Here is a 72,089-nt window from a genome sequence, read left to right as displayed (position 1 = left end):
GGTAATGTTCATGAGTTCAGGGACCATTCAGAAATCTGATGACAGAGGGGAAGAAGCAATTTTTGAGTCATTCAGTTTGGGTCTTCAGGCTCCTGTATCTTCTCCCTGATGCTAGTAATGAGAAGAGGGCATGTCTCAGATGGTGAGGATGTCCTCAATGGTGTGGATGGTGGTGCCCATGATGGAACCCCCTGAGTCTACAACCTACCTCAGCCTTCCTCGATACTGTGCACTGGAAGCTTCATACCAGGCGGTGATGCGACCAGTTGGAATGCTCTGCACTGTACAACTGTAGACATTTCAAAGAAACATGTAATTTGTTGGTGAAGAACAGACAGAGAGCAGCAAGGACAGTAACAGAAATATGAAGATGCCTGGATTATCTCAATACTATGGTGTTTACATTTCTATATCAAATTATCAGTTTAAAATTTGGACGAAGAAGTTAACTGAATAGAAGTGACCTAGACCTTGACAAGCTGGGGGAGTCAATTCTTGACAATCTGTGGAAAACCCTTTGAATCAACAGTCATGCCACTCTCCTAATAAGTCCTAATATGATTAGACTGCTTTGTTGAACACATTTGTTCCATACGCCACAAAAAAGTGGATTTTCCTGGTGGCAATTCTTCTTCCCATTTCCATTCCTACAGGTTGGTCAATGACCTCCTCTACTGCCATAATGAGGCCACTCTCAGGTTGGAGGAACAACACCTCATACTCCATTTGGGTAGCCTCCGGTCTTGTGGCATGAGCAAAAATTTCTCTAACTTCTGGTAATTTCTTTCCCCTTTTCCTTTTTCTCCTTTTCCATTCCAGTTCCTCTCTCAACTCTCTCAACAAGAGTGCTGAACATTGACTTCAGCAGCACATGCTCCTGTCTTCATCAACGATATTGAGGTCGAGGAAGTTGAGAGCTTCGATTTCCTCAGTGTGAACGTCACTAATAACCTGTCCTGATCCAAACGCATCGACATCACGGCCAAGAAAGCCCACTAACTCCCGCACTTCCTCAGGAAGCTGAAAGAAATTTGCCATATCCCCGTTGACTCTTACCAATTTTCATCAGTGCATCGTAGAAATCATCCCAACTGAGAACATAACAGTGGCAACTGCTCTGCACGGACCCACAAGAAACTGCATCGAGTTGTGGCACAGCTCAGCACATCATGGAAACCAGCCTCCCCTCCATGGACTCTCCCTATACTTCTCACTACCTCAGCAAAGCAGCCAGAATAACTAAAGATCCCATCCGCATTCTCTCCTCTTCCTTCTGCCATTGAGCAGAAGACACAAAAGCCTGAAAGCACATAGCACCGGGCTCAAGAATAGCTTCTACCCTGCTGTTATAAGAATGATTCTCTAGGATAATAAGGTGGACTCTAGACCTCATGACCTACCTCATTATGATCTTGCACTTTATAATTTACCTGCACTGCACTTTCTCGGTATTTCATTTTACAGTCATTGTTTTCCCTTGTTGTACTTCAATGCACTGAGTAATGATGGATCTGTATGATCAGCGTGTGTAATAACAAGAAACCACTTCACAACAAGAGGCTGTAGACACTGGAACCTGGAGCAACGCATTATCTGCTGGATGATAAGCAGCATCCTTGAAGCGAGAGAGAGCCAATGTCAAGCAGAGAGGGGGAGTGGTGCAGCAGAGGCCAGAGGTGACTGAAGGACAAAGGAGGGGGTAGATTGAGCTAGGTAGGGGATGTCGAGGGGTGGAGTTGTGAGACAGAGGCAAGTGAATGATAGATGAAGATAGATGAAAAACAAGAGACGAGGGAAAAAGGAAGAATGAAGGTGAAGACTTCTGCAGGAGGCTGATAAGCAGGATCAAGGCTAACACTGTTGGAAGTTGATAGGTAAGGAATGTGATCATGGAAACAAGTAGGGGGGAGGAGAAAGACTTTCCTGATTGGAAGAGTCAGGCACATTTCTGACATGTGCCTCAGTGGAGGGGGACACTCTGCCTTGTGAGGGATATAATTTATCTCGACTTGGCTTTATTTACTAGCACAGCCCATTTGATAATTATCTCTGAATTGCTCCAATTATTTACAGCAAGCCATTGCCACTTCAGCTGAAGGGAAAGACCGATTACTAATTAGTCACCATAATGAGCTAGTTATTTAGGTGGATTGTTCATTTTCTATCGGTTGAGTGTCCTACCACAGAATTAGTGGTGTAACATTCTCACAAAGATATCTTTCTATGTAGTGCTGTAGTGTTGGAATTAGTCAGGCCTCTGACAAGTTTGCTTTTTGCTCTAGATTTCGGCATTGGTGACCTCTCATGTCTTCAGAGATGCGGTGATGGTCAGGGGTCCTGCAGCTGCTCTGGTTTTATTGTGTGTCAGTCCCAGGGGCAGAGAGACTGCTGCAGACTCAAAGGCCATCTGTATCATTCTATCCCAGCAGCTGCACAATAATCCACTGCGCAACATCCAGCAACCTTGAAATTAATGAAAACTCCACAATCCCACTTACATCATTGGACTGAGTCTTACATTACAGAAGTCAACCGACACCCCGCGCCCCCCCAGGGACTGTGGACACATGGTGAGGTCAACACTGGAAACTTAACCCCAACCGCAACATTTCATGCATGTCAGAGAGGAATTTCATGAATAGCCTCTCACACATTTGCATCTCTTGCAAATGAGCAAATTTGCTCTCATAGATAATGGGAAAAATGTGTTCAAGGGTTCAGATTCAATAAGGAGGGGAGGCAGATGCAGACTGGATGTGCTGTCTAAAATATTATAGAAAAGTTCAAGGCTAACAGGGCCAAAGTGAAATATCCATACAAATAACACCGTACAGTACAGCAGGAAGATTTGGAGGGATGCGTCACAGAACAGGAGACAGCTGTAGCACTACATGAAATAATTTAAGATTAACCAGTGTAGCCAACAATAGAACTCAGGGTTCAACACATCAACCATCTCTGATTTTTGTTGCATTTGAGGCTTAATTTAGAAATGCAGATGTATTGAGGAAGGGGAAATTTGATTGAGATGCTGAATCTGAAGAAATATCTGGTTAACAGGAAAACACCTGGGGAACTGTTAACTTTAAATACTAGAGCTTTCATTAAATAACTTGAAACATGCAAATTGACAAGCCTGGGGAGTGCAGCGGGGTGGGGGGGTGGTCTACAGAAGGGAAGCGTGGCTGTAGGTACCGAGTGTTTAGGAGGTAATGAAGGAGGTTCTGAGACCTGAGTTCAGTCCTGACCTCAGGTCCTGTCTATGCGGAGTTTGCATGTGTCCGTGTGGGATACTCCAGTTTCCACCCATGTTACAAAGACATGTGGGTTGATAGGTTATTTGGTCACCTTAAATTGTGCTCAGTGTGAAGGTGAGTGGTAGAGTCTGGGGGAAATTGATGGCAATATGAAGGAGATTAAAATAGCATTAGTGTAAATGGGTGTTTAATGGTCAGTGTGGGCTTGGTAGACAGAAGGGCCTATTCTCATGTTGTATCTGGAGCTTCAACAGTAGAGAAACCAAGGAAGGTCAGGGAATGGGTTATCAGAGGAGGGAGTGCCACAGGGGGTGTTATAGACCCCGCTTCTTATCACAGACATGATCATCTTGGGCAACAGTCCACATCAGGCAAAGCCACAGGAGTCACTGCCTGTAAGATTTAAACACCCTAAAATATTCAAAGTCAAAATCAAGTTATCAAGTTCATTGTCATATGCAAAGTATATGTATGCACAGGTGCAGTCATAAAACTTACTCCCCACAACATCACAGGAGCATTGCACCAGATAAGCAGCATTCGCAAGAAAAGCATACATAAATTGGACTGCAACACACACGCAAAATGCTGTAGGCCAGACAGCATCTGTGGGAAAGAATACAGTCGATGCTTTGGGCTGAGACCCTTCGGCAGCCCTGGAGAAAAAAGCTGAGGAGTGGGAGTTAGAAGGTGGGGGGGGGGGTGGGAGAAACACAAGGGGAGGGGTGAAACCAGGAGTGGGGAATGGGGTGAAGTAAAGAGCTGGGAAGTCGATTTGTGAAAGTGATGCAGGGCTGGAGAAGGGGGAATCTGATAGGAGAGGACAGAAGGCCATGAAAGAAAGAAAAGCACCAGAGAGAGGTAAAGGGTACATAAGGAGATAAGGTGAGAGAGGGAAATGGGAATGGAGAATGGTGAGGGGGGGGGGGGGACTTTACCTGAAGTTTGATAACTCCATGTTCATTCCATCAGGTTGGAGGCTACCCAGACGGAATATAAGGAGTCGCTTCTCCAACCTGAGTGTGGCCTCATCACGCCAGTAGAGAAGACCATGGACAGACATCTCAGAATGGGAATGGGGAAGTGGAATTAAAATGGGTGGCCACTGGGAGATCCCGCTTTTCCTGGCGGACGGAGTGTAGGTGCTCGGCAAAGTGGCCACCCAATCTATATTGGGACTCACCAATACACAGGAGGCCACACTGAGAACACCAGATACAGTATATGACCCTACCAGACTCACAGGTGAAGTGTCGCCTCACCTGGAAGGACTGTTTGGGGCCCTGAACGGTAGTGAGGGAGGAGGTGGAGGGGCAGGTATAGCACTTGTTCCACTTGTAAGAATAAGAGCCAGGAGGCAGATCAGCGGGCAGGGACGAACGAACAAGGGAGTCACGAACAAGGGGATCCCAGTGGAAAGCAGAAAGTGGTGAGGGTGGGAAGAAAAAAATGTGCTTGGTGGTGGGATCCCATTGGAGGTGGCGGAAGCTCCAGAGAGTTATGTGCTGGATGCAGAGGCTGGTGCGGTAGTAGGTGAGGACAAGAGGAACCCTATCACTGGTGGGGTGGCAGGAAGATGGCATGAGGGCAAATGTGTGTGAAATGGGAGAGATGCAGTTGAGGGCAGCGTTAATGGTGGAGGAAGGGAAGCCCCTTTCTTTGAAGAAAGAGGACATTTCTTTCATTCTGGACTGAAAATCCTCATCCTGAGAGCAGACGGAGGAATTGAGAGAAAGGAATGGCATTTCTACAAGTAGCAGCAGGAAGAGGTACAGTCTAGGTAGCTGTGAGAGTTGATGGATTTATAAAAGACATCAGTAGATAAACTGTGTCCAGAGATCGAGAAAGGGGAGGGAGGGATCAGAAATGGGCCTGGTAAATTTGAGGGCAGGGTGGAAGTTGGAAGCAAAGTTGATGAAGTCGATTAGCCGTATATGACTACAGGAAGCAGCAGCAATGCGGTCATTGATATAGTGAAGGAGAAGTTGGGAAGTGAAACCAGTGTAGGCAACACTTCACCTGTGAGTCTGTTGGGGTCACCTACTCTATCCTGTGCCCCCGATGAGGCCGCCTGTATATCAGTGAGATGCAACATAGGCTGGGAGACCACTTCGCCGAGCACCTATGCTCCATCCGCCAGAAAAAGCAGAATTGCCCAGTGGCCACCTATTTTAATTCCACTTCCCATTCCCATTCTGATATGTCTATCCATGGCCTCCTCTACTGCCACGATGAAGTCACACTCAGGATGAAGGAACAGCACCTTATATTCCATCTGGGTAGCCTCCAACCTGAAGGCATGAGCATTGATTTTTCAGACTTCCACTAATGCCCCCCTTCAGCATTCCACATCCCTTTTCCCCTCTCTCACCTTATCTCCTTGTCTGCCCATTGCCTCCCTCTGGTGCTCCTCCTCCCTTTTTTTCTTCCATGGCCTTCTGTCCTCTCCTATCAGGTTCTCCCTTCTCCAGATCTGTATCCCTTTCACCAATCAACTACCCAGCTCTTTACTTCACCCCATTCCCCCCTCCTGGTTTCACCTATTACCTTGTGTTTCTTCCTTCCTCCCACTACCCCCAACCTTTTAACTCTGACTCCTTATCTTTTTTTCTCCAATCCTGATGAAGTGTCTCAGCCCAGAATGTCGACTCTGCTCTTTTCCATAGATGTTTCTGGCCTGCTGAGTTTCTCCAGCATTTTGGGTGTGTTACTTGGATTTCCAGCATCTGCAGAGTTTCTATTATTTGTGATCGGCATAAATTAGACCAATTTTTACAAGAAGGGACACAATTAGTTGTGCTGCTTGCTTCAAGAACCAAATTGTTGAAGAAAAGCAGATGTTCTTGAACCTGATGTTGTGGGACTTTAGCACCCTTTGCCCGATGGGAGCTGTGAGAAAGTGACTTGGCCCAGATGGTGGAGAGCTTTGATGAAAGATACTACCTTCTTGAAGCAGCACCACCTATAGATGCTACAGTGGTGGGGAGTGTTGTGCCATTGATGTATTGGACAGAGTCCAATACACTCTGCAGCTTCCTACACTCATGTGCATTTGGATTACTGTCCCAGACCGTGGTGCAACAGTCAGGATACTTTCAACAATACAGCTGTAAAGGGTTGTTAAAGTGTTGAGTGACAAGCCAAACCTTCTTAAGCTTCTACGAGAGTAAAGACGCTGGTGTGGATTGCTTGCGATTGCACTTATGTACAGGGCCCAGGACAGGTTATCCAATATGCTAATTCTCAGGAACTTCCAACTGATGCCTCTCTCTGCCGCCATTCCCCCGATGCAGAATGGCACTTGTTAGCCCACCTTCTCCTTCCTGCAGTCAATGATCAGCTTGTTAGTTCACATCCTACCCCATATCCGTCCAAAATATCATGGCAGTCTCAGCTCCCACGACTTCAGTGCAGCCCAACATACAGAAGGGGCTGCTCTCACACAATGGCTCCACCAGCCGGTGCAGTCTCACCCCCCCGGGACTCATTATTCACTTTACGCAACATTAAGTGAAACGGCGGGGTTTTCAGAGAGAGCTAAAATTTTAAAAGGAATGCTCTTCACCTTCATGAAGTAAATTAGCCAGAATATGCAATGAGTACACAATATTCCCCCTGCCCCAGAGCCGACGTCTCCCATCCAGGTTCAGGTTCAGAGGGAGGTTTCCCAGCCAGAAGGTCAGGCTCTGTGGAAAATTGTACTGTCCACTTGAATTGCCGAAGGAGTTTGCCAGTGCAGTTTCAAGCAGGGGATGCCGGGTGAAAGATTCCACTGCCAGCTTCAATCAGATTCATGGAGCCTTAGAGTCATAAAGTCATGATCATACTGAATGGCGGTGCAGGCTCGAAGGGCCGAATGGCCTATTCCTGCACCTAGTTTCTATGTTTCTATGTATGATAGGAGAGGAGAGAGGACCATAGATGAAAGGGAAGAAGGAGGGGACACAGGGGGAAGTGATAAGCAGATGAGATGAGGTAATAGGCCTGGGTGGGAGCTGAAGAAAAGGGGAGGGGGAGAGAAAAGTTTTTTTTTATCAGAAGGAGGAATCAAAATTCATGCCATCAGGTTGGAAGCTCCCCAAACGGAATATCAGGTGTCGTTCCTCCACTCCGAATGTGGCCACATCCTGGCACAAGAGGAGGCCATGGATCAACAAGTCAGAACGAGAATGGGAATGGGAATCAAAATATTTGGCCACTAGGAAGTTCCGCTTCTAGCAGATGGAGTGGACGTGTTTGAGGTAATAATTAGTCCAGGGTTTGGGTCCAGAGGCTGTACTGCAAGGGAGACATTCTGCGAATCAAATGAGAAATGAAACAAGAGAGCTAACGCAGTGGATGACTAATTAAATGATTTTCATGTAGTATCTCACATGCAATCTAGGTCACTTCAAAACTATCAGTGCAACAGCATTAATCACTACATGCATACCTTTGAACCAGGAAGTTTAAGGCAGCCCTCAATCAACCAGTGTGTGGTCTCTGCTCAGGCAGGACATGGAGATCTTATTTCCTTACCAGGCAGCATGCATTTATAGTGATTTTAATTGAGATGCAATTGTAGAAAACAAAATAATGTTATGTTGTGACTTTATAAAACACTGGTGAGGCCTCACTCGGAGTATTGTGAACAGTTTAAGGCCCTTTATCTTAGAAAGGATGTGCTAAAACTGGAGAGGGTTCAAAGGAGGTTTATGAAAATGATTCCAGGATTGAATGGTTTGTCATATGAGGAGCGTTTGAAGACTCTGGGGCTGTATTCACTAGAATTCTGAAGAATGATGGCTGGCCTCATTGAAACCTATTGATTGGTGAGAGACCTTGATAGAGTTGCTGTGGAGAGGATGTTTCCTATGGAGGGAGAGCCTAAGACCAGAGGACACAGATTCAAAATAGAGGGGCATCCTTTTAGAATGAAGATGAGGAGGAATTTCTTTAGCTACAGAGTGGTGAACTTATGGAATTCTTTGCCACAGGCAGCTGTGGTGGCCACGTCTTCATGTATACTTAATGCAGAGTTTGATAGATTCTTGATTGGCCAAGACATGTACGGGGAGAAGGCAGGAGTCTGGGGCCATGAGGAAAATAGTATCAGCCATGTTGAAATGACAGAGCAGACTCAATGGAATAAATGGCCTAATTCTGCTCCATATCTTATGGGCTTAAAATAGACCGCAGGTTTGTGAACGAGAAAATTCTCAACTGCAGAACTGAATATCAGAGATCTAAGAGTTCAAGTTCCATCAAAGCAATTTTCTGGATGTGGGGGTTCCCAACGAACTTGATATATTTTATCATTCTTGGCTGTCATTGGGAAGGAGGTTATAACCAGTGATGCCCATGCAATGAGGGTTTATGAGGAGGACTAGAATCACTGACATCTGCAATAAAACTTGTTGTTTTGTGGCAGCAGTACATTGCAAGACATATTGTAAGGTAAATAAATACCAAGTTTGGGTTCATGGACCATTCATTAATCTGATGGCAGAAGGCCAGTGATAGTGAGGGTTAAGTGTGGTGTGGGGCCCAGAATCTGGAGATGAGACAGTTTCCTACTCCTACTGTTCTTGTTTTGACAGAAGGATGAAGGCAATGATTTGGGATCTGTATCCCAATGTGCTCTAGAGTTCAACGAAATCTGCCTGTGAAGACTACTCACCAATTCAGAGAGACCCTTAAACCGCAGTGCAGCTTCAGAACCTGGGAAAATAATGCCCACTACTGTTATATGGAACGTAGACACAGGAAGCTGCAGATGTGGGCATCTTGAGCAAAACGAAACAAACATACTAAAGATGTTCAGTCGTTCAAGCAGCATCTGCGGAGGCAATTAGACGGAGAGCATTTGGAGGGAAGACAGCCAGAATAAGAAGGTGGGAGGGGGAGCTGAGGCAGAGACTGTCAGGTGATAGGTAGAACCAGGAGAGGTGGGCTTTGATGGGAAGGTGGAACCAGAGGGGGGAGGGAGGTTGTAGAGACGGAGAAGAGAGAAAGGAAGCAACTGAAACTGGAAGTTCATTTAGTTACCATGACCAGTTTTGTTATTAGTTACAAAATTGTATTCATGGTCTCTAAATAGAATAATGCATCGATTTTATCAATCCCCTCCTCTTAAATATTTCTATCGTTATCATTTAGCCTATACTTTTCGAGAGCATTATCCTTTTCAAATTTTCCTATAGATGCAGCCTAGTTTTGATTACCTTCTTTATGAATCTTATTTAGAAGTCAGAACTGAGTAACAAGCAGGGTCACACACGAGGAAATCTGCAGATGCTGGAAATTCAAGCAACACACAGAAAATGCTGGGTCATGTTGACGGGAAGTGACTGCATTTCAGCTGACACTACGAGGGGGGGTCATCAACAAAGCACCCATTGACCCACAGTGAAGATCTGGTGATGTCCAATGAGGAACATGGTAAACATGTGATAAACACATGCTCCTTCTTTAGTGAGTTAATCCACATTAACCTATTCCTGCCTACCCTTTCCCCATCTTGTTCCAACTGCCAATTACTTTTTCTTTCTTTGCCTCCCTCCATCTACCACGGTCTCCCAATTCCATTCCCTTTCCTTCTCCTCCCCTACCTGGCACAACCTGTCTGTCATGTTCCACTCCTCCTCTGTCCACTCTACTTCGGACTCCTGACCCATCTCTTTACCCCTCTGCACTCTCAATTCCAAAGCAGGGCTTCAACCCAAAACGTTGGTAACTCCTCCCACTTCTCCCTCCCCCCACAGATCTTGCTCGACCTTCTGAGTTCGTCCAGCCAATTGTTGCTCCTCACGCCACTTGCCTTGTCAAAGCCGTCTGTTTCTTACGTGCTATTAAAGAGCACAAGGACCTGACAATAGAATATGTAATTAGCTTAGATCTTCCGGCTTTTAAATATTCATAAGTATTTTTTTGTATCAGCTCCTCAGGAAATATCTCCAAAAGGCCTTTGCTGATTTTGCCAGCTGGCTTCAGGATTAAACAAGAGGTTCTTTGAAAGGATGTAATCAGGTTGCTGTTGACGGCGAGTGGGGAGGAGGGGTTTCTCTCCGATACAAACTGTGGCTCAGACAGCTCAGCGGAGGGACTGAGGACGGCGATTCGCTCTGTCGCCGCGTGGTGCTGCTGTGCGGATTTTCACCTGAAGCTCGGCGAGGAATCGGGATGGAGGGAACCGCTCGCCCGTTGCACTTCACCAATCCGCCCATTCTAGCCAGTGGGAGCACAGACACAGACAGAGAGGCAGTGGATGCTGGAACCTGGAACGACAAACAAGATGCTGGAGGAGCTCAAGGGAGGGCATCAAACAGCCTCTGCGGAGGGAAATGGACAGCTGACATTTTGGATCAAGACCCTGCATCTGGTTTGAAAGGTAGTGGGGAGATAGCCAGTATAAAGAGGAGGAGCAAGAGCTGGAAGGTGATAGGTGGACGCAGGTGAGAAGGGTATTTAGGCAGATGGAGGAGGAAAGCATAGAAATAGTGACAGGCTGTGGGGTAATAGGGCTTCAGAAGATGGATCTGATAAGAAAGGAAAGTGGAGAACGGAATCAACTACTTGCTGGATGTGATGTGGGCAGCTATGGAAACTAACTTCTCCCTGGCCATCTCTAAGCACTAGTTTCAGGGCAATTCCCACAGCACTGTTGAGTGGGGTTATAATAACCTCACAGTCAACGTCAGCAGGACTAAGGAACTGACTCTGAACTTTTGAAAGGGAAGTCAGATGAACAGTTCAGGAGATCTGGCAGCACAGAAGACTGTAACAAACTCCTGTGTAAACACAATGAAAGTCAATCCGGCTAATTGCACCGCAATGTGGTATGGGAGTTCAAATACACAGGAAAGCATGAGAGTTGTGGGCCCGGCCAATTCCATCAGAGGTGCAGATCTCCGCGTTATTGGGACGTCTACAAGAGGCAAAGTCTCAGGAAGGTAATATCCATCGTCAGGGACCCCCACCATCGACACCATGCCCTCAACTCGTTGCTGCCATCAGGCAGGAGGTACTGGAACCTGAAGGAGCACACCGGAAGGTTCAACAACAGCTTCCCCACTGCCACCAGGCTCTTAAATTGATCTGAAAACCCCAAATTCAAAGTTCAAAGTAAATTTATTATTAAAGTACTTATAAGTCACCATATACAACCCATTTTCGTGCAGGCATTCACAGTAAATTCAAGAGACAGAATGAAATCAATGAAAGACCATACCCAACAGTACGGGTGAACAACAAATGTGCAAATGACAACCAACTGTGCAAATGCAAAAAAAATATTAATATATAAGCGATAAATATCAAGAACATGAGATGAAGAGTCCTTGAAAGTGAGTCCATATGTTGTTGCAACAGTTCAGTGACAGGGTGACTGAAGTTGAACAAATTGTCCCCCTTGGATCAAGAGCCTGCTGGTTGAGGGGTAATAACTGTTCCTGAACCTGGTGGTGTGGGTCTTGAGGCTCCTGTACCCTCTTCCTGATGGCAACAGGGAGAAACAAGCATGACCTGGGTGGTGGGGCCTTGATTACGAATGCTTCTTTCCTGCATCAGAGCGCCATATAGATGTGCTTGAAGGAGGGCAAAGCTTTACGCATGATGGACTAGGCTGAATCCATTACTTTTCATAGGATATTCCATTTAAGGAAAATGGAATCTTCATACCAAGTTGTGATGCAACCTGTCAATATACTCTGCAGCGCACATCTATAGAAGTTCATCAAAGTTTTAGATGCGATGCTGAATCTTCACGAACTTCTTGCTACCTTACTTTCTGCCTGATGGACAAGTCATCTGAAATGCTATCACCGAAGAATTTAAAGTTACTGACTTCTCCGCTTCTGATCCCCCAGTGAAGACTGGCTCATGGACCTCTGGTTTCCTCCTCCTGAAGTCAATAATCAGCTCCTTGGTCTTGCTGACATTGAGTGAGAGATTGTTGCTGTGGCGCCACTCAGCCAGATTTTCAATCTCCCTCCTATTTGCTGCTTCGTCACCACCTTCGATTAGGCCAATGGCAGTGGTGTCGTCAGCAAACTTAAACATGCACCTTAGGCTGCATTTCCCTCAACTTGTAGTAATGTTGTTATGTTTACCGTTGTTTATTTTTTCGTGCAAATTACATATAATGAATACTAATTTAACATTCTGTTAACTTATTTTTGTCTTTTCTGTAGTGTAATGTACTACTGCGGCAAGAATTTAGTTTTCGTGGCATTCATACACTGGGTATGTTCACCCTTGGCATCAACTTGAACTTGGACAAATTACAATGGACCTTTTCTTGCTTGCTCTTGATATTTATCCAGCTTGCAGTCTTACCCTCTACCCCCACAGCACCCCCACCCTGTGAAGCTGCAGCAGCAAAGTTGCTGCCAGACTCTGACTGAGCAGCCCAAACCCAATCAGCCAGAGGCAGAGATCTGATGCTGAAGCAGACCTGGCCAACACTCATCTGTTTTCAACACAGGAGATTCTGCAGATGCTGGGACACACACACATTAAGATGCCAGAGGTACTCTGCAGGTCAGGCAGCATCTCTGGAAGAGTCAACGTCTTGGGGCAAGACCCCTCTTCAGGACGTACATTTATTTGTAGTTTCATGCTCACACACTTCCTCTCCATAGCAGATCCAACAGAAACTTTCGACAGAGAACTGAGAACATTTGCAGGAAATGACGGGTTAGCGCAGACAGGCTGTGCTTCCACAATGTCAGCAAACACAATCCTTTCCACCCTTGGAGCGACAGCAGTTTGAAACTGCCGCTTTATTCCATGGTGACAATGCTCCTTAGAGGCTGGCTGACTGTTTCTCCTTTAACTTTTTGTGAACTCCTGATCAGCACAGGATTACGTTGGGACACACATTACTTTGCAACTATTCACAGTATTGAACTCAGTCAGAATTTCCCCAGACCCCAAAGAGTTTTGCTTCCCAGGTAAAAAGCACCAAAAGGCAATGGAACAAAAGCACAGGGCCCTGTGTAACAGTTTTATATGAGTAAGATTAGATTAGGTGATTTCCCCAAAGAAATCCTATGTCCGTATTCTGAAGTGCAGGTGGTGAAGCCCCCTTCACCCAGAAAGTATTAGAATCAGTAAAACTAACCCATGTGGTAATCACAAAAGATCCTGCAGATGCTGTAAGTCTCGAGCAGTGCACATACAAAATACTGAAACCAAGGTGGTCAGGCATATAGTATCACCTCTGAACTTTGACTCATTGTGTAACAACCGGACAGCTCATAACCCCTGTAACACCTCACAAAACTGTTCATTTCAAAAAGAATTTGGCACTTGTTTTAAGTAAGTTTTCAATGTTCTCATGCAGTGACTTCACAAAAGTAAAAGACAAGTGTTCCTGAATAACACACACAAAGTGCTGGACAGAACTTAGCAGGTCAGGCAGCATCCACGAGGAGGATTAAACAGTTAATGTTTAGGGTTAACACCCTTCCTTGGGGCTAATGAAGGGTCTCAGCCTGAAATGTCAACTGTTTATTCCCCTCCATAGATGCTGCCTGACCTGCTGAATCCTCCAGCATTTTGTGTGTAATTCTGGATTTTCAGCGTCTGCAGAATCACTTGTGTGCAACTGTTCCTGAATTACTTGAATCATTTGGCTGCAAGTAAGCCAGGATTAACTGCTGAGTTTGATTAACGTGCAGACGTTTGTGAGTAGGGTCACGTGCAGGAAATGCACTAAAGCCAGCCCTGTGGTGTACTCTGGCTCTCTGTCGCATGCGGTAAGCTGCCTCTATCTCTGTTAGACACAAGCAGGTTACTACATTGACAGAGAGCAGCAGTACCCTTTAGCTTGATGGGTCCCATAATCCAAATGAGAATCATGCTGGTGATCATTGGGAGTTCTGCTCTCTGTAGAGTGCCTCCTTTCCCTGTGAAGTTTGAACAAATTTGAAGCTTATTTCACTGTGGGGACAACCTATCTTTATTGGACAACTATGTAAAATACAAGCAGAACAGTTCACTTCCAAAGTCCGGTTGACATTAAAGAAGTATTGCACAGAGATTTTACAAATCAGGACATATTAATATTTATTGGACCACTATGTAAAACACAAGCAGAACAGTTCATTTACAAAGTCTAGTTGATGTTAAACAAGAATTGCACAGCGATTTTACAAATCAGGTCACATTAATACTTCTGTCCATTGTCAGTCAGGACACAACATCTCCAGTCACTGCACTGCAGCCCCACTTGTCTGGCACAGCTTGTGCTTCCTCCCAAACACAGTCATATGGGGGGGGGGGGGGGCAAAGGTCACAATGTACCAACAGGAGAAGTTGTCTTATATCTTCACCTCAATTGTACATCCTCCCTCCTTTCAGCACTCTCAGGGCCCAGCCCAGCTGCAATCTCCCTGGAGGCCCCTGCGTCACAGCCGTTCACACAAATCACAACCCAAACATTCAATTATACAAGCTTAGACTCGCTCTTGCAGAATTTATATGAATAAATAAATAAACACTAAATATTTGTTTCCCAGCTCACATTTCTGGTACACGTGGAGATGCACAGCTTCCTATTACAGAAAATGGTGCTGCAACACCACCCCTCCATAATGCAGGCTCTCTGTACGGCAGAGCCACAGCAAAGATTAGACCTGTTGCCGGGGCTTCAGGTCGTTGCCAGGAGCCGAGTTTCCTCCATCATCTCTCCACAAACATCTGCTGGACCTCCAAGAATATTGCCCTGAACTGGTATGACAGATTTCAGTGCATCAGAGTGCAGGGTGTATGATGCAAAGGTGAAAAAATGCAAATTGCAATCAAAGTTATATCTCATCAGTGGCAAATAGAAAAATAATTTATAATATAAATTTATAAATTTATAATTTATAAATTTATAATTTATAAATTATAATTTATAATTTATAATTTATAAATTATAAATCTGTACAGTTAAACATATTCTAACAAAATGTAATAAATACAAAGTTACTGAGGTATAAATCCATCCTTCAAATGTGAACTAATCTGCTCCAGGAATGTACTGGATGTCAACATTCCTGTAAAACACCATGTTAACAGCTCGGAGTTCATTCATCCATTCACGGTGAAACACAGCCCTAGACCTGTGTGCTCACTGTACTGCACACAGAGAGAAACAATCAGCATTTGGTCTTGGCAACTTTCTGATAAACAGCCGGAACTGTTAACTCTGTTTTCCTCTCTCTGTTACTCCAGGACAGTTTCTGCTTTACTTTGGGATTTCCAGTGTCCATAGTATCTGGCTTTTGTTGGGATTGTGAAGAATCTACAAGCCTGTCGGAGAAGGTGACATTTTGAGAGCAATGCCACTTACTTCAGTGGTCTCACCTCCGCTTCCCTGTGGACAATAATTGTTGGAACTCCCTCGTCAGATCCAAAGTATACAGCAGAACGTAAATCCGTGAACCTTCTTTAAAATCTTCAGGATGTGCACAGCACAATGTCAGACCACCCAAAATATTTGTGTGTCGGTTTGAATTGCATAAGACAAACAACAAAACTTTGAGCAGCTGAAAATGTGCAACTCTGCCTTAGAATCATAGAATCCACCTGACTTCACACACACTGATGCAGTGCTCTTCTCCTTCTTCCCTGCTGTCACATTCATATGGCAGCGTTAGTTTTCACCTTCTGCACAAACTTATCCACGTTACATCAAATTCCCCCACTCAGTTCCAGATTAACCCAGACCCACCCTCCCCAACAAACCCTATGTTTATGGAAACACGTTGGCTGAAGATCCCATTAGTCAATGCCAGCCTTTGTTGAAATATCCAAACCCCATCCTCATTTCTCCATCTCCCCGATAACTACATTTCCCGGATATCGATCAGCTTCCCTGAAATACTTATGGATAACACCATACATTCAGAATAACTGGTGGTTAGATTGTGTTTTCCAGCAGAATGCATATTGCCTGAACATTTAAATATAGTTTTTATAAAGAAAGCCCCCCCAAATTAACCCGAGCCTAATCGCGGGAAATTTTCAATGACCAATTAACCACTCGGAGGAAACCCACTCGGTCTCAGGGAGAACAGACGAACTCCTTACAGACAGCAGTGGGAATTACACCCAGGGCGCTGATACTGTAAGGCATTGCTTTCCATGGCTTCAGAGGCTTAAACATCCCAGACCAAGGGGGATCTGTGTTTCCATTTTAAACTCTGTCTCCCGTTGCCCCAACCCACCCCACCCCTGCCCTGGATAACCCAAGATTTGAGCTACAGATTAGCCAGGGTTAACCTGAAGGCCAAAGCAGCCTGAAGATGTCTCGGTGTACCTAGTCCCTGTAAAAAAAAAACTGCGCAGAAGTATGGTGGAGCATTCTGGAAACACGTTCTGCAAGTTTGCTGTCGCTATTAGCAATGTTAGCCTTTTCATTCATGGCAGCTCTTTCTGCAGATTAGGGTGGCAAAGTTACTCAAAGCAGGAGTATCTGAGGCATCTTATCACACTACAGACTAAAATGGCTGGGTGTATACCGTGGGGACTCTGGGTAGGGATGGATGGTGCGGGCTCCTGATGCTCAAGGTCAAATCACCTGCCAACTCCAACCAATCACGATGATTATGAGGGCAAGTTGCTAGAGTGCAGTCAGAGAGAGGGCAACGGGGGAGGAAATACATGTTGAAGGAAAACATCCCTATCAAAGTACAGACTCCCATCCCACATTGTAACTTTAGTGCAATGAAATGGTTTCTTGTCGGCCCTCGATAACACACTTCACTTATCAAAGTCTGTCACAGAGTCCTGATCTAGCTCACCTGATTCACATTACAGGACCTCCTTCCTCTTTCTGCCTGCTCATCAGGACCTCTGCTTGTTTATCCGACCCCTTTTAGAATGCCCCACAAACAGCCTGTGATGGCTTTGGCCCTGGCATCTGGAGGCAGGACCCCATCCTGGAAGTGACTGTCTTTTCTCCTCACCATTAGTTCTCCACCCACTATCGCCCTCGGACCCTCATTCCTCAAACCCCTTCCCCACGCAGCAATGTCACCCACTCTGCTCTGACCTTAGATCTGGATGGATTTCCCCGAGATACAGCCACGCCTCCCAGCACCCAGCAGGAGAATGTTGCTTTGGACTGGTGTGCATGGAGGCTGCCTCCCTTCCTCTGGCTAGCAGGGTTCTGAACAGAAAATTAACTTAGTTACTCAGCGCCCTTTCACCTGTGGATCACCATCATACATCAGAAAATCCCAGAGTGAGCTCCAGTTTCCTCACTGGCTCACCTGGTCCAGGTTTCTGGGGTAATGGCCAGGAGGTGGTGTGGGTTGAGACAGCCTCTGATGATTGGAGCCATGGCACACAGCACAACTCCATGCTAGCCAACCTACTCCCGTTGCCTGCATTTGGCCAAAATCTCTCTGAAGTTTTCTTGTCCGTGTATCTGCCCAAATGTTTTCAAAACATTGTGATTGTACCCACCTCTACCAACTTTTCTATCTGTATATCCACCACTTTCTGCCCCTCAGATCCCCACTCACCTTAAACCTATGCCATCTAGCTTTAGATTCCCCTACCCTGAGAAAAAGCCTGCAACTCCCCAACCTATCTGTAACCCTCATAATTTTGTAAACATCTCTAAGGGAACCTCTCACCCTTTTTCACTTCAGGAAAAGTCCTGGCCTGTCCAATCTCTCCTATGTCCTCCAACCCTCCACTCCAAGCAACAAGACTTCGAGTCTTTTCTGCATCCTCTCTAGTTTAATGACACGCCTCCTGTGGCCTGGCAAACAGAACTGCACACAGTACTCCATGCAATCTGACCCACGTTTTGCACAACTGAGATGGGATGTACTGAGTGCCATGGGCAGTGATGCCACAAGCCTTCTTCACCACTCTGCCCACCTGCATCATCACTTTCAGGTGCCCGTGTACTTCTAGCCTTTGATCTTCTTGTTCTACAGCATTCGCCAGGGTCCGACCATTCTCACCTACTCTAACTTCCCAAAAAGCATTACTCTGCAACAGTCAGCATTCCATTCCTTTGTTCATTTTCCTATAGAATCTGTATCTTTTTGTAGCTTCAGACAACTTCCCTCACTGTCCACTGTATCGCCAGTTCTGCTGAGTTCAAACAACAAACAATCGTAAAAGCTTAAATCTGTTTTTCCCTCTCCCTGACAATAATGAGCTGAGTCATAAATTTACGGATGGATTCAGATTCAAACTTTGAAAACCATGCAAATTAAAAACAGAAATAAAGCAACTTTGTATAACTGACAAGTCAACATCCTGAAACTTTAACTCAAGATTCTCCCTCTACAGACACTGCCTGACCTACTGAGTAATTATGGCATTTTGATCATTATTCAGCTGTTGCTTAGGTCAGTGGAAACTTCAAGGACTAAATCCAAATTTCCAAGATAATAAAGGGCTGCATTTTCCCTCCAAATTCCTAGCCTCACAAATGAGAAGTAATGATCTGATATCTAGGAATTATTTAAAGAACGTCTGAACAAGATCACCATTTGGAACCCTGGATGTCTGGATGTTGGCAGGCTGACTGAACCTGGAGCCTCAGGGAAGGATGGGAATTGTTTGTCAACTAGATGGCTCTGAGGAAAATGCGTCTCTGTTGTCAGGGAAACATCACTCAGGTTCATTACAAAAACTGAAAATGGACTACCATCAACACAGAGAACATAACACTGGAGAGGTGAATTGAAGTGCTGCCGTTATCCTCAACAACGTAAGCAGCATGACAACGTTTCATTCCTCTTTCATTTGAAAAGCATTCATAATAGCCAATATCAGCTTCAGAAACTTCTCTTAAGAGCAGCAGACAGTCATCACCGTTCGAAGTACAGGGCAGCTCCTTGCTGTCATTGAACCTCCACCAGTAATTGGCGTGATAGGATTTCTTTGGGCAGGGCAGGTACACGGAGATGCCTTTGTCAAGAGAGAGAGGGAGCACCGGCCAGTCCTGAGGGATTTTCTGCCGTGAGGAACTCAGGCGTGCAACTGTGAGGAAAAAGATGGAGATAATTAGTTTGCTGGATTGGTCCAGTTCCCTTCAGCTCACAGAACTTCTGAGATTTTATATCAGGCTCAAGTGCCCTTGACAATTATATCAGTTCAGGCAATTGACCGCTATGGATTCTTAATGTTATCAACACAGAAGGCCATTTGGCCCATCATCCATGTGAGCTTGCTGCAAAAGTTATCCCTGCAACTTGTGTTTTCCCCAAAGTTGTGCCTCTCTCCTTTAAACTGTGACTGTCACAGCCACAGATTCTGCTGCAGGGGCTCTCGGTAATTGTGCTTATGAATATGCACATTTCAGCTAATAACTGTTTAATTTTGCTGGTATCTAATTCCCTTTTCATTGTAATGCTGGTCGAGACTTGAGCAAAGCACAGCAACGCTACGTTGCCTGCTTGCATTCAACCCTCTTTGAGAAAGTGGTCTATCAATTCGACTTACGCTGGAAATGAGCGCTACTCGTTTTACATTTAGATATTTGCAGTGCTGCATCTAGTTTTCCAATTCAGAGTTTTAGTTAATGGCGCTGTTTGGTCTCGCATTTATTGTTTTCCCAATCACAAACAAGAGTAGTTCCACAGGTGCTGGAAATCCAAGCAACACACACAAAATGCTGGAGGAACTCAGCAGGCCAGACAGTGTCTATGGGAAAAAGTACAGTCGATGTTTTGGGTCGAGAGACTTCGGCAGGAGCGGAGAAAAAAAGATGAGCAGTAGATTTGAAAGGTGGGGGAGGAGAGGGAGAAACACAGGGTGATAGGTGAAACCACGAGGTGGGGTGGAATGAAGTAGAGAGCTGGGAAGTTGATTGGTGAAAGAGATACAGGGCTGGAGAAGGGGGAGTCCAATAGGAGAGAACAGAAGGCCATGGAGAAAGAATAGAGGGGTTGGAGCACCTGAGGGAGGCGATGGGCAGGCAAGGAGTTAAGGGGGACGGGGAATAATGAAGGAGTTGGAGGGGGTGTCGATTTCTTGAGCTTCAGGTAATGGTCCCCTCCCTTCACCATTCCCCATCCCATTATCTCCTTGCTTGTCCATCACCCTAACCCCCTTTTCTTTCTTCTATGGCCTTCTGTTCTCTCCTATCAGACACCCCCTTCTCCAGCCCTGTATTTCTTTCACCAATCAACTTCCCAGCACTTCATTCCTCCCCTTCCTGGTTTCACCTATCACCTTGTGTTTCTTCCTCCCCTCCCACACCTTTTAAATCTACTCTTCATCTTTCTTCTCCAGTCCTGCCGAAGGGTCTCGGCCCGAAATGTTGACTGTACTTTTTTTCTTAGATGTTGCCTGGCCTGTTGAGTTCCTCCAGCATTTTGTGTGTGTTGCTTTATTATTTTCCTTTCCCTTCATATCAGGTTCAAATTAAAGTCCGTGGATTATCGACCCACTTCAGTGTCTCTCTCTCCCCCCGCACTGAGCCATATCCACGATGATCTCTGCCTGAACCTGCTGTTTTACAGATGACCCACTGTTGCTCCTGTTCTGCATGGTCCATACAGAAAGAGGCTGTGTGTTGGTGCATGGCCAAGTGGTTAAGGCATTCGTCTAGTGATCTGAAGGTCGCTCGTTTGAGCCTTAGCTGAAGCTGCGTTTGTGTCCTTGAGCAAGGCACTTAACCACACATTGCTCTGCGACGACACCGGTGCCAAGCTGTATGGGTCCTAATGCCCTTCCCTTGGACAACATCAGTGGCATGGAGAGGGCAGACTTGCAGCTTGGGCAACTGCCAGTCTCCCATATAACCTTTCCCAGGCTTGCGCCCTGGAAACTTTCTAAGGTGCAAATCCATGGTCTCATGAGACTAACAAAGGCCTACACACACTACACAGAGAAAGAGGAAGAGAGTCTTCACTTCATATCTCAAGCATCAGAAAGCAAAAGGATATCAAAAATAGAGTAGTCTCCTTTACAGGATATAAACAGTTCTGACTATGCTGTGTCAGTGGCCGCAAACGGACCTTGCAGAAAATGGATGCTTTGAAGTGAGAACTGAACCTGGAACCAGAGGAATGAAACTGTGCATCATTGGACTATTTCTCACCTGAACCCTGGACACAGCCGTCACCCTTCTTGAGATTTTGTATGACAGTCCTGCGAAATGAAACGGAATGCAGAATTCAGCATCTGTACTGAGAGTGGTGAACCCACCCTCGACCAGTTAGTGTAGGCAAAATAATTCTATCACCCCCTTAGACTTCCCTCCTTTACAACATCATTACATTGCCAGTAGTGAGATAGTCAGAAGCAGTGATACATAAACAAAACTGTTTTAATTCCTGTTTCCCAGATTCTCTACTTCTCTCACTAATTTGTTAGGGAAAATATCTTGGCAGCAGCTTGTGAGTGTCCTGTTGTGTCCCGGGTCCTAGCAGGTCACACTCACACCAGGACTGACCTGCTCCAGATTGTGGTCCAGCAATCCCTTGGGTCCAACTCTCCCCTAAGCCCTTGCCCCTCTGTAACACTGCATCATTCTCAAGCTCGATGACCCCCCCCCCCCCCCCAAAGTCCTCGGCAACTCCATTTCCAGGCTGCCGTGCATTCTACATTTTCTTGGAATTGCTACTGGCAGCCACGCCTTCTACCACAGAATCTCCTCCCACTGGAGATTGGAGTCAAATGCATGACACACCTTGTCTGGCTGCAGTAGAAATTCATATTGAGGGCAATCTTGTTACGAGTCCAATAGCTTGTTACCCAGTGCTTTAGGACTCGGAAGTCAGGAGATTGAGCTGGTGAATGGTTCCCCTTGTGCAGCCATGAGTTTAAAAAAAAACAGGCTTCTAAATTCAGTTCCTCATCTACTATGGGTAGTGGCAGTGTACATCGTGCCAGATAAAGGGCACTGACGAGTAAAGGGATCTTAATATTACACTGGCAACTGGCATTGGATTAGGTACCTGGTACCGTACTGGCAAGGGGAAAGAGATTGGTTAATAGATGCTCCAGTCTTTGGACAGGATATTGGGTTATAGAATATAGAATGTAGAACATTACGGAACAGGAAGTGGCTGTATAGCCCTCCCTGTCTTCACCCACTATCATGCTATTCTAACTAATCTTACCTGCCTACACAGTGTTCATATTCCTTCTCTTTCCTGTCCATCATTGTGTTTGCCGAAACCAGGGGTTCCCAACCTGGGGTCCACAGATCCCTCGGTTAATGATAGGGGTCCATGGCATAAGAAACGTTGGGAACCCCTGGTCTTCTCAATTGATGGAATTCTATCCATTTCTAGCACTTCCGCTGGCAGCTTGTTCCGAGTTCTGCATTGATAAGGGATTGCGTTGGAAATCGACTGATAGTGGCCATTAGATTCAATGTTGGGTTCTAGACCGTATTGGCCTTGGATTAGATGCCGGGTTGTTTCTAAGAGGGCATTGGTTTGGATAATGTATCCTGAACTAATAACAGGAATCAAAAAGTCAGTATGCATTGGTTTGGACATTGTAGACTGCACCGAAAATTGGCCCATCATAATCATTGGACAAATGTCCCCACATCAATGGAAAAACCTATCGCGCATCTGAACGGAGCTCCTGCACAACATTTACAAGCGATTGTCAGCCACAATAGACATCCAACAGCAGCAAACACCATTTCCCAGCCCAGCTACCAGCTCTCGGGCACAAATACTGGGAAAAATTCCCTTCAGTGCCCACTGTATTGAGTGAGGTGCAGGCACACACAAACACGTGGACTGATGGAAAAGCAAATATATAACAGTGTGTCCGTGTCCCTTTCCTCTCTGCAAAATACTGTTCAATGCAGAAATTACTGAAGCCAACTTATGCCACAATCCAGCTGCATGAACATCAGCACCCGATGTGTCACTGGATGAGTGACAGTGACTGGATAACTTGTTACATGCTTAGTGAGATGTTTAGTGTCCAGCTGACAAAACAGCTGGTTTAATGGGTCACTGAAGGGTTAATCCATTTAGTGGTGTTCTCCCTCAGAACTGCACCAGACCTTCAGTCTGAATTTCATACAGAGGAAGAAAATAATTGAAGGACGTACTTAGGATTGTGTGTGTAGGGGACACATTTCTGTTCCTTAGTATCCCATCCACAGTAAGGATCTCTGGCCTGAACACATTCTCCACAGCTTCCATAGTATAGCTCACACCGCACCAGTGAGAATCGAACCTGCTCCCTGGCAGATGTGACGTACAAAAGTTTCTGGAAAGAAAAAGTGAAATTCTTTCAATGTCAATGTTTGTACTACAGTTATTTTCAAAGTTTTAGTATAAATATTTCTGGTTATTGCTACTCCTGGTTTGTGTTTGCAGGTCAGAGGTGACCACTGACCTTTGCACTTACCTCGGTAGAGTCAAGGGACATTGACAGAATTGGTGCAGATTCTTTTAAAACAGAAAGCTCTGCTACAATGAAGGTTGGGGGATCAATCTCAAGAATCTTCTGGATTTTACCATTTCCTGTGGAGGAAAAATTACCCAAGATTTCAGAAAGATGGGAACAATAGGAATTCACATTGTTCACAGTATAACATTCTACAGGAGAGAGGGAGAGAGAGTGGGGGGAGAGAAGAGAGAGAGAGAGAGAGAGAGAGAGAGAGAGAGAGAGAGAGAGAGAGAGAGAAGAGAGAGAGAGGGGAGAGAGAAGAGAGAGAGGGGGGGAAGAGAGGGAGAGAGAGAGAGAGAGAGAGGGGAGGAGAGAGAGGTGGGGAGGAGAGAGGGGGAGGAGAGTGAGGGGGAGGAGAGTGAGGGGGAGGAGAGTGAGGGGGAGGAGAGTGAGGGGGAGGAGAGTGAGGGGGAGGAGAGTGAGGGGGAGGAGAGTGAGGGGGAGGAGAGTGAGGGGGCGGAGAGTGAGGGGGCGGAGAGTGAGGGGGCGGAGAGTGAGGGGGCGGAGAGTGAGGGGGCGGAGAGTGAGGGGGCGGAGAGTGAGGGGGCGGAGAGTGAGGGGGGCAGAGAGTGAGGGGGGACAGGAGAGAGACCGACTGCACCCCAAGAACTGGGGACTAACACAGTCAATACAGTGTCCACTCCACCAAACAATCACTGAGAGTACTGACTATATAATGGTAACCATCGACTGGCTAGATAGCACCTTCTTACCCAGTATGTTACCTTGCATAGCTGGTCCCATATGGGCTGTAAGGGACTACACCCACATTTTTCCCAGCCACCCACCCCAGTCAACCTGGGTGAACCTGACAGAACTTAACCAGACTTGCCGACATTGGACGAGCTCTCTGTGAGACACAAGGCTTCCACACCCAGAGAGATGGAGAGCTTCCTGTGATTCACCAGCCCATCCCTTCTGGGGAAGCAATGAGCTCCACTGGGTTACCATCCCTGAAGAATTACCAGAAATGCAGAGAAACCATACCAACCTCACACCAGTCAGCCCAGTGCAACAATGCAAGTGACCTTAAGTTACAGAAGCCACAGGCCTAACTTGACTTGGGTCATTGACTTGGTTGGGGTTAATTTAAGGCAGGAATCTAAGAGGAATTTGTCTATTTTCAATACGTTAATGTGACAAGAGTGTTTAGTCTCTGCAAGAAGGTGCCTAAGACTTTTGCACAGGATGGTATGTTTTGAAACGATCTTAATAGTTTGTTTGCAAAACAAAGTTTTTCACTGTACCTTGGTACATGCGACAATGATGAAGCAAATGTAACTATACAGGTTTACCCCAAGCTAGTACACAGGTGATGTGGTAGCCAGTGTGCTCTGTATTCTCCAAAATTTGGTTCCATTGAAACCCAAGGAATTTTTTATTCCAGTGACAGCTACTTCGATACCAATTCATAACACCCATCCCTACCACTGTTTGGTTGCCTGTCACATTGCTATTTGTGGGAACTCCCTGTACATAACCTTGGATGTTTACAACCATTTATTTCACACTTTGTAAAAGAATCAACTACTCTTCAATGAGAAGGATGCAAGTACTTACTTTACAATACCCTGTAACACCTAGCAAGGATTTACCTTGGGAAATTGGCTGTTCTCTCTGCACATATTACAGATGGAGGGAGTTCAATAGATCCACAACACGGAAATCAAGGTGGGTCACATTCACCAGAACTGAATCATCAGCTGATTAATCACATCCTCCCATCAAATGGATTTTAACTATTTATTGAGAAGGCTCTAACATGCCCAGCTCCATCATGGCCACTAGCCTCCCCAGCTTCAAGGACATCTTCAAAAGGCGATGCCTCAAAAAGGCTGCATCCATCATTAAAGGCTCCTCTTCACCCAGGACATGCCATCTTCTCATTGCTACCATCACAGAGGAAGTACAGGAGTCTGAAAACACACACTCAACATTTCGGAAACAGCTTCTTCCCCTCCATCATCAGATTTTGGAACAGAGAAACTACGATATCTATCTCTATCTCTCTCTCAACCAACCATATCAGAATCAGATTTACTATCACTGGCATATCTTGTGAAATTAGTTAACTTACAGGCAGCAATACAATGCATACATCATAAATATAGAAAATAAATCAATTACAGTATGTGTGCGTATATATAGTTTAATTAAAAATAATGCAAAACATAAATATTTTTTTTTTAATTGTGAGGTAGCATTCGTGGGACCAAAATCCATTGAGAAATCAGATGGCAGAGGGGAAGAAACTGTTCCTGAATCACAGAGTGTGTGCCTGCAGGCTTCTGGACCTCCTTCCTGAGAAGACGGCATGTCCTGGGTGATGGGGGTCTTTAATAATGGATGTCGACTTTCTGAGGCGCCGCTCCTTGAAGATGCCTTGGATGCTAATACGAAGGCTGGTAGCCGTGATGGAGCGGAGTAATTTTTATTTGACATATTTATACATTTACAATATTTTTATATGTTACAATATACTGCTGCCACAAGAGTATGTCAGTGATATTAAATTAGGTGTTTAATACATTGGTCAAGCCCAGATATTCCTGTGAGATTACTTACACAAACATTATGGACTCCAGGAGCAGGTGCTCGGGAGTGGTGGGGATATGTGGATGGGCAGGAGATGGGGAATTGCTTAGAGATGGAAAACACTAGGATCAGGGCTTTAGAATTTCAACCAGGCTCATCTGTAGAGGAAGGAGTAGATATTGCAAGTTGTCACTTGCCTACGGTGAAAGATCTGAAGCATTGACCATCCTTCCCACACTACACTGAAAGGCAGCTGGGAGAAGCTGCAGAAATAAAATTGAGACTTAGATGGGAAATGATGCGAGAAAGCTCATGTGGAGCTTAAAAACCTTCAGAGCAACTGCTGGTTATTATCACTTACCCATCGCCACGTACAGGACACGGGACTCTATTCCTTCGGGGCCAATAACAGAATCCACGACTATTTTCTTGAAATGGTTCTGATAACTGATCATGAGAGGGTTTTTTCCAATGGGATTGATTGAAACTGCCATTTCTGGATGGTTCTCCATAACAACGAGTACCTTACCCGGCAGTTCCTTTGTGTTATTGACACACTGCAATATTAAGGAAACAAGGCTCAAAGTAAATTTTTACTACAAAGTACATATATATGTCACCATATATAACCCTGAGATTCATTTCTTTGTGGGCATTCTCAGCAAATCTATAGAATTGGAACTATAACAGGGAGCAATGAAAGATCAACAGACTGCAGAACACGACAGACTCTGCAAATGCAAATATAAATAAATAATAATAAATAAAAGAACATGAGGCAATGAGATAAAGAGTCCTTCAAGTGAGATCACTGGTTGTGACACAAAACAAGTTAGTCAAAGATGAAGGTCAGGGAGCCCTTCCCAATCTAAAGTACGAAGTAAAGAAGCTGTGAAGGAAAAGGACTGAAATTTAGTCAAAAGGTCTTTCTTGGAATTGTTAGTTAAGGTACAATAGTAAAATGACCAGCAAACCCAATGGAGAGAGACTGACACTGAATATGGTTGACAGGCGGGCACTTGGAAAAGCTGAGTCAAACAATCAGCAAAGCTTGTTCTTTGGTTAATTTGATTGTGTGGAGACCTGATGTGGTGATAGTACACACTGTGCTGTAACCTTGATTTGATGGTGTGAATTACATGATAATTTGTCCTATAACAATTCAGATCAGTCACTGCAGTGTACCATCTAACAACTGTTGTATCAACTAACTCAGGTCGAGGTGGAAGTTGCAGATGAGCACAGGAGACTGAAGCTCTGTTATGGATCAGTCTTTCCTATCTCTTCATACATGTGTGAGGGAGAAAATGAGAAATGTGTCTTCTAGTTATAAATAGTGCTTGATGTTAAATTAAAAGTGATTTAAGATGAACAAAGTGAATTTATTTTCTCCAGGAAATGGAGGCTGAGGGGCTACTGTGCTTGTAGTCATTTAATTGCTTGCAGGTTTTGACAGAGTGTTGAAGAGAAGGGTCTCGCTTGAGGGGAAGAACGAAACTGCAGGTCATCAAAACAAGAGAGACACTAGGGAATTCAGGATGTTCCTTACACAAAGGGCAGTAATAACGTGAAGCTTGCCCCCACAGAGAAGGGCTGAGCTGACAGTATTGATGTATTTGTTATCAAGCTGGTCAGGGATATACGGGGGGGGGGTGGGGGGGGGAATACAGAGTCCCACGGCTAGACTTAGATGGGAAACGAGATGAGAAAATTGAGTAGGGCTTAAATGCCGGGATGGACTATTTGTGCCAAATGGTCTGTTTCTGTATTGTACATCCATGTAATTCTGTGCAAGGAGGGATCCAGTCATCTCAAGGTGAAACCGTTAAACCTTCTGTATCATTCACTTACTTTAAATTGCCGTCTAAGCATGTATAATGATGATTCAATGCAGACATACTGCTCTGTCATTTCCCCCACCTACCATGAATAGAACTGTGTCCCTGGTGTTGCACCTACCAGCTCCTCCCATTGTACTGCAGCCTTTCCCAGACACCACCCATCTCTAAATACCTACTGCTCAAACTTCTGCCAGTTTTCAGCCTGAATCACAAATGCTGACATTAAATCAGTGGCCCAGACAGGGATTTAATACAGTTCCTAATTGACATCCACACACACTGGTCCAATTTTTCCCCTCACTATACTCCTCACATGCAACACCACAAGACTGTAATAAAGATTGTTCAAGTCCTGCTCTCATGAGATAATTACCCTGCATTCACAAAAGTCAAACATCCAATTGGCAGTTCCTCACCTGGCCGGGTCTGGGGTTGGAGGGAATACTGTCCCCGTAACCCACAAAGGCAGATTTTTCAAACACGTCACTGATCTCCTTCATGGAGTACACGCACACGGCTGTTCCATTCCTGAAAGAGGCACGATATTAGAAAAGTGTCCAGTGAGGGAGAGGAAGAGAACAAACTGTGTTGCTTCTTATCTAAAGCACTGCCCCCAATACAACCGCAGGATGTGTGGGCTATTAATGCAAAAAAAAAGTTCACAATGTACATGGGCTAACGAAATTAATCTGATCTCTCTTACTGACCTTGGATAAATTGTCTAAGAATCACTTAATAGTCACCATATCTTATAGGTTTCATCTCCGGAGTGTGGGAGATCAGTATTACAGTATAGGCCTGGATATGACTAAGGTTACAGATTGGCTCAGTGTGATGTTACCTTGAAATGTCTGGATCTGATAAATATTTCAGAGTAAGCATCAGATTGTATAATCATTCTAGTGCAGACACTGGGTCCGATTAAAAAATGCAATAGTTCTGGATCCCATTACAGTGTAAGATAGAACTGATTAAAACATTGTAGGTCTGGTTCTAACAACACACACAAAATGCCGGAGGAACTCAGTAGGCCAGGCAGCAACTATGGAAAAGAGTAAACAGTCGACATTTCGGGCCATAAAGTCTGGTCTGCTGAGCTCCTCCAGCATTCCGTGTGTGTTGCTTGGATTTCCAGCATCTGCAGGATTTCTCTTGTTAGGTCTGGTTCTGATTATTATTAATGAATTGGCTCTTAACCCAATATATTTTTACCGTGATTCAAAGAGGGGATCAAAAACTGAGACCTTTCCTGGACATGCACTCAGCCCTTTCTCATTATAAGGACATCTCCACACACCTGTATTCCCAGATTCCTTTGTTCTACCACACTTATATGCCCTACTGTTCACCATGTAAAACCTACCTTGGCTGGTCTACCGAAGCACAAAACTTCCCACTCGTCTGCCTGAAGTTCCATCGGCCATTTTTCCAGCTGATGCAGATCCCTCTGCAAGCCATGATGGCCTCCTCATAGACCACCACACTCTCAATCTTGGTGTCATACACAGATTTTACATTAACATCCAGATAACTGATATAAGTAACAAACAACAATAGACCCAACATCGATCCCAGCAGCACTCAACTATTCACAGGCCTCCAGTCAGAGAGGCAACCCTCTACTACCACTCTCTAGCTTCTCCCCCAAACCCAAATCTAGGAATGAACCTCCTTGTCCAGCATCCCATGCAGGACCTTGTCAAATTCCTTACTAACATCCATGTAGACAATATCCACTGCCTTGCCTTCATCCACTATTCTGGTAACTTCATCAACAATCTGTCTAAGATTGGCTAGACATGAAGTACTATGTGTGAAGCCATGCTGACTATCCTTAATCAGTCCATGTCCATCTAAAGGACCAATCTTGTCCTTTTGCTCTTAACATATCTGAGGAAATCCTTAGGATTCTCCTTCACCTCATCTGCTAAAATTTAAAATAAACAATGCCGTCCTCACTGCTGGGAAGACTAAAGTGATTCCAAATTTGTCCAGAATAACAATTAGATCTGGATGGAGAGAAGGGGGATGGTGGTGACTATGTAATTTGCAGTGTATCAGGCTTTGATGGAACAGCTCTATATTTGCTATCACCATTCTACATTCAACATGTTCTGCAGTTGGGGACTCACCAATTGCTGCTAAAAATTCCATACACTCTCTCTTCGTTGTCACGGGGTGACTTGTATACAAAGACATCTTCAATTCTGTTGAAATGGACGTTCTCAGCAGGGTTGCTACAGAGCAGACGGGCTTTGAGAAAGGTTGCCCACTTACTCAGCAGTCGTTGTCTGGATCCACCTCGGTCATTCTGTGAACAAAACAGATCCGAACCTGTGACAACCCATCACATCGGCAGCTAACCCAGGAAAGGTGGAGTGGATGGTTGCCTCCTGTCAGGTAACCAGAACACTTTAAGCCACCAGAATCCTGGATCATAACAGGTGACTCTTGCAAATGCTTAACAAATCTATTGACCAGGGAAGTTTAATTATAAAGACATTATAACCAAATAAAGGGTTCTACAGTGTTTTACAACTACACAGTGTCCTTGGTAACGTCTTGGGAGGAATACCAATCCCAGATAATTGACATTTTACACATTTGATTTAGTCCAGGATGGAATAAAATCCTCTGTGAACTCACATGTAGAGACCATTAAAACAAGAACAGCACTAAGAAATTGAAGTTGGAATTCAGAGGAAACTCCTCTACCAAACGAGGAGAAAGAATGTGGAACATTCTCTACAGGGAGTGATTGAAGTGAAGAGAGTTGCAGATGGTTAAATAACAGAAACAGATCCAACAGCTCACCAGGACCGCACCAACCCTCTGAACCACCTTCGAAACTCCAGCAAGTGAACTCCTTTTGAGAGTTCTGATGGTGCTGGGTTTTTTTCTCTCCCATATACACATTCACAACTCTGAAAAGGACTTCACTCAACTTGCGGGCAACACTGTGTCGCGGTGGGTATTGAAGCTGTCTCACAGCTCCAGCAATGCAGGTTCAACTCTGACCCCGGGCTCTGTCCGTGTAGTTTCCACGTTCACCCTGTGACAGCGTGGAGGGTCAGCTTTGCTCCCACATCCCAAACAGTGCGTGGACCGGGAGGTTAACTGGTCACTGTGAATTGCCCCTGGTGTATGGGTGAGTGGTAGATTGTGGGAGAAGCTGGTGAGAGGGTGGGGAGAATCAAGTCGGACAAGTGCTAATGGGTATGATGGCCTGTGACCTCAGTGGGACAGAGGACCTAGTTCCATGCTGATTAACTCCATGGCTCATGACAAAACAAATACAGTGCAATAACAGAGCAAAATAGTGAGGTAGTGTTCGTGGACAGAGATGGATGTAAATACACTCAGTGGCCACTTATTGTTTTAGGTACACCTGTACTTTAATGCAAATATCCAATCAGCCAATCATGTGAGAGCAACTCAACGCGTAAAACCTTGCAGGCAGGGTCAAGAGCTTCAGTTGTTATTCAGTCAAAACATCAAAATGGGGAGGAAATGAAATCCAAGTGGCTTTGACTGCGGAATGATCGTTGGTGCCAGACAGGGCGGTTTGAGTATCTCAGAAACTCATGCACAACTGTCTCTAGAGTTTTACAGTGAATGGTGTAAACAAACAATAAAATATCCAGTGAGCAGTAGTTCTGTGGACGAAAACACTTTACTAATGAGAGAGGTCAGAGGAGAATGGCCAGGCTGGTTCAAGCTGACAGCAAGATGGCAGTAACTCAAATAACCACCTATTACATCAGAGGTGTGCAGAAAGCATCTCTGAACACACATCACATCAAATGAAGTGGGTGGGCTACAGCAGGAGAAGACCATATGCACATACTCAGTGACCACTTCAGTAGGTACAGGTGCTACCTAATAAAGTGGCCATGGAGTGTACAGGCAGCGTCACATAAATACAATAAACTGTCCGTGTGCTTTCAATCTTAAAGTGAGGGGCGGCCTTCGATATCAGAAGTGTCCCAGGGCAGGGGTGGATCATCCCCTGCACCAGGAGTTGGACCTGCAGCTCACGCTAACTGGGCGATAGAATGTAGGTGACCAACCACACAGTCTGGTCTCCTCCCTGAAAAGTGTGGCAAGAGGCCAGAGAGAAGCTCCCCAGTGATGGAATAACGATCCTACTGGAAGTGGCAGCAGGTCCAGTCGTGGTCCTTGGGGCACACTCACCTTACACACTCGGCCAATCCGTGAAATCCATGGGTCAATATCCGGGTTTTCCTTTGCAATCCTTTCCTTGAAGAACATGTAAATCATGTCACCCATTGGTGACATTCCCACAAACTTGGGATCTGAAGGGAAGGAAGCAGGATTACAGATAATTGATGAAGTGAAGGCTGTGGGAGGATCTGCTACGGATCAGAGAGCTCACGGTAACCACGGATTTGAAGGGTCAGGAAATGGAGGACAGTCAGGGGTTTATGACAAAACAAGTTGAATTTCTATAGCACCTTCATGATCATGGAACAGACCAAAAGGTTTCACAGCCAAATGAATACCTGTTACTGTGCTGCTGCGTCATAGGGAACATGACAACCAATTGTGCACAGCAAGCTCCCACTAACAGAAACCTGGTTAATAAATGGATGGTCCATTTTGGACACTTTGGAGGAATACCAGCTTCTTAAAACTGACACCATGGGATGTCCTGTCTCTACCAGAGGAGTCCGGCTGAAGACTGGAACTCCCACATGCCACCAACCCTTCCCACCACCCCCCCAGTTTTCCACTGACATTATGAGAATGGAGCATGGTACCACTGACAGATGAGATGCCACGCATTATAAATGTGGCTATTTTGATGTCCTATTGTCACACATCTCACCAAAACCCAGGGAAGTCTTCCCCCTTCCCCCACAGCGGTAGTGGAAGTTTCCCCATGTGATCTTCTGTCACACCGCAAATGAAGGAATTCTTTCTGAATGCCTGGTCTCTCGTGTTGATTTCAATAATGCTGCTAAACCCCACAGCTCATTGGTCCCTACAGAGACACCACTTCACAGCACTGAAACTTCAGCTGTAAGGCCTTCGCTGTTTCAGCCTTGGTACCGCAGCCCAGGCATGCCGGGAAAATAGAGATTCCTCATCTGCAAATGTGGATTAACAACTAGTCAGCTTCCTCTTAGAGGGCAAAACTGAGGCAAAGAAGTTCCTTGTCAGTTTGTCAGCTACAAGAGACAAAATGCTCAAATGCTTAAATATATGAGGAATGCACTTTGAACAAAATGAGGTTCCAACTGTTTTCTCTCAGAGGGTCAACAGTCCCTGGAACTCTCTTCCTCCAGGTCTTTTAAGGCAGAAGTTGTCAGATTCTTGACAGGCAAGGGCTGAAAGGTCACCAGGCACAGGGAGGGAAGCTTGGCTCAGTTTACAATCAGATGAACCATGATAATGAATGGTGGAGCAATTCTGAAGGGCTGAGTGGCTAACTCCTAATTTGAACGCTCATTAGCAAGCAGCAGCAGCTTGACGTAGAAGCTCCACAGAATGAGCTCTGACTGAACCCAGAATAGAAACTTCCAAGAAGTATTCAAGCTTATCTGAATTCCCATCACCCAGCCGCAGAGAGCTGGTGCACTTGTGTCTCGCTGACCTGAAGATGTCCCAAGAAGGTGCAGGTGGCAGTTGGACGGGCAGTGTGGGTGGGGGTGTGACCTTGATGACCCTCTGATTTGGGAAGCATCCCTTTTCCCTTGGCCCCACTCAGAGATCCGCTTTAATAACTGAGGAAGACCCCTCCTGCCCCTCTTTTACTCAGTGCTATCTAGCCCCTGTAGGAGGTACATAGCCGAGTACTGTGTCCCTCCTGGGTGTGTGAGGAAACTGGCAGCTCTCAGGGCAGTCATCAGGAATGACTGCACAATGTCAGGATCCAAGATCAGGTCAGATTTCCGTGAGACATCCCAAGATGAAAGCCTGGGGTCATCACTGATCTTTGTGGTTATTTCCTGATAAAATGGGAGCGATGCTGAGCCAGTTCTCTATCCTGTAATGTGCATGTGGTGGGGAGGGTGGGGAGAGGCCTTCAGTTGATCGACAGCCAGTAGCTCAAAATAAGGAAGTGAAGGTAGAGACTGAAAATGCATAATTGTGTCACCATGACAATCGTTTCAGCAAGTTGTGAGTAAGTGAATTATCTGGTGTGTTGCTGAGAGACACAAGCTTTGCTTTCCAGTACGTGCGGAGAGACCTGACCTCAGCCTGCAGGATGACAGGGAGGGAGGGGTTGGGTATTCTTTGGGCCTTGGGCTCCGTGAGAAATAAGTTTCAGACCTATTCCCTAGGCCAGAACCAGTGACGCTTGTAGAAACAATCATGGTGCTTTCTGAGAGGAGGGTTGAAAGGAGGATGATAAATGCGGAAAAATAAATGCTTCTAGTCACACAGTGAGGAGTTTGTAGGGAAGAAACCTGTGCAGGAGGGGCAAGGAAATGGCATGTCACACTTACCATTCATCCAGTCGTCAGCAGACTTTAACCGTGAGGGTTGTTCACCCTTCTTGTAGCTAATAAGTTGATTTCTGTCTCCATCAGATGCTGTGGAATAGAGTCGTTGCTCTGTAAGGAGGTAGAAAATGCACACACAAACAGACTGAGTGTACTGGCCCTAGTTCTCCAACGTAATGTGAATTGAAACTGCAAGAGGACCTACCGACAACCAGTGAAGTGAAGCCTTGTTGTGGGGTTTTTGGGCAGACACCTGATCCCAGGGCATAGTTATGTCCGTTCTTAAATACTTCCCATTTATTGTTAAACTGAAAAAGAAAATTTTACATTTTACAATTCAAATGAATACATTAAAAATTTGTTTACAGTTACTTATAATGGACACATAATAAAGGGAAAAAAGAATATTCCTGATATGCTGATATGCATACATCAGTCATGGAGTCAAAGGGCTGAATGGCTTCCTTTCATCATGCAACCTTTGTGATTCTGTGAAATTAATGCTGCAGGGTCTCGCTAAACCTTTACAGAGTAAATGGTGAACGCATTTGACTTCTGGTTTTGACCTAGGATTTACTGCACTGGGCTTTCTCCTCTCCAAAACACATTTCACTTGAAGAAGGGCCTTGGCCCAAAATGTTGACTGTTTATTCATCTCCATAGATTCGTGTGTGCGTGAGAGTGAGAGTGAGAGTGAGAGTGAGAGAGAGAGTGAGAGTGAGAGAGAGAGTGAGAGAGAGAGAGAGTGAGAGTGAGAGAGAGAGAGAGAGTGAGACAGAGAGTGAGACTGAGAGAGAGAGTGAGAGAGAGAGTGAGAGAGAGAGAGAGTGAGTGAGACAGAGAGAGTGAGAGAGAGAGAGAGACAGTGAGAGTGAGTGAGAGAGAGAGAGAGAGAGAGTGAGAGTGAGAGAGAGAGAGAGAGAGAGAGAGAGTGAGACAGAGAGTGAGACTGAGAGAGAGAGTGAGAGAGAGAGTGAGAGAGAGAGAGAGTGAGTGAGACAGAGAGAGTGAGAGAGAGAGAGAGACAGTGAGAGTGAGTGAGAGAGAGAGAGAGTGTGCGTGTGTGTGCACGCACGCACACACGCATGTGCACGCACACGTGTCGCTTTGGATAGCCAGCATCTACAGAATTTCAAATCTGCAGAAGCTGGTAATCCAAGCAACACACACAAATGCTGGAGGAACTCAACAGGCCAGGCAGCATCTAAGGAAAAAAGAACAGTTGACATTTCGGGCCAAAACCCTTCACTGGGATCCTTGTTTATCACCAGTTTGATTAGAGACAGCGCGGTCACTACAGTCAGTGACAGGTGAAATGGTCCTTGTTACAGTTCAGCTTCTTCGTTACCAAGCATTTGAGAGACCACGTCAACAGATTTGTCCAACTTGCTCAGTTAGAGAATGAACACTATTTTCCACACACTAACATTGTGAAAAGTTTGATGGGATCTCCATTTTTCCCACTAGGGTGGTTCACTGTGGCTCCAGAGGAGAAAATGCTTCCACTAAAGAGAGAAACCTGAATGAAGTGCCATGATTACAGGGTAGGGGGTGATGATTTAACTTGAGGTGTGTGGGAACTTTTTCTCACAGAGGATGGTGAAACTCCGGAATTCTCTACTCCAGAGAGTTTGCCACTCAGGAGCTTCACTCTGACTCCAGGAGACTGTGCACAATGAACTATATTTGGGGAGTCTTCCACTGGACAATCTGATCACCAGGAGATGCAGACAGGTGGTCCAATATCGGCCACTGCACACACCACCAAAGTTAAAATTGCTCCCCAAGCCTTTACAGTGAAGGGCACAATTGAAACAAATGCATTAAAAAATTTGTTCACAGTTACTTACAAACAGCCAACACTTTGGGTCCATCCAATTGGTTCCACACACAAAGAGATTAGTTTCATTGAACTTCTGTAAGATCATGATATAATTCCCACAGGATCCCTGGAAAACAAAGGGATTCGATGTTTTAAACAGTCACTCAGTCAAAGAAACCAGGTTCCTGATACCCAGTGGGAGAGATTCTGATACATGAAAAGGCATTATGGCACCATGACCAAACCCAATTCCAAGAGAGTGGTTGAGGCTTCAGGAGTGTGTAACTCCCTCTGCAGAATGCCAACATCTCCTTGGCCATCAAACCTCAAAGTTATCAGGGTGAGAAGAAAGAAATGGAGGAACCACCCCTCTGAGGGTTAGAGAAGGTTGCTGGAGATGCAATATCCTTCCCAAACCACTGAGGTGGAGGTCTAATGTTGTAGAGTGTATGGGCACTGAGAAAGCTCTGGAGACACACAAAGAAAATGTCCTCTACCAACTTCAAAGTCTACAGAGCAAACAAAACTGGAGGACCTTGGCAGGTCACGTAACTTGACAGATTTGGATCCCAGATCCAGAGTTATAATTAAAACAGCCAATTAGTGACTGCCTTTGAAAAACAGGGGAGGAAATTTCAGGAACTATGTTACAGTTCAATGACATTGTAAAACTGCTGACTCTCTTTGGAAGCTGAGTCTGGATCATCATTGAGACGTGTGTAGGCAAAATGCTTCCCTGCAGACTGAACAGACTGAAAATGATTCCAGAGCACTACTCACCCCATTGTTTTCTTGACATCCTTTGGATTCATGGGGCACGCTGATCTGTAAGGTGAAGAGACAGTTTCATGACCACTGCTGGACAATTCCCATCAATATAACTGGTGATGGAGCTCATTTTACTCCCTTAATAGACGGACCACCACACACGAAATGCTGGAGGAACTGAACAGGTCGGGCAGGATCTATCGCGAGGAATAAATCAGCCGATGTTTCAGGTCCCAATGAAGGGTCTTGGCCCTTAACAGCGATTGTTTATTCCCCTCTATTGACGCTGCCTGACATGCTGAGTTCCTCCAGCATTTTGTGTGTCTTGTTGCTCTGGATTTCCAGCATCTGCAGAATCTTATGAGAGCGCCACTCCTACCCTTTTACCACTAGATTTTATCAAAGTCCAAAGAACATTGGTTACCGACGTACTTTTACATTATACAACCTTGAGATTTGTCTCCTTTCAGGTAGCCACAAAGAAACCTCAAAAGAATGAACTGAAAAAAAAGCAGAACAATGCGCAGAGAGAGAGAAAAAAAGCAAATCATGCAAACAATAAAAGCCAGCAAATAGCATTCAGAACGGAAGTTTCATGAAAGACACAAAGTCAGGCATCAGCACAGCTGGAGGAGGCGACAGCCTCGGTTCATCATACAGCTGAGTAAACGTCGTGGAAACATTGAGCAGAACCAGCCCTCACCTTGCCTCTGGTCCCAACACCCTGACCTTTCCAACCTGGCCCAGTGCTTAAATTGTCCAAACATCGGGTCGTTCCCCACTCTCAAGAACGCTTGAGACCTAAACCCCGAACCCCGCCACCACTATGATTCAGCCTGTACTCCACCTTTCCAATTCAGCCCAGCATTTAAATCAATCAGACATCCGGACTTTCCTACCAGGGATGTCACGACATTGCCTTGATTCTGCTTTGACCCTGCCTCTGCCTTTGTTTACCTCGACCAAGCCTTTCCTGTGCCTCGGCCTCCACTCGCCCCTGCATTGTCAGTGCTGATTGCCATTAATAGTTTTCTTTGTTTTGCTTTTTGCTGCCATTAAGTAGTCGCAGGGCATCACTAGTGCCAGAAGTTGCCGGGGGAATATCAAAGCGCCTTGCAGTAAAAGGCACAAACAGTATCCAGGACCTCACTCTGCCGAACCACCAGCTTTATCACATCAAGTGGGTCGCGCAGTGATACTGCCGGCCGAGCTGCTGCCACACAGTTTCAGAAACCCAGGTTTAGTCTTGAGCCTGCTGTTGTCTACACGGACGTTGCACATTCTCCTGTTCTCCCTATGATCATATGGGCTTCCACCACATCCAAATGACTTGTGGTTTCCGGTTATTGCCCCATGGATCTGGGTGGCTTTGATAAAAATGTCATGAGAAAAAAAGACACAGGGACACTTCGTGGGAACCTGCATTAACCTGGTGGACTGGACTAACTTTCTCCTATAAGGAAGTAGAACCATATGGACAGTGTGGAGATGGGTGCAGGGTAAGGAAAACAAATAATGATAACAAACATGATAAGTCAATCATGACAATTTCTTTTGAAAAATTTCCTTTTGTTCCATCTTTGGTTCCCAGCATGGAAATGCCTTTTTTGGACACATTCTGGTGTTTTTCTCTCCACTCCAGAGACGTGAGTCAGCAAGCACTCCTCTATTATAGAAAATAGCCATAAAGAATTTGGACATGCCTCCATCATTTCATCTGACTATGCATTCCAGTTTATAAAAATTCCCTTCCTTATATGCTTGGTCAAACTTCTCAACTCCATATCTCTGGCTATAGGCTCGATCCCTTTTAAGAAGATGATGAATACCCATAGTTATGTGGGCTGTTTCTCCTAAAATTGCAGGAAATGTAGACAGAGTCTGAGAAGAGGAGGCGATTGTGTGTGATGGACTGGATGGGCTGAATTCACAGTTCTCCATGACAGATGTGGACATTACCACAATACTGATAAGTTAGTACTTGGCCAAGTCATGATCGGAATATTGAATAATCATTATAGAAACACCATTAGGAAAAAATAACAGAAGCTTAGAACGCAAACAGATTATATTAAACAGGAGCTGGTGTTTAGGTTAAGCTATTTATTCTACTTAACATAAGGGGATTGCTATTTACCAGAAATAGAACGAACAGGGTTTTGGTCTAAGTGTTGTCATAATACGAGGGGTGATTGATAAATTTGGGGCCTAATGTAGAAGGAGTCGATTTTAGAAAACCTAGCACATTTATTTTTCAACATAGTCCCCTCCTACATTTACACACTTAGTCCAGCGGCCGTGGAGCATACGGATCTTGGACCTCCAGAAAGTGTCCACAGATGGGTGATTGATAAGTTCATGGTCTAAGGTAGGAGATGATAAGTTATATAGCTCTCGTTACATGCACATGCAGGTCAACTCTTGATGCAACTTACCTTGGGTAATTAACCTACCAACCTTCCTACAGGAAACAATTAGTGAGGGAATGAGATTGCTCTGAGAGTTGCATGGATTTAATGGCACGTCATTGCATTGTAAGTGTGGATCTGAGGTTTCTGCTTGTGCTGTTTGGCAACAGAGGGAAATGACCCTCTGCCGGTAGTCAGTAGGACCACATTAAGGAATATGGGCAGCAGTCAGCTGCTCTGAGCTGGTCTGTTGTCTGGTAAACAACTAGCACTGAACAACAACCACCTGGGCTCATACACCACCCAACAGATTGAGAGCTTCTTCACAAAAGAAGGCACCAAAAACGTGGATCCATCAGACAAAAGCTTTATTCTAGGAGTTGCATCTTGTACTAAACAAAGGTTTAACTGTCACAATATGCTATGTGTTCTTAGTGGTAATGTCATTTGAGTTCTGACAAGAATGAACAGTGCCATCCGCTGTGTTCAGGAACACGCTGTACCAGAATCAACCAGCCCTATCAACTTACAGCACTCTGTGCATTTTCCCAGAATATTTGCCCTGCCGTAATTGAAATGAAAAGGAGATCAGAAGTTCCCCGAACACAGAAAATAGGCATTAAGAGGTGCAAGATGAAAAAATGTTTCAAAAAGAATGGATATAATCTGTTTCAATCCTTAGTATAATTTTTCTCTGATATAAAATGGATGCCAGTGATGAACATGCTGGCAAATTGGTACTGTCAGAAAAGCTCTCCTCAGGCACTTGAGTATATTTTAAAACCTTTACCGGCCAGAAATTTCCTGGTGTTGGTTAAATGCCAACCAGGCACAACAGTCTTTTACACTAAAAGGAAGGTGAGATCCCAAATGCCTTCCTAGGGGTACATAGATTCAAGGTGTTGGAGGAAGGTATGGAGAGATGTCGGAAATGATCTATTTACTTATATTATTTACCAGGAGAGTGGTGGGTGTGTGGAACACCCTACCAGGGGTGGTGGTAGTCGCAGTGAGATTTAGGGACATTTTAGAACATTTAGATAGGCGCACGGATGATAGAAAAATGGAGGGTTATTTCAGATTGATCTTAGAGTAAGTTACGAGTTTAGCCACCACAGGGCCTGTATTATGCTGTAGTGCTCCATGTTCTTCATCTTCTTTTCTACCTATGGTGCAACCTCCTTATGCCAGTACGTCTTAGGGTCCTTTATCTTCACAACCAAATAGAAGGGTTTTCCCAGGCAATGGTGGACCATACTCTCCGACACCTGGCTGATGATCAAGGGTTAATTGACTGGGCAGTAATTAGTTCAAAGTAAGTTTATTATCAAAGTACATATATGTCACCATATGCAACCCAGAAATTTATTTTCTAGAGGGCATACTTAATAAATCTATAGAATAATAGGCATAACAGAATCAATGAAAGACTACACCAATTTGGGTGTTCAACCAGTGTGCAAAAGAAAACAAACAGCGCAAATACAACACACAGATATGTCACCGTATACTCCATGAGATTCCTTCTGGGCAATCGCAGTAAGTGTAAAAGCACAATAGAATCAGTGAAATATGATGGGTCAACAACAACCAATTTTTTTTGTTCTACGAACAATACAAATACAAAAAGAGAAAAGAAGGAGATAACAATGACAAATAAGCAATAAATATTGAGAACTTGAGATGAAGAGTCCTTGAAAGTGAGACAGTTCAGTGATGAGGCAAGTGAAGTTATCCCCTCTGGTTCAAGAGCCTGATGGTTGACGGGTGATAACTGCTCCTGAACCTGATGCTCTGGGTCCTGAAGCTCTTGTACATTCTCCTTGATGGCATTAGCAAGAAGAGTTTTGCCTTGGGTAGTGGGGGTCCTTGATGATGGATGCTGCTTTCCTACGACAGCGCTCCATGTAGATGTGCTCAATAGTGGAGAGGGCATTCCCCTTGATAGACAAGGCCATAGCCACTACTTCACATAGGCTTTTCCTACAAGGGCATAGGTATTTGTGTACCAGGCTGTGATGCAATACATTCTCCCCCACACATCTATAAAAGTTTGTCAAAGTTTTAGAAGACATGCTGAATTTCCATAAACTTCTAAAAAAGTAGAGATGCTGCTGTGCTTTCCTCACAATGGCACTTATGTGCTGCACCCAGGACAAATCCTCTGAAATGATAACAACAAGGAATTTGGATTGCTGACCCTCTCCACCTCTGATCACCCGATGAGCACTGGCTCATGGACCTCCAGCTTCCTCATCCTGAAGTCAATCATCATCTCTTTCGTCTTGCTGATATTGACTGAGAGGTTGCTGCTGTGGCATCTGAGTCAGAGATTCAAATCTCCTTCCTCGATGCTGATTTATCACCACCCTCCATCTGGCCTTTGACAGTGGTGTCGTCAGCAAACTTAACTATAGCACTAGAGGTGTGATTCACCTCACAGTCAAAAGTGTAAAGTGAGTAGAGCAGGGGGCTAAGGACACAGCCTTCTCATACACCAGTGCTGATGAAGATTGTAGAGGAAATGTTGTTGTCAAATCTAAATTGATTCTGGTGCACAAGTGAGGAAATCAAGGAACCAATTGCACAAGAATGTATTGAGGTCTTGAAGCTTATTGATTAGTTTTGAGGGGATGATAGAGTTGAATGCCGAGCTGTAGTCAATGTTTCTGATGTATGCATCTTCACTGCCCAGATGTTCGAGGACTGAGTGAAGAGCCAATGAAATGGCATTTGTTGTAGACCTCTTGACCCCGTAGGCAAAATGGAGAGGATCCAAGTCATTCCTCAGGCAGGAGATGATATACTACATCACCATCCTCTCAAAGCATTTCATCACAGTGGATGTAAGTGACTTCGTCCAGGAGCATTGAGGCAAGTTACCACATTCTTTTTGGTCACCAGTATAACCAGTTGATCAGCACAGTTCATTAGTACTCAGCCAGGTATCTCATCTGGGCAGGATGCTTTCCACGGCTCATCCTACAGTAGAATGGTCTCATGTTGGCCTCAGAGAATAAAGCCACAGAGTTTGTGAAGGTGCCTCCATGTTTTGATGGTCAAAGCCGATTGGGTTGGATCTGTCCTGATCTTCACATAAGATATGTCTGAACACCAAATCTACCTCCCCTCTATTTTTCAGTGCAGATGAAGGGTCTTGACCTAAAACAGCAACTGTCCTTTTCCCTCTGCAAATGCTGCCTGACCCACTGAATTCCTCCAGCAATTCACTTTTTGCTGCAGATACGACTTCGGCAATCTCTTGAATAATATGCACTTTGATGCACTTGTGGGAAACTTCCCTTCAGGCAGAGTATATCAGATTTAATGAACAAGTTCAGTGACCAAAATTATATATAAAAATTCAATATGATTCTAAATGACAAAAATAGGTTCAATGTTGTTTAACCACAAGATTTAATCTCAAATGCAACACACACAAATTGCTGCAGGAACTCAGCAGGCCAGACAGCATCTATAGGAAAATAGCAAAGAGTTATCATCTTGGGCCGAGAGCCTTCATCAGTCCTGAGAAAGGGTCTCAGCCCGAACTCTAGAGTAGAGCTCTCTCTCCTCTGAAAGGACCACAACCTTGTCATTGGGTTTGGAGGCTTGGATACCTCAATGACCCAGGGAGCTACTGTATGTTGCAGGGAGTCAGGACCGGACTGGTCAAACAAAACTGTTAGGGAAGCAACAATGAATAATCCTTCTACATCTGAGTGGCCAAAAACAGAGATGGGGAACCTTCATTGCTGCCTTAAACACCAGCAGCGTAACTTAGACAACATCCCTTTACGCATCAAAACAAGCCTTACATTGAAACTAGCTTAAAGTCAACACCGACTGCTTTGAATTGAACTGTTCATGAAGAATGAATGGAGTATAAAGAAAGGAGAATTTTCTCCCAGATCAACAGTATGCTAATTTAGTTTATTGACACAATGGAATAATTTGTGATGATCTTTTCATTTTTTTAAAATTTTGTTTCAGTCTGAGTAGAGATGCTTGGGCGTTCGGTGAGTTGAAAGACCACTATTATTAACTACCAAATCCCACTGGATGGAACACCCAACTGTCACATCTTACAATGGAAACCATTTACAGTACCAGTCATCCATTTATTTCAGCTGATAATTTAGTTTCTACAACATGTCTCTGAAAGAAATGCCAGGACTGCAGTCTGTGCGGATTGGAAATAACATCTCCACCTTCAGACTTCAACACCGGTGCACCACAGGGGCGTGTGCTTAGCCACTGCTCTACTCTCTCTACATCCATGACTGTGTGGCTAGGCACAGCTCAAATGCCATCTATCCATTTGCTGATGATACAACCATCATTGGTATAATTTCAGATGAAAGGGCATACAGGAGCGAGATATACTATGTAGTTGAGTGGCGTCATGGCAACGACGTTGAACAATTCAGCAAGATCAAAGAGCTGATTATGGACTTTAGGAAGGGTAAAGGAGCTTAGGGAGAGGGGGTAAGAGGGGAGGGAGAGGGGGGAGATTGCTTTATAAAGTCTCAACATTACATTCTTGCTTTTGTATTCCAAAACGATGTGGCCTCATCTGCAGTATTGTGTGCAGCTTTGGGCTCCTTATGTTAGAAAGGATGTGTTGAAACTGGAGAGGGTTCAAAGGAGCTTCACAAAAATGATTCCAGGATTAAACAGACATATGAAAAGTGTTTGATGGTTCTGGGCCTGTATTCACTGGATTTTAGAATAAGGGTGACCTAATTGAAACCTATTGGAAGGTGAAAGGCCTTGATCGAGTGTGGAGAGAATGTTTCCTATGGTAGGAGAGTCTAAGGCCAGAAGACACAGCCTCAAATTAGAACGGAGATGAGGAGGAATTTTGTCCGCCAGAGTGCAGCGAATCTGTGGAATTCATTGCCGCAGGTAGGCGTGGAGGCCAAGATTTTACGTATATTTAAGGCAGAGGTTGCTAGATTCTTGATTGGTCAGGGCACGAAGGGATACAGGGAGAAGGCAGTGTTTTCTTTGCCTCATTGACAGCTGATTCTGAAGTTCATAGTTTCACTTGACAATAAGATGCAGAACTGAAGAGCCTTTTGGTGCCTTCTTTCCTAATGTTCCAGACACAAGACCTCTGTACAAATTCCCATCAGGAAACCTGACAGCCTCCAGAATCTAACTGCTTCTGAAATTTCATAAACACAAAGATAATTGTTGCAAGCCCTGGTCACTCTTCAGCATCGGAGTGGTTTCCAATGTAAAACCTGAACCTGTCTTTTGCCCATTTGTATCTTAACCTGAAGATACAAGGAGTGCAGACAGTGGAATCCAGTCCAACAAGCAATCTGCTGCAAGAACTCGGCAGGTTGATCTCAGCCCGAAACACTGACAATTTTTGTCCTCTTATAGATGCTGCATGACATGCATTTCCTCCAGTAGATTGTTTGTTGTTCCTTCTCCTCTTCTTTTGTAATCCTGACAAACCGCTCAGGGTTAATATACACATTCTGTACAAAAACCCAGCATTTAGAAAGCTTTGGGTGTCGTGTAGTTAATATTTTAGTAATATTTGAGTAAAGCTGTTAATGAAGCATTCTTCATTGTTTAAATAATTATGGGTTATATGTAAAACTACATTAAATTGCATACATTATCAAACCACCATGTCATATCTGCATGCCATGTTTAAAGTAAAAATGAAACCAAGACATGCATTCCAAAAGCTCTGCATGTTTTCCTTTCAATTAGTTTTATGTTTCGGGGTTTCAAAACATAATAACCTGGTTCTCCACTGCTTGGATATCCTGACATTCGGTTCCATCATCATGTTGACAGTAAGTTTGTCTTTGAACATCAGTTTTGAACACAAAGGTGGGACACAGGTTACACCCCTTTTCATTTCTAGCAGAACAGAATGGGGGGGATAACACATTTTGCTTCATTTCGCTGATGCAATCTTTCTGTAAAGACTCCCAATTACACAGGAGTCTGGCAGACCATTCTTAGAATAGTGAGGATTCTCACCACCTAAGAGAGGGTGCACTTGCTTGTTATAGCAGTGCAGCAAGAGTTCACCAGATTGACTGCTGGGCTGACATGGGGATGAGGTTTCTCCTGGCTGGTGTCTGTCAGTTTTTGTTCAATTTCTCACAAAATTCTATTCTATTTTCCTACAAATGCTTGCAAAAAAAAATCTCAAGTATATGTTAACAAAACAAGTTCAAATAATATATTTACTTTGAACATTGAGCTAGGGGTCACTGATGCAACATTGGATGGCATAAAACCAAAAAGAAATTCTTCACCCAGAGGATGCTGAACCTTTGAGGTTCTTGACCCACGAAGGCTGTGAACTCTAAATATATTCAAGAGTGAGACTGACCGATCTTTAAGGGAATGAAGTGGTACAGAGATAGTGCAGGAAAGTGCTGCTGAGAAAAAAAAAGGTCAGCCATGGTCTTACTGAATGGCAGGGCAGCTCTGATGGGCTGAAAGGCCTCCCCTTAAATCTAGTTGTTATGTTTTATGCTCATTATGTTTACAGAAACGTGCTTTCTTTATGAGACCTTACTCACATCACACACACCTTTGAGAAGTTCCTCAAAGATACCATGGAGGGTGCTATAAAATCAAAAGTAACAAAACTAACTTTATCATTAATGAAAGATTTAAATCTGATTGATATAAGGAGAAAAATTAATCCAAGAGAAAGAGATTACTCATTTTATTCAAACAGAAATAAAACCTACTCAAGGATTGATTTTTTTTTATTATCAAAAAATATTCAAGATAGAGTGAAAAGTGTGGAATATAAAGCAAGAATATTGTCAGATCATTCCCCCTTGATAATGACAATGATAATGATGGATAAGGAGGAATCGATCTATAGATGGAGATTTAATTCAACTCTATTAAAACGTCAAGATTTTTGTAATTTTATGAAAAAACAAATTCAATTTTTTTTGGATACAAATCTACATTCAGTTGAGGATAAAATTGTATTATGGGAAGCGATGAAAGCATACTTAAGGGGTCAGATTATAAGTTATACATCTAAAATTAAAAAGGAATACACAGCAGAAATAGATCTATTGGAAAAAGATATCATAAAGTTAGAAAAAGAATCTCAAAGATATATGACAGAAGAAAAACGAAGACAACCTGTTAATAAAAAACTACAATATAATACACTCCAGACATATCATACAGAAAAAGTAATTATGAGAACTAAACAGAAATATTATGAATTAGGTGAAAGATCGCATAAAATTCTTGCTTGGCAGTTGAAAACAGAACAGGTTTCTAAAACAATAAATGCAATTAGAACAAGTGTAAATAAGGTTACTTATAAGCCTTTAGAAACTAATGAAACTTTCAAAAATTTTTATACTGAATTATATCAATCAGAATCACAAAATAAGACTACTGAGATAGATAAATTTTTAATCACAAATAACTCTTCCAAAATTGAATTTGGAAGAACAGAAAGGATTAGATATGCCCTTTACATTAAAAGAGGTTGAAGAAGCTTTAGGATCACTTCAGAGTAATAAATACCCAGGAGAAGATGGTTTTCCTCCTGAGTTTTATAAAAAATTTAAAGATTTATTAATTCCTCCTTTTATGGAATTAATATACCAAGTGGAAAGAATGCGTAAACTTCCACAATCTTTTTTAACAGCGATCATAACTGTATTGCCAAAAAAAGTAGAGACCCTTTAAAACCAACATCATACAGGCCTATTTCTTTGTTGAATACAGATTATAAAATACTAGCAAAAATTTTATCTAATAGAATATCTAAATATTTACCAAAATTAATACATATGGATCAAACAGGTTTTATTAAAAATAGACAATCAATGGATAATATAACTCGGTTACTTAGTATTATTCATCTGGCACAAAAAAGAGAGGAAATGAGTGTGGCAGTTGCTTTAGATGCAGAAAAAGCATTTGATAGATTGGAATGTGATTTTTTATTTAAGGTATTGGAAAAATACGAGTTCGGAAAATCTTTTATACAATGGATTAAAACTTTAAATACTAATCCTCAAGCTAAAGTAGTTACAAATGGTCAGATTTCAACACCATTTTGCTTAACGAGGTCAACTAGACAAGGCTGCCCATTATCACCTGCTTTATTTGTATTGGCAATAGAACCATTAGCAGAATTAATTAGAACAGATTCAGATTTTGGGGGCTTTAAAGTTAATCAAGAAGAATATAAGATTAATTTATTTGCTGATGATGTTTTGATTTATTTAACAAACCCATTGCAATCGTTGCAAAGATTACCTTTTAGATTGGAAGAATATGGGAAAGTATCAGGCTATAAAGTAAATTGGGATATAAGTGAAATTTTTACCCCTCACCAAAGGAAATTACAATCAATGTCGATTAGCAACTCAATTTAGATGGTCAATGAATGGGATAAAATATTTAGGTATTAGAGTTGATAATGATGTAAACAATTTATATAAACAAAACTATTTGCCATTATTAAAAAAAAATAAAAGAGGATCTTGATAAATGGATGATGTTATCAATAGCATTAATAGGGAGAGTTAACACTGTAAAAATGAATATATTTCCTAGATTGCAATATTTATTTCAAAATTTACCAATACAATTACCTCAGAAGTTTTTTCAAGAACTGAATAAATATGTAAGGAAATTTCTTTGGAAAGGTAAGATGTCAAGAATATCATTGGGAAAATTGACACGTAAATTTGATCTAGGAGGGTTACAACTTCCAAATTTTAAGAATTATTATAAAGCAAATCAACTTAGATTTATTGCGTCTTTTTTTGATGAAGAAAAATCAGCATGGATTAAAATAGAATTGGACAAGATAGGAGAAAATATACCAGAAGATTTTATATATAAATGGGAATCCAAATGGATACGGGAAAAAAAAGAATCTCCTATATTAAGACACTTGATTGATTTATGGAATAAGGTAAATATAGATGATGAGATAAAGAAATCTTTATTAGCAAAAAGAACTTTAATCCAAAATAGGCTTATTCCTTTTACAATGGACAATAAACTTTTACATAATTGGTTCCAAAAGGGGATTAAATATATAGGTGATTGTTTCGAAGGAGGTATATTGATGTTGTTTGATCAATTAAAAAATAAATATAAAATATCAAATAACACTCTTTTCTGTTATTTTCAATTAAGAGCCTATTTACGAGAAAAGCTGGGACAAACAATGTTGATGCCAAAACCTAGTGAAATAGAAATATTGATTCAGAAAGGAAGAATTAAAAAATTTACATCTTGTATTTATAATCTGATTCGAAAGCAAATAATTAAATTAGGAATTCATAAATCAAGACAAAAATGGGAATCTGATTTGAATGTTAAAATTGATGGGAAAAACTGGTCAAGATTATGTTTTGATAGTATGAGAAATACAATAAATGTTCGACTTAGATTAATACAATATAATTTTTTTACATCAATTATATATAACACCACAGAAAATAAAAAGATTAAATTCAAATATGTCTGACCAATGTTTTTGATGTAATCAAGAAATTGGTACTATTTTACATTCTACTTGGTCTTGTTTTAAAATTCAACCATTTTGGATAAATTTAAGACTTTTATTGGAACAAATTACTGGAGTACAACTTCCACATAGTCCAATATTATTTTTATTAGGAGACATTGAAGGGACAATACCGAAACTTAAATTGAACAAGTATCAGAAAAAATTTATAAAAATTGCATTGGCAGTAGCCAAAAAAGTTATCGCAGTTAGTTGGAAATCTGATTTATACTTAACTATGGATCGTTGGAATAATGAAATACATAGTTGTGTTCCATTTGAAAAAATTATGTATAATTTAAGAAATGAATATGATATATTTTTGAAAATTTGGCTCCCATACTTACAAAAGATAGGATTATATACATAGGTCCTTTGAAGATAAAATTATAGTAATTGGGGAAAGTAAAAAATAAATATCAAAATTATTTTGAACTCCATGGAGCATGTGGGGATCCTCCAATATCCAGGCAATCTTTTTCTTCTTTCTTTTTTCTTTCTTTAGATAAGGGTTGGGGGGGGGGGGTTAATATTACCTTTCTTACTATTTTACTATTACATTTATTCTTTGTAATTTCGGAAATTCAATAAATAAATATTTAAAAAAAAGATACCATGGAGTTGGCAGGCTAGCGTAAAACTACTTCAGCACCAATGACCCGGGTTCAATTCCCACCGCTGCCTGTAAAGAGCTTGTATGTTCTCCGTGTTACCACGTGGGTTTCCTCCGGGTGCTCAGCTTCCTCCCAAAGAGGAAGCTAGCAGGTTAATTGGTCACATGGGTGTACTTGATGAACAGTGTGGGCTCGGTGAACCAGAAGGACCCGTTACCCTGCTGACAAATGATATTGCCTTTATATTTAGCTAAACAAAACGAAAGCAAAAATATATGAGTTCAGCGCAAACCTTAAAGATGACTTCCCTGCTGAATCAGTGGGAATGCAGATTGGTTACTATTTTGCTAATTCGACATCTGTGAAAGTTCAAGATAAATCCCTGCCAATAATATTCATCATTTAACTCTCTCCAATAAAATCAGATTCTTGGGCATGCTATCTGACCCCAGAAATGTGGAAAAACAATGGATCACAGAACAACAGCCGAAAAAACAGATGTATTACAACACTTCAAAATGGGGCTGGAGAGTGTGGAAGCCTCCTATGGACATCTTTCAATAATGACACCAGTTCTTGGTATCTCAGCACATTTACAAATCCAGAAGCAATTGATTCTACACTACCGTTTCTAGTGTGGGAGAGACATCAAAGTTTATCCGATGAAGGACTCCATTTCCACCGATATAAACAGTGCTTCCCTCGCGGAGAGTGGTGGCAAACTTTCCAGTATGGTTAAACACAGCCCGGTCTTTAATTTCATCTGTAGGGATAGAGAGGAGCAAGATGTTAATACTTTAAAATATCTTCAACTGGCATAGGGGCAACAAAGCAACATTTGAAAGAAACATCAATCACAGTAATTGCAAAGCAAGAATTGGATTTGCTAAGACAACTCCATTTTCCATGATATTGTCACTGGAAACATCCCAGCTCCTGAGAATCAGATAGTTAGTCAGTTACTGCCTGTTACACCACTGGTATTTAGGACATCAATGGAACTCCACCATGAGAATCACGTCACACTGTCATACTGAAGGTAAATCAGTGTTGCAGGCCACGTTACTATCCTTGAGAACCCCTGAACAAAATACTTCCAGAAAACAATGAGGTGCAGAAGTTCTGATAAAATATCAGCACCCTGAAACACTGACTGTCTCAATTCTGCTCTGCATAGATGCTGACTGACCAGCAGGGTATTCTGAGTACCTGATATTTTAGGTTTCAAGCATCCTGAGTAATGTTGGCTGCATGGAGCAATGTTTTATTTGGAGTGTGGCATACCACACAATATTCAGAATCCTGAAGTTTATGTTGATGCATTTCCACCAATCAAATGAATTGTACTCATTGTGTTACCTTCTCGCAGCTACCAATCAGCAGAAGGTACAGAACTCTGAAGACCCACACTACTAAGTTCAAGAATGGCTTGAATCATTCAGCTCTTGAACCAACCAACGCAACTCTAATCATTACAGTTTCGTGACATGTTTACTTTTCACTAAAATGTACTTTTATTTGTTTCATATATAACCATATAACAATTACAGCACGGAAACAGGCCATCTCAGCCCTTCTAGTCCATTCCAAACGCTTACTCTCACCTAGTCCCACCTACCTGCACTCAGCCCATAACCCTCCATTCCTTTCCTGTCCATATACTTATCCGATTTTACTTTAAATGACAATACCGAACCTGCCTCTACCACTTCTACTGGAAGCTCGTTCCACACAGCTACCACTCCGAGTAAAGAAATTCTCCCTCATGTTACCCCTAAACTTTTGCCCCCTAACTCTCAACTCATGTCCTCTTGTTTGAATCTCTCCTACTCTCAATGGAAAAAGCCTATCTACATCAACTCTATCAATCCCCCTCATAATTCTACGCTCCAAAGAATAAAGACCTAAATTATTTCAGTTGTTATTTCTTGTAATACTTGTGTATAATTTAAGTTTTTCTTGTGAATGCTGCTTATTTGATGCTGCTGCGAGTAATTTTTTCATAACATATACAATACTGAGCAAAAGTCCTAGGCACATATACGGTTTATAGCGAGGGTGCCCAAGACTTTTGCACAGTTCTGTACTAATCTTACGTATTGCACTATACTACTGCCACATTAAAAAGAACAAAATTTCATTACATATGTGAGTGCTGACATACCTGATTCTGATATGGGTTTCAACTGTGGACTGAGAGTAGGAAGAGGGTTATCATGGTGGGAAAAGGGGAAGGGAGAAAAGAGGGAGTGGGAAGCAGCAGCGAGACATTCTGTAATGATCAATAAACCAATTACTTGGAATCAAATGACCTTGCCTGGTGTCTCAGGGCTGGGTGCATCTGTACCCGCGCTACTCCCTCTCCACCCCCACCCTGGGCACTCCTTCCCTGCCACCTGTCCCACACCCAAGGTGCTCCACCCTTACCATTCCCAACATCCTTTACTCCAGCCATACTTACAAATTCGCTCTCCACTCCACAGTAACAAGTACATTACTGTGCAAATGACAATGGACTTGACTTTGATAAAAGAAAACAGCAGTTGTTCTACAAGCCCTTGAGCTTGCTCTACTTTTCAATAAGATCATAGCTGATACAAATCCAGCCTTAACTCCACATTCCCACCTGCTCTCCATAAACCTTGGCTCCCATGCAATGCAAAAACCAGTTTACCTCAACTTCCAACATACACGCCCCCTCAAAGTACACATGTTCCTCATATGTTGTCAATGACTCTTCGGGTTCCATATGGATTTGTAAAGCTAAGTTTCATTAGTGTATAGCACATCTCTCTCTGTGCAAGGGAATACACTGTAGCAAAATACCCATTATCCATTTAGGCCTGCTTTTCTAACCCATGAATGCAAGTCTTCACTTGTCATAGGTCGCGGCGATAGAGTATTCCAAAGATAGGCGATCTTCTAAGAGAAGAAATTCCTCCTCACCTTCACACATGCTGCCACTACGCCCCATAGTTCTGAAGGGAAAACATCCTCTCAGTATTCCTCCTGTCAAACCCCTCACAGCCTTCTTAGCTTCAACGGTTTAACATACACTTCAGAAACAAATGAAGTGCAAGTTCATAGTTTTCTGCTGCTGTATCCCATTCGCTTCAAGATTCAACACGTTGTGCGTTCGGAGATGCTTTACTGAACATCTCTGCTGTGATACGTGATTATTTGAGTTACTGGCTCCTTCTTGTCAGCTTGAAATAGTCTCTTTACTCTCCTCTGACCTGTTTCATTAACAAAGCATGTTTGCACACAAATCTGTCATTCACTAGATTTTTGTTTGTTTTTGCACTATTCCCTGTAAACTATAGAGACTGTTGTTTGTGAAAATCACAGGAGACCAGCAGTTACTTGCAAATGACATGCAAACCACCCTGACCTTAACAAGCATCTTTCTACGGTCAAAATCAATTAGATATCATTTCTTCCACGCTTCAATGAACAACAACTGAACCTCTTGACCATATCCACATGCTTTAATGCACTGAGTTGCTGCCACATGATTGGCAGATCAAATATTTGCATTAACAAGCTAGTGCACAGGCATACCTAATAAAGTGGCCACCACATTTACCCTTAAAACGGAATGAGTTTGGGATCAAACTTTTCAATCTTTCAGAAAAATAACAGATGAACTTTTCATGATCATCTCCCATCGCCTCTTAAATAACTACATGAAGAACACCAAATGTAATGTCAGCTCTTTACACTTGAAGTCCATGCCCTTTCGAAAAAGGCTGACATTCACTTGCAGGTGATTTGCACGTGCTTATAAACACTCAGCAATTTGTCCCACACTGGAGGGGAGTGCATGATCACAAGATCATTCTTTCATTTCAATATACCTCGGTTAACAAGAATGACCAACAAGCTGATGTGAAAGAGTATCAGCCCACCACTTCATTACCGCCTGGAACATTTGTGAAGTTTCTGCACAGTGCACCAAAGAAAATGATGCTATGCAGTTGGAAAGAGACCAAACCCAGAGAGAGAAAAAAATACTGCATCTAGTTCCGAGCTTCCTAGTAACAGGCCTCCGTTAGTCTCGACAGTCTGGATTTGCACCTTGGAAAGTTTCCAGGGCAGAAGCCTGGGCAAGTTTTTTTTATATGGAAGACCGGCAGTTGCCCAAGCTGCAAGTCTCCCCTCTCCACACCACCAATGTTGTCCAAGTGAAGGACATTAAAGCTTCCTAGTACCTGCAGGCAATTCATCAAAGGGGATTGTTCTACGCCTAACATATCTCTTGCTGGACGGAAAAGGAATAGACCAACAATACTGTTACATTAGGAAAGGACAGCCAAAGCTAGGCTCAATGTCTATTTCTCATTCTTTTCCAGAGAAGGAGATCAGCCCTGGTGAGAGGCTGGCTTTGTAGGCCATTCCAACGTGAATGTATTCATGGGCTGCACTCTGGTGCAATCGTGGTGTTACACTACATCAATTGCAACATTAAAGAGAAGTTCAGATAGGTGCATGGATGACGGAGGTATGCAGGGCTGTGGTCCAGATGAAAGTAGATGAGACTCGGCAGAAAACCAAGCCAGCACCAGTAGGTGGGCTGAAGGGCCTGTTTATGGGCTGTAGTGACCTACACTCACTTTATTAGGTACACCAGCTCATTAATGCAAACATCTAATCAGCCAATCATGCAGCTACAACTCAATGCATTAAAGCATGCAGACATGCCCGAGAAGTTTGATTGCTGTTCCAACCAAACTTCAGAATGGGGAAAAGGTGTCATCTTAATAACTTTGTCTGCAGGATGGTAGTTGGTACCAGATGGGGTGGTTTGAGTCTCTCAATGACTTCTGAACTCCTGGGATTTTCACCCATAACAGTCTCTAGAGTTTACAGGGAATGGTGGAGGAAAAACATCCAATGAGTGGTAGTTCTGTGGGTGAAAACACCTTGTTAATAAGAGAGATCAGAGAAGAATGACCAGACTGGGTCAGCTGACAGGGAGGTGACAGTAAATCCAATAACCAGGCATCACAGTGGTGTACAGAAGAGCATCTCTGAATGCATAACACATCATATCTTGAAGTGGATGGCCAGGAATGTGCATTCTGGAGGCGGTACCTAATAAAGTGGCCACTTAGTGTATGACCCCATTATCGTATTGCAGAAAACAGAGACTCATTTGCAAACACTGAAGAGAATCACCGGGGGGGGGGGGGGTGAAATCTCTTTTCGTTAAAAAGCCTCCTCTTGCCTATCTTCTTCACCAGCTTGTCGTAACTCCCTTCATCTTTCAAAACTCCCCCATCTCTCCTATCGTTGCCGCAGCCTTCCTTCCACAAAGCAACATCAGGCTCTGGTAACTGTTTGTGTTGCAGACACGTCCCTTCCATCACAGCTTTCATGGCAAACTCTCACGGTGATGGAAAGAGAGAGCTGCTGAGTTTGAGACACTGAAGCCTTGTACTCGGACACAAAACATTGGACTAGAACCTTCTGAAAGAAGTTGGCAATGTTTCTGGACCTTTTGTAAGCAATGTAAAACACTGAGTTTAACACATTAAACTTTCAGAAAGGAGAAATCATACTGCTGCATGAAAACCCTAATTTTCAACGCACAATTATTTTGGAAAAAAATTATGAAGAATACAAGCTCTGCGGTGACCCTTTAAATCTTTGTATTTGAAGTGTAAATCTAACTCCCCTTTCTCTTGAATCTGTTTGATAAGCTGCTTCACATCGTGTCACTACAGAAAATCACCATCCATCACTTAAGAATTTTCAAAGATTTCAAAGATCGCTATTGGCCGTTCTCTACTGTCATCATCACAACACTCCTATTGACGCAACTCCTCTTTTAATAACACAGCTAGAGTCTTCATCATTCAGCTCATTTGCTAAATTCCCTGTTAACCTTCTGTGACCAGCAGCCCTGATTACCTGTAAAAATCTTCCATCGCACTTTGGTGCTCGATTAAAATAAAAAGGTCACAGATAAATAAATGAATACATCAAGACAGCAAATCATATCTCATCCCAGTCCCAAAAACTGCACAGCACAATTTTTTGTTAGCAGAGAAGACTCCTGGGACAGCTAATTACTGATGCAGCCCAACCCAGCAGCCAGGGAAACTATGTTCCTGGTGGCTACAGGAACATTGTAAGCCACTATTATTAAGTGTTTCTATTAAACACATTAAGTTACATTAATTAAGGTGCCTAGTTTACTTAGTACAGTGCAACACACACAAAATGCATGGTGGACCCTGCCCTCAAATTTTTCTTGGTCAATTTCCAACACATCTCTCCCCTTTCTTGATCAATCTGTCTCCATCTCTGAAGATAGTCTATCTATTGATATCTTTTATAATCCCACTAACTCTCACAGTTATCTGGACTATACCACTTCCCACCCTGTCACTTGGAAAATGCTACTGCCTTTTCTCAGTTCCTCTGTCTCCACCGCATCTGCTCCCAGAATGAGGCTTTTCATTCCAAAACAAGTGAGATTTCCTCCTTCAAAGAAACGGGCTTCTGTTCCCCTTCAAAGTTGCCCTCATCCGCATCTCTTCCATTGCGTGCACATCTGCCCTCGCCCCATCCTCCCATCAAGGATAGGGTTCCTCTTGTCCTCACCTACCACCCCACCAGCACATAATTTTCCATTACTTCCACCACCTCCAACAGGATACCACCACCAAGCACATCTTACCCTCCCCATTACTTTCTGCAGAGAACACTCCCCATGTGACTCCCTTGTCCAGTCATCCCTCCCCATTGACCTCTCTCCTGGTACTTATCCTTAATAGCAGAACAAGGGCCACACCTGCCCCTACACCTCCTCCTTCGCTACTATTTAGAGCCCAAAACAATCTTTCCAAGTGAGGCGACAATTCACCCGTGAATCTTTTGGGGTCATCTACTGTATCCAGTGCTCCCAATGTGGCCTCCTGTATATTGGTGAGTCCCGGTGTAGATTGGAAGACCACTTTGTTGAGGCACCTTCGCTCCATCCACCACAAAAAGTCTGATCTCCTGGTGGCTACATATTTCAAATCCACGTCCATTCCCATTCTGACATATCAGTCCATGGCCAGCCTGCTGGCACAATGAGACCGCACTCGGGTTGGAGGAGCAACACCTTATATTCCATCCGATGGCATAAACATCGATATCTCAAACTTCTGGTAATTGCCCCCCCCCCCCACCACTCCCATTTCCCTCTCTCACCTCAACTCCTTACCTGCACATCACCTCCCTCTGATACTCCGCCCTTTTTCCCTTCTTCTATGGTCTTCTGTCCTTTCCTATCAGATTTCCCCTTCTTCAGGCCTTTATCTCTTTCACCCATCAACTTCCCAGCTCTTTACTTCACCCGTCACCCTCTCCCGGTTTCATCTATCATCTGCCACCTTGTACTTCTTCCTCCCCTCTCCCACCTTCTTTGCCTGGCCCTTATTACTGCATTTCATTGGCTTTGAATCTGCACTCGACACGATAATAAAGTTGAGTCTAATCTAATCTAAACGGTTGGTTTTCTTGTAAGGGGATGGTGCTGGGGAGGAATACTTGCGCCAAAGAACTGGCAGGTTAAGCTAAGAGGAGGGAGGAAGGTATGACATTGCAAGTGGTAGAAGGAGCTTGAGGGCTGTACACCTGTCTGAAACTCTGCTGAGACCAAACAGCTTTAGTGACACTAAAATGTGATATATCACGACATGTCAGAAGCCCGGTGGGGACTGATCACCACTGTGTTGCATCATGGCGCAGTCTGGCAATCGGAATGCATGGGAACCCAAGAAGCTGCTGGAAGTAGTGGATTCAGCCCAATACATCTTGGGCATATCCCTCCCCACCATGAGGCACTGCCTCAGCTAGGCGACGCCTATCATCAAAGATCCCGGCCACCTTCTCATACGGTCAAGGAAAGGAGCTACAGAAGCTGAAGTCCCACACCACTTGTTTCAAAAACAGCTGCTTCTCCTCATCTCCTGTATTTAGTTCATTAACCAACCTGCACAGCCCCAGTCACTACAGCAACACCATGATCACTTGAGTTCTGATGAAGGGTCTCAGCCTGAAATGTCAATAATTGATTCCCCTCCATAGATGCTGCTTGACCTGCTGCAGTCCACAAGTATTGTCTGCGCATTGCACTCTGATCACTCTTCACCTCTTTGGTTCGAATTGTGCTTTTCCTGTATAATTTATGTTTAATTTGCCTTTTTCTTGTGAATACTGCTTGCCCGATGTCATGTGCCTGTGCTGCTAGTGAAAGCAAGTTTTATTATTGCACCCTGCGCACACATGTACCCACGCAACTAACAATAAACTTGAATTGGACTTCGACTTTCCATGATTCGGCGATCTCACGACAATGATACGTTTTTGTTTTGGGCGAAACTTATTGGAGCTGAGATCACTACAATACAGATTACAGGAAACAGTTGGTGCAAGGTCACTTAATCCACAGTTCTGAGCTTTTTTCAGCATTTCAGTTCCATGCCGATGGCTTTTTAATGCAAAGGACAGACGGCCAGCCCAATAGAATGACTCAGTATTGCTTGATTTCACCTGCAATTTCAGTGCCTCTCAGTTCTGGTCAATCAGACTGTTGCAGATCCACAACCAACATTCCAGCTCCATGAATTCCTCACTCCACTTAAATAGGATCCAGACAGGTGAACTGAGCTCATATACTTTAAACTGTCACATCTCTATCACTAGAAAGTACCCTGCCTGTATATTCTACCCTGAATGATCACCAGACGGTAAAGTCCATTCTAATCAGATTACCTGGAAGATTAACTGCAACAGAAGCACGCAGCATTGCAAATCTTCACTGAATAAAAACAATGAACACTAAGAACAGCGCTATTTAATTTGGCTATAACCTGCCTGTTTATAATAAGAGATGACTGTGGAAATTAATGTTATTTCATTTGTTACAGGTCTACAGAAACACCAAAACAGGAACAATAAAAACACACAGACTCCTGCAATGCGTCGGGCTGTGCTTGTGCAGTACCAAGCAGAAGCAGAACCTCTCAGTACCCAGAATCAGTATCAGGTTTAATATCACCGGAATGTCATGGAACTTGTTAACTGTGCAATAGCCGTACAATGCCAAGGAAAGGGCTATTAGGTAGCAAAAATGAGTAGGAAGTTGGATGATTGGGAAGCTTTTAAAATCCAAAAATGGCAAATAAAAAAGCTATAAAAAAGGGAAAAGATGAATGAGGCCAAAATAGCCGATAATATAAAACAGGATACTAATTTTTTTCATTTATATAAAGAATAAAAGGGAGGTGGGAGTTGATATTGGACCACTGGAAAATGATGCTGGTGAGATTGTAATGGGGACAAAGAAATGGCAGATGAACGCAATAAGTACCTTGATTCAGTCCTTACTGTGAAGGACAATAGTTATATGCTTGAGGTTCGTGAATGTCAGGGAGAGGGATGTGAGTGCCATTGCTATTACAAAGGAAAACATTTGAGGCAAACTGAAAGGTCTTAAGGTGGGTAAGTCACCTGGACCAGATGGACTACTTCCCAGAGACCTGAAAATGGTTGCTGAAGAGATAATGGAATCATTGGTGATGATCTCTTAAGAATCACTTTACTCTGGCATGGCCCTGGAGGAATGGAAAATTGCAAATATCACTCCACTCTTGTCAATGATTTAGATAGTAGAATTGATGTCTTTGTGGCTGACACAAAGACAGACAGAGGGGGAGGTAGGTAGGTAGTTCTGAGGAAGCAATGCAGTCGCAGCAGGACTTAGACAAATTGGAAGAATAGGGAAAAAGTGGCAGATGGGTTACAGTGTTGGGAAATGTATGATAATACATTTTGGTAAAAAGAAAAATAGTGCAAACTATTATCTAAAAGGGGAGAAGGTTCAAACATCAGAGATGCAGAGAGACTTAAGAGTCCTCATGCAAGACTCCCAGAAGGTTAATTCACAGGTTGAGTCTGCGGTATAGAAGACGAATTGAATGTTGGCATTAATTTCAAGGAGAATAGAATATAAAAACAAGAAGATAATGCTGAAGTTTTACAAGACACTAGTCAGGCTGCATTTGGAGTATTGTTCATAGTTTTGGGCCCCTTATCTCAGAAAATATGTATTGCCATTGGAGAGAGTTGAGAGGAGGTTCAGGACGATGATTCTCAGAATGAAAGAGTTAACGTGAGGAGTGTTTGGCAGCTTTGGGACTGTACTCAATGAAATTTAGAAGAATGCAGTGGGAATCTCATTGAAAACTACCAAATGTTGAAAGGACTAGATAAGGTGGAAATGGAGAAGATGTTTCCTCTGGTGGGGGTATCCAGAACTGGAAAGTACAGCCTCATAATTGAGGGGCAACCTCTTAGAGGGGAGGTGTATGGGGTTGAAGGGGATCTGGGATCAGCCATGATGAAATGTCAGAGCAGACTTAATGGGCTGAATGGCCTATAATTCAGCACCAATGTCTTGTGATCTTATAATGCAATACATAATAAGAGAATAAAAACTGTGAATTACAGTATATATATGTAAAATAGTTACATATATAAGGGAAGAAACTCTAACTAAATTGTTGAGTGTCTGCCTTTAGGCTTCTGTATCCCTTCCTGATGGTAGCCATGAGAGGGTGATGGGGGTCCTTAATGATGGACACGGCCTTTTTGAGGCATCGCTCCTTAAAGATGTCCTGAATACCACAGAGGTTAGTGTTCATGATAGAGCTCAGAAGATCTCCCCCGTGCCCAGAAAACGGTAAAGCTCCGATATATATTCAAAGTGTTAGAATATGAACAGGAATAACACCAAGAGTCCACACTCAAGGACAACTAAAGTCACCCACTGTTGTGAGACTGTTGGAGAGCTCCTGACCTTAATCTACCTCATTTACCTTCATCACCTTATCGTCTACTTGCCCTCTCTTATTCTGCACTATTATTTTTCCCCTTATGTACCTAAACGGGATGGTGTACAAATTTAAGTTTTTCGCAATACCTCAATGCAAGTGACAATACAAAATTGCCAAAAAAAAAAGACGCAGATACTGATCAGGAGAGTCTCAAATCATTAGATATTGAAAATATAGGACAGAAATACTGAATGGCAAATACAGTTAAAGAGAAAGATACGATTTATATTCAGGGATATCGAGCAATACTGAGTTTAAATGTTAATAGACGCGGACAGGTTTGCCCGTTACCCTGTACATCGCAACCAGAAGCCAGCAGGTCAGGCAGGACAGCCGATCGGTGAACTGATACCCGCACCCAGAACCGGCTCCCACCCGAATCCACAACCCCGTCCACTCACCGCTCAGGTCCACTTTGAGCCGAGGTACCCGCGAATGACCCACGACCGGACTCACAAAAAGGAGAATAGGCAGCAGAGTGATCATAGTTACGCGCATAACCCGGGGGTCGGACACCGCTACTGAGGAACAGCGCCGAGTGTTGTCCGACAACGCAGCGCAGCGCAGGCTGTTCGGGTTCAGTGAAAGCTCCGCCCAGCGTGACGTATCTCTCAAATTACTCTGCAGATGCCGGGGGAACTCAGCAGGTCGGGCAGCCTCCGTGGAAACCCACAGTCAACGTCTTGGGCCGGAAACACGGCCTCCCGGTCATAGGTACCAGCCCCCGGCGGGCCATGGATTCACTCGCTTCCGACACGGACCGAGGTCCTGACCCTCTCCAGACCGGGACCGTTCTCACTGGCGCTGGTTCCTACGCTCGTCTTATTCCTCTACTACCCCCTGTCCTTCCCGCGACACCCCTCATCCCCCCTCCATTCTTCTGATCCCTCATCCTCCCCAACCCCGCTCTCCCTGAACATCCCAACCCCCGGAGAACTCCCACTCTTTACCCTCCTCTGACCCTCCCCTCTCTGAGGCAGAATGTTCTGTCCTTAGCAAGGGCCTCACTTTTGTCCCCCTCCATCCACACCTCAGTGAGTTCCGTGCCCGCCATGACGCTGAACTCTTCTTCTGTCACCTATGTCTCCAAGCCTACTACTTCAACAAGGATTCCCCTCCCTATTGATGACCCCCTTCAACCCTCCTCCTCCTCCTGGACACCCCCACCGGGCCTTCTACCTGCAATCGATCTTTTCATCTCCAGCTGTCACCAAGACATCAACAGTATCAACTTCACCACTCCTCTCTCCTGTTCCAACCTCACTCCCTGTGAACTCACTGCCCTCCACTCCGCAATAACCCCAACCTCACCATCAAACCCGCAGACAAAGGCGGTGCCGCAGTAGTCTGGCGGACGAACCTCTACCTCACTGAGGCCAAACGACGGCCCTCTGATACCTCGTCTTACTTACCCCTTGAACAGGACCCAACCAAAAAACATCAAACCATTGTCTCCTGTACCATCACTGCCCTTATCAATTCCAGAGACCTTCCATCCTCAGCCAAAAAACTCAAAATTCCCTCACCCTGCACTGCTCGGTTTTACCTCCTCCCCAAGATCCACAAGCCTGACTGTCCTGGTAGACCTATAGTTTCGGCCTGCTCCTGCCCCACCAAGCTTGTATCTGCCTATCTGGACTCCATTTTGTCACCCATTGTTCAGTCACTCCACACCTACATCCAGGATACATCCCATGTCCTCCACCTCTTCAATAACTTCCAGTTCCCCAGTTCCGACTGCTTCATTCTCACTATGGATGTCCAATCCTTATACACTTCCATTCCCCATCGAGAAGGCCTCAAAGCCCTCCGCTACTTTCTGGACAATGGACCTCACCAGTTCCCCACCACCACCACACTCCTCCAGTTGGCAAAACTGGTACTCACACTTAATAACTTCTCTTTTGGCTCTTCCCACTTTCTTCAGAACAAGGGTGTAGCTATGGGCACTTGATGGGCCCCAGCTATGCCTGCCTCTTCATTGGTTATGTGGAACAGTCTATGCTCCAAACTTATACTGGTACAGCTCCCCAACTTTTCCCTCGCTACATTGGCAACTACATTGGTGCTGCTTCCTGCACCCATGCTGAGCTCGTCAATTTCATCGACTTTGCCTCTAACTTCCACCCACCCCCCACCCCCAAGCCCTCAAATTCACTTGGTCCATCTCGGACACTCCTCTCCCCTATCTCGATCTCTTGGTCTCCATCTCTGGAGATAGGCTGTCCACTGACATCTTCTATAAACCCACTAACTCTCATAACGACCTCAACGATACCTCTTCCCACCCTGCCACATGCAAAAATGCTATTCCCTATTCCCAGTTCCTCCATCTCCGTTGCATCTGCTCCCAGGATGAGGCTTTCCATTCCAGGACAACTCAAATGTCCTCTTTCTTTAAGGATCGTGGTTTCCCTTCTGCCGTCATCAATGATGCCCTCACCCGCATCTCCTCCATGTCCCACACTTCAGCCCTCACCCCATACTGCCATCACCACAACAGGGACTGTGTTCCCCTTGTCCTCACCTATAACACCACCAGTCTCTGGATACTTCGACCACTTTCAACATGACCCCACCACTAAGCACATCTTTCCCTCTCTACCCCTCTCTGCTTTCCACAGTGATCGTTCCTTCCCCAACCTCCCGGTCCACACGTCCCTCCCCACAGATCTCCCACCTGGTACTTATCCCTGCAAGTGTAAGTGCTACACCTGACCCTACACCTCCTCTCTTACCACCATTCAGGCCCCAAACAGTCCTTCCAAGTGAGGCAACACTTCACTTGTAAGACAGTTGGGGTCACCTATTGCATCTGGTGCTCCCGGTGCGGCTTCCTCTACATCAGTGAGACCCATCTCAGATTGGGGGACCGCTTTGTTGAGCACCTCCACTCCGTCCACCACAACAGACAGGATCTCCTGGTTGTCACCCACTTCAACTCTGCTTCACATTCTCATTCAGATATGTCCATACATTGGCCTCCTCTACTGCATTGATGAGGACAAACTTGGGTTTGACGAGCAACACCTCACATACCATCTGGGTAGTCTCCAGCCCCTTGGTATGTACATTGAATTCTCCAACTTCCGGTAATTCTCTCCCCCTCCCTTCTCCCATCCCAGTTTCACTTTGCCTCCTCCTCTAGCTGCCTATCACCTCCCTCATGGTTCCACCTCTTTCTACTACACACAGTGTTTTCCCCTTACATTCCTTCTTCACCTTTCCTGCCTATCCCCTTCCTGCTTCCGCTCCCCCACCCCTTGATCTTTCCCTTTACTGGTTTTAGACTTGGCACCCACCAGCCTTCTCCTTCCCACTCTCCCCCCCACCTTCTTTATAGGGCCCCTGCCCCCTCCCTCTTCAGTCCTGACAAAGGGTCTTGGCCCGAATCATTGACTGTTCATTTCCACAGATGCTGCCCGATCTGCTGAGCTCCTCCAGCGTGTTGTGCGCGTAATACTTACTAGGGAGCACTGCATGAGAAAAGGCCAAGGTATTTCCAAACTTTTTTTGTTCCAATTGTGTTCTTTTTTGTAAAATGTATTTATAAATATTGTATATTTTCTTGTGAATGCTGCTGATACAACGCTATGTGCCACAAAGCCTCTGTAAATATTTTTTTTATTTCACTTGTGCATACGTGTAATTCTGTATACCGCAATGAACTTGGCTTTGAGAGCACTGAAGATATCTCTGGGATCCTGTCTGATAATTAATTTATCTGATATGTACGCTGCAACAGCTTCACAAATGCTATTTATCAACAGCTGTTCATGGAAGATTACCATGGGCAAATGACCAATAATATTGCACAAATACTTTCTTGGTGTTTTGAACATTTAAGTATAATCTTCCTTTTCCATCTTTCTTTGAAGAATTGCATGACACGAGTATTTCAACCGCATTTAGTTCTGCCCATGACTTCTGCTATTGATAAATTGGTCTGCAACTAAAGCTATTTCTCTGGGTGAAGGAAGGACTTGCTTCATACCAGTCTCTTTGGGGGAAGTGACTGATGAGGCCAGCGTAGGACCTGAAGCAGCGCAGCAGGAGTTGATGCTTCCCTCCCTCACATCTCCTACATTCCATGGATATCCACCCTCACCCCATCTTAGACCATAAGACATAGGAGCGGAACTAGGCCATCTGGTTGCTCCCATAACAGTATAGAAAGTTACGTCCTTACCACACCATGAACCTTTGCACCAAAACATCATTCTCTGCACGTTCAGCTGTCTGCAGTGGAATCCTACCACCAAACACAATCTTTACCTCCCCCATCTCCCCTTTCTGCAGGGTTGCTCCTCCAATTTCCATTCATCCCTCCTCACTAATTTCCTTCCTGGAACTTATCCCTGCAGGAAGAACTGCTGTACCTGCCCATTCACCTCCTCCCACACCTCCATTCAGGGCCCCAAACAGTCCTTCCAGGTGAGGCAACACTTCACCTGTGAGTCTGTTGGGTTATCTGCTGTATCTGGTATCCAGTGCTCCTGATGCGGCCTCCTCTACATTTTTATTTATTTGGAGATACAGCTTGGAACAGGTACATCCAGTCCAATGAGCCACAATGACCAGTTAACTTACTAGCCTACGCATCTTTTGACTATGGGAGGAAACCAGAGCACCCGGTGGAAACCTACACTGTCCACAGGGAGAATATGCAAAGCGATCTGGCACTTTGCTGTCTCTGAGAGGCTTCTGTGAGGTTTCGAATGAAGCATGCAGCCTTGAGGCCAAAAGGTCTGGAGACAGGGCACGAGCCCATGATTAACTCCATTACTTGCCGTTTAGAGAAGATTGAACTCATCGAGGAGTGAGCAGAAGGTGAGCGGGTTTTCAGTGCCATCTACCAGGCTCTTGCTCGCTGCTGTCAGAGGAAGATGTCTGCGTGTGACATCTCTCTCTTACTCAATGCTGCTGGAGAAGGGTCTCTGCATTCAGATGATCTTTCTCTCCCTTAATGCTGTCAGAGGATGGTGTCAGAGTCCTGGGTCTTGGACAAAGTTTAATCAACGCAGTTTGTGGGCTAGTTCACATTATAATGTGTTTCTTGTTCCCTGACGTTCCTTTATTTGCTACGTTTTGGGTGATCTTGATTGGGGTGGCTGCAGATCAGAACTGAATGTGCCTGGACTCTTTCGATTTGGTGTTTTTTATATTTCGTGTTGTTTGCTCCTTTTTCTTCTCTTGCACAATTTGTTTTTTTTTTGCGCGTGGAGGGGGGGGGGGGGGTTTGATATTTTTCTTTGAACCTGTTCTCGTGTTTTCTTTGTTTCTTGGCTGTCTGTGGGGAAGATGAATCTCAGGGTTGTATACTGCAGACATACAGTATATTGATGATAAATGTACTTGGGATCTTTGATCCCCTTATAGATGGTGCCAGAATTGAACTCCATACTTCAGAAGCCCAAGTTGTAATAGCATCGCAATAATCACCATGCTACATACATTGGTGAGACTCAACATAGACTGAGGGAGCACTTTGTAAACCACCTTCACTCCATCCAAAAAAAGCAGCATTTCCTGCTGACTAACCATTTTAATTCCATTCCCCTTTCCCATTTCTACATGTTGGTTATGGCCTCCCCTACTGCGACAATGAGGCCATTCTCAGGTAGGAACACTTCATATTCTATCTGATGGCATGAACATCAATTTCATCCGAAGGAAACCCACAAGGTCATGGTGAGATCAAACAAACTCCTTACAGGCAGCAGTGGGAATTGAACCCAGGTCTCCAGGATTGTAAAGCATTGTGCTGCCCCCATCTGCAGTTTGGAAAAAATACTTATTCCAGGCGTCTGATATTAAGTATGCCAAACAAGGTGGCCTGCCCAGTGGAACTGGCTGTATATATGAGTACAGAGGGTATTGGCTTGGGAGAAGATACTGACATTAATTCACTTAATCTGCTAATAGATAGGGTGATGTGGAGGGGATGTTGCCTATAATGGGGGAGTCTGGGACCAGAGGGCACCACCTCAGAATAGAGAGGCGTCCATTTAGAATGGAGATGAGGAGGAATTTCTTTAGCCAGAGGGTGGGGAATCTGTGTAAATTGTTTCCACAAGGCACTGTGGAGGCCAAGTCGTTGGGTGTATTTAAGACAGAGGTTGATAGGTTCTTGATTAGTTCTGCTTGAAAGGTTACAGGGAGAGGCAGGAGAACGGGGTTGAGAGGGAGATGGATCCACTATCATAAAATGGAAGAGCAGACTTAATGAGCCGACTGGCCTAATTCTTCTCTTATGTCTTATGGTCTTATATGAAGGATTCAATGGTATTATTGCTGATAGTATCTCTCCAGTGCTTTGAAGTGCCTGCTAAAGTTCATCCATGTGTCAGAGACGCATAAGAAGCCATAAATTTTGTATTATCTTCAAGGTCCCTTCCAAAACCCTTACTTCCCAATACATGAGTGTTCATTTCCTGACAACGTCTTATGATTCTGAGAAGATCACCACTTTTGTAAGACAATGATGGAGAGCACTTTGAGGTACGTATTCCACCAACAAGGGCAATCATTAGAGGAAGGGAGGGTTAAATGAAAACAGTCATGTTGAATTAAGTGTCCGAGGTGAATTATATATTTTGCAAAGGAAATATTCCAATCACCATTTTAATTTCAACATTTCCAGATCATTATTATTAAATGTACCAAAATAATTAAAACAGAATGACCAGGATATGAATCATGTGGACTCACAGAAACAGACACGTACAATCTTTGATCTGAAAAGTCGTCTCTGGCATTTGGATCCTCTAAGTGTTTTTTTAATCACAGGAAGCTGAAAAGACAGTCCAAAGTACATTATCCTTGCACGCTCGATATCAGATGGAGACTGTCATACAATCTGTGTTCCTGTTCAGTGGCTGCTCATCTCACAGTAACACGGCAAATGGTGTACCATTCACTCACCCATAGCAAGATTGCTCACTTCAAACACACGGGATAAAATGGCCAATGACAAGTCGTCGCCCGATGTGACAACTCAAGCCCACCAGCACAGCCAATGGGAGCAAGCAGGGCAAAGGTTAATGGGCAAAGTGGTCGGGCTGTATGTGACTCCAGACCAAACAATGTGGGTGACTCTCAATTACTTCTTCACTTCAGTTTTCTTTATTGATGGTTAATGTCCACAATCCATGAACAATACTCAGACCAGTCAGCCCATCGAGTCTGCTCTTCCATTTCACCCAGGAACTTGAAACTACTCACTCTCTCCACTTCTGATCCCTCTGTGATTTCATTCATTGTGTCATGTTTCTGTCTCTGACAGATGAGATTACATAATATTCTGTCCTACCCTGCAAATTTCTTTACATTAATCATATCAGCTGGAATGCATAATGCACCAATTCCACCCAAAATCTTGGACTTGCACAAGTCTATTGGCTTGTGGACATTTAACACAGATACAGACATGCACACACATACACTTAGTGGTGGTTGGATAGTTGGCTATAATAATAATATTTTAGAATGAGCCCATCACCTTCATTCTGTGAGATCAGCACTAAGCCTATAGTTTCTTACTTACTGCCCATTACACCACTGGCCTTTCGGGCAGCAATGAAGGTCCTCCATCTCCTGCAGAGTTCAGGGCTTCCTTCATCATGTCAGTAGCTTCCTCTCGGTTTTCACTACTGTCTGTCATGCAAAACCCGGGTGGAGACTCAGGAATACCGTCGCACTCAGATGCAGAAGAATTTTTCATTGCTGTTTCGATAACCATTCTGTTTAATCCAGTCAGGGTTGTTAGCCCAGAACCTGGAGGACTGCTGGACCACTTTTAGTCTGGCCTCTACCCTTGACACAAAGCATTAAGCCCTGACTCCGGCCATCATAGCTCTCCAGGTCATTGAGGCACGCAAGCCTCCAAACCCCAATAGGTTGTGGTCCTCTTGGAGGGCCTATAGCTTCAGCAGTCCCTGAATTTCATTCCACCTCCAGCCGTGTCTGACGTTAGGGGGCTGGTGTTGTCTGGTGCAGGTCTGATGTTCAGGGTTTGGTGGTGCTGTGGTTGAGTTACCTGAGTCTGTGGCAACTGATGCAAGAGGCACATGTTCAAATCCTACTATGGAGTCTGGGAAATTTAAAATTGTTATTAAATAAAAACTGACATCAGTCATGTTCATGTGAATATATTGGAAATTTGTAAAATCCCATTTGGTTCACTGATGCTTTTTTGTGGAAGGAAGTCTATAGGTGTCTCCAAACCCATCAACATGATGACCCTTAGCTTCTTCTCAATTCAGGGGCAAACAAGGATGGTCAATAAATGCTGTCATTGCCTATAACAACCTCTTTCTCTAAACAAATTTCACAGTATAAACTGCTGATGTACAACATCAATGGTTTGTGCTTTTTATAGTTCATTTGGGGTAATATAAAAAGGAAGCAATTTTATTTTTTGTCTCAAAATGAGTCTTCTCACTCCTGAGAAGATTTTTCACCATCAGACCTGCTGTGTTCCTCCAGCTTTTTGTGTGTTGCTCAAAATTAATATTACGCGAAACAGAGCCGAACTAGTTGTGAGCTCCATTCTGTGAAGGAGCACCCCCTAAACCCTCTCAGCTGGCATCTGTGTGCAGTACATATGGCAATCAGGGGTCTGCAAAAGCCAGCACCGGTGCCTGGGTCAGCAACTCTTTCAGGATTGAAAAGCCTCCTCACATTTTGCATCCTACCTCTGTTCGAAAGGCTCTGACGGGTTTAGATATTCTTCAACCTTCCTTTCCCTTTCTTCCCCAAGGGAGGGTAACCACACAGAAGTTGGTTCAAGGAATGACTCACTTTGGCGTAGCCCTTCACGAATCTCCGATAATAACCACAGAATCCCAAGACCGAGCACAGAGTGCTCACAGCCTGGGGCCTCAGCCACGTGGTCAATGCTTCTATGTTAGCCAGGTCTGTAGCTACTCCACCATGAGATTATGTACCCAACATAGCTAGACATCTTGCAGAACTGGCACGTCCACTTAACCCTTCATCCTTCAGTCGGCTTAGCACCTTCAGTAGCCTCACTTTGTGTTCTTTCAAGGTGGATCCAAATACTACCAAGTCATCTAAATATACCAACACTTCAAGCAAATTCATATCCCCCACTGTCTTTTCCATTACCCTCTGGAAGATGGCAGGGGCTCCCGATATGCCCTGGAGCATCCTTTCGAACTGGAAAAATCCCAGAGGGCATATAAATGCCATCTTCTCTTTGTTGGCCTCACTCATGGGGATCTGGTAATATCCACTCCTCAAATCCAGCACACTGAACCACTTTGCCCCACTCAGACAGGCCAGCACATCTTCGACCCTTGGGATTGTATGCTGGTCAGGGATGGTACGCCTGTTCAGAGTCCTATAGTCCACACACTTGTACCTTCCCGTTTTTCGTCCAGGCCACTACTTTTGTCGATACATAGGGGCTCTGAGACTCAGAGATGATCCCAGCTTCCCTCAAATTACACAAATGCTGCTACACATCTTCCACGTCTGCAGGGGACAGTCACCACGATCTGTCTCTAAATGGGGTGTCTTCAGACACCTGGATAGTGTGATGAGAGCTCTTGGAACAACCCACATCAAACTCACCAATGGAAAAGACACCTTCCAGCTTCAACATCTTCTGCACCAGCCTCCTCTTCCAACCCAGCAGCACCGGAGAGTCCCCGAAGTTAAAGGCCTCAACAGTCAACTTTTCCTATTCTCCAATAGTTTCTCCCCAGCGGGCCTCACGGGGGCGCTAGACATTACCGTCACCAGGAACAAATGAGCCAAGGGCATCCGTCTCTTACAGCTGATTTCTCTCTTCGTAGTGTTCCTGACAATCACAGCCATCCTGCTCGCCTGCACCACCACGGGCCTCTGCACTTCGGGCCTCACCAGCACCCCAGCCGGAAATCGCAACTCCCCCTCGAGGTTTTGCAGAGCATCTACTAAAAGGGCCTCACCCTCAGGCACCCCAGGAAATCTGGGGGTCTCCATCACTCTCACTACTTTCCCGGGCTGTATTACCTTAGGCTTCGACTGGGTGCACCCTTCTGGGTGTCTCTCGTTTAAATTCAGTACCCAGCCCAGTGCAGCCACACACTTCCTCAAAAGCAGCTCTTGCAACAACCGGCATCAAACTGGGTGCACAGCCTGGGTCTCCAAAAAGTTCTCACCTGCTTTCTCCTTGTAGGGCCCCATGAGCCTCCTCACAAGAGGGGTGTTGGTCCCCACCAGAATTGAAACACCCTCCGTCTCAACCGGATCTGGACAAACCAGCACTAACATCTCCAGAACTTCAGACACTCCCACATCAGCTTCTGAGAACTCCAGTCTCACTGACAAATAACTGTCGTACAGTTAATCACCAGCACTGATGCCCCAAATCTCAAGGGCAAATGCTTCAGATACTGGTTAAAGAATGAATGGTACAGTAACATGACCTGTGGCCTGGTGTCGAGTATGGCTTTAGCATTTCTCCCCTCTATCCGTAGCGACACTCTGGAGCGTGGTCCCAGTAAGCCTTCAGGAATAGGGTCTTTTGCTTTTGGGAGTCCCTTGGTACATTGCTGGGAACGTGTTCCCCCAGAGACACCAGTCCATTCCCTCACTGGGAATCCTCTAAGTTTCCTGAAGCCTCTCCCTGCTTGGATACCCGGAGGCTCTCTCTCCGAGGGTCTCCCTGCCACTCACATTCCCACCAGAAGTGCTCCTCTTCCCCTCAGTTATAGCACACGCTTCTGGCCGCCCCTCTTCTCATGGAACACCCGCCACCCACAGCCCTCTGCATGGTCCATCCCCTGGGGGGGGGGTCCTCTCTTCCTGTCCTGTCATGCGAAGGGTCCACACCCACCCTGAACCCCTGTGGCCTCTCAGTGCTCAGCTGTGCCACCATCTCCTTCACCAATTCCCAGGTTGAGCTGTCCCCAGTCACTTCACCACAAGGGGCTACAACCGAGTACTGCACCCTGCTGACAGAGTCCTCCCACGGCCCCAACACGTTCTCATCCGCTCGCACCTCTCCGAGCAGCTGAACGAACATCGGAGGAGGGGGCGTTTTATAGGACTGCAGGAGACTCCAAGCAATCTTGACCTTGGCCTGGGCGTCTCTAGTTACCTGGTCCATCCTTAACTGATCCACCTCAGCCACCTGAATGATCCCTCGGCACTGCAAACAACTTAGCCATCTCTCTAGCTGAGAAAAAGCGGAGAGCTTTTCACCCTTCTCTTGACGCATATTTTGAAACTCCCCTGGGAGCTCCCAGGAACTCCCAGTCAGATCAAAAGCACCCTCTAATGCATCTAGATACTCAGCAAGGGAGGCTGAGAGCTGGTTAACTTTCACGCTTCGTACTACCTCAGCCACCAACCCCCTCAAGCTTTCAACCAATCTCTGTCACCTTCATCAGAGCACTGCAAAGTTTGCTCCACCCATGTCTCATAATCCTCCTCTCCCTCGGGGGTGGGCATTATTCCAGAGAAAATTCTTAGCTTCTGGAGGGGCCCCGCTGACTTACTCACCAGGGGGATAACAGCGGATGCCAACTCAGAACTTCCACCCTCCACTGGGGGATG

The 72,089-nt window shown here is 44.2% G+C and overlaps 1 protein-coding gene across 1 annotated transcript; it reads right to left on the bottom strand.

Moving 5' to 3' along the window:
* Positions 1-14,183: 14,183 nt before the first annotated feature.
* LOC132378877 (semaphorin-7A-like) lies at positions 14,184-61,052 on the bottom strand. Its single transcript, XM_059946144.1, has 14 exons — positions 60,923-61,052; positions 50,256-50,392; positions 37,073-37,117; positions 36,321-36,419; positions 34,676-34,778; positions 34,474-34,581; positions 32,195-32,316; positions 30,133-30,311; positions 28,417-28,528; positions 26,521-26,716; positions 23,583-23,698; positions 23,281-23,441; positions 21,301-21,350; positions 14,184-19,235 (listed from the first exon to the last, which is right to left on the bottom strand). Exons 1-14 carry the CDS (start codon positions 61,017-61,019, stop codon positions 18,877-18,879), a joined length of 1,884 nt encoding a protein of 627 aa, XP_059802127.1. The 5' UTR covers positions 61,020-61,052; the 3' UTR covers positions 14,184-18,876.
* Between the last annotated feature and the right edge of the window lie 11,037 nt (positions 61,053-72,089).

This window comes from Hypanus sabinus, chromosome 21 (assembly GCF_030144855.1).
Source record: "Hypanus sabinus isolate sHypSab1 chromosome 21, sHypSab1.hap1, whole genome shotgun sequence".
In the NCBI taxonomy this organism is placed as follows: Eukaryota; Metazoa; Chordata; class Chondrichthyes; order Myliobatiformes; family Dasyatidae; genus Hypanus; species Hypanus sabinus.
The sequence above is the reverse complement of the archived record's forward strand: the minus strand, read 5'-3'. Positions and strand labels throughout refer to the sequence as shown.

Coding starts and splice junctions, on each gene's coding strand:
- LOC132378877 (XM_059946144.1), bottom strand. CDS start 61,019: ATGCGCGTAACTATGATCACTCTGCTGCCTATTCTCCTTTTTGTGAGT. Junction 26,717..28,416: donor CCAACCCCAGACCCGGCCAG/GTGAGGAACTGC, acceptor TTAATATTGCAG/TGTGTCAATAACACAAAGGA. Junction 21,351..23,280: donor CCCTACACACACAATCCTAA/GTACGTCCTTCA, acceptor TTCATTTCGCAG/GACTGTCATACAAAATCTCA.